The sequence below is a fragment of the Procambarus clarkii genome, chromosome 28, assembly GCF_040958095.1.
Source record: "Procambarus clarkii isolate CNS0578487 chromosome 28, FALCON_Pclarkii_2.0, whole genome shotgun sequence".
In the NCBI taxonomy this organism is placed as follows: domain Eukaryota; kingdom Metazoa; phylum Arthropoda; class Malacostraca; order Decapoda; family Cambaridae; genus Procambarus; species Procambarus clarkii.
Genome location: NC_091177.1, coordinates 34,156,834 through 34,228,922, shown reverse-complemented (window position 1 = coordinate 34,228,922; position 72,089 = coordinate 34,156,834). Strand labels below are relative to the sequence as shown.

Sequence of the window (72,089 nt, the reverse complement as noted above, 5' to 3'; positions counted from 1 at the left end):
TTATGAAATAAGTAAATAAGTAGCATCAAAGGAAGTCGACGTTCCAAGCGTCAATGTTGTGGAGCGACTTACTCAAGATATATCGTTGTTTGGAAAGTGTTTGTTGGCATATCCAGTTGTCGCACTTCTCTGCACAAATTATCACAAATTTAAATTATAATGTTAACAAGTAGAATACGTATTTTTAATAAAATCTAACATAACTAGCCAGAAAACATTTAACATCTATTAAAAAATATATGTTTGGAAGTTAAATCGACTTCATAGGACAATAGTTTTGTTATATATACTCGTTATTCGTTGACATACGTTCGCTACTTAAACTACCATGTACTGTACTTATGTAAAATCCCCCATGTCTCTTCGCTCATCTCACCGAACCCTACAGGCTCTGTGATATATTGTTTAATTAATTGAGATTCACAAATAAAGCTTATAATTGTATATGTTATCAAAAAGGCAGAGCTTAGTTTACTTCATTTATTATGCACCCCATACCCATCCTATGGGCGATAGTGGAGTGTTACAAAGGCACATAATGGGCTCAGTGACTGAGCCCCACAATTCATATATCCTAGCAAGTTATAATCTTGATAAGCTAGTTACAAAAGTCAATGCACATTGTCACATCAACAATGGGCTCGAGACCGACCACAAGTACAATTTATAATTTAAGCAACTGACATATATGGAGGGCTAGTGTCACAATTGATATGTTTATCCTACACATAACCCCCTCTCCCCCATCCAATAAGCAGCGGTGGATAGGTTACAATCGAGTCGTTTTTTGCGTTTTATTCAGAGATTAGATCTTATTGGGTGAGGAAAGATATTCATATTTTAAAGAAGGCTTCTTGGCTGATGCTCTCCATTGATGGAAAATATACCACCTTTTGAAAATCAATGTTAGTTTGATCTAGATATTGTAATTAACGAAAGTATTTATGTCATCAGAAAGGTAGAAATATTGGCTACATTTAAAATCCTTTGTCATAAATATAACTGAAGTGAAAACGAAGATATATGCGTTTTGATTGTTACTTGATGGCTAGCTCTGAGAGTGTGAAGCCCTGCACACCAGCCAATAAATTGTATAATTAGTTTCCATATATTTTAATTAATCTTAAAAATCTATATGTCAGAAGAAAGTAAGATGTAGCCGTCAATGTGACAACATTTAAAAATATATATCTCTTAAGTTAAATAAATAATACCACCTTATCGCCGGTGTCCGGACACATGAAAACTACCTAGGTATCAGTATCCAGCCAGGCGGGATCACAGGCTGCACATTACTGATAAATTATGTAAATGCACTACTTGTGGTCGATCTCGAACCCATTTATGATGTGACGACTTATAGTGAATTTTGTAACTAGCTCATCAAGATTGTAACTTGCTTAGCTAAATGAATTGTGGGGTTCGGTCCATTCATTTTCTTTCTTTATTATGTACCCCATAATACCCATCCCGTGGGCGGTGGTGTAAAGGATTACAGAGGCACATAATCGGTTCAGGAACTGAACCCTCTAGTTCGTTTAGCTAAGCAAATAACAATCTTTTGACGCTAGTTACAAAATTATTAATGTACACATGCTTATGCATAAATGAACATATACATACGTATACATATATACATACACATACATATTTAATCACCCACACAAATACACACATCAGTAATCTTTTGTGTCACAAGTAATTCAACAAGAGGCTCACAACAGTCACTACAAAAGCACTTTATATCTATGAGGAGTCGCACAGTTACTAGTCTTGCTCCACACCCACCCAACTGGGCGGCAGCTTTACAGTCATGTGCTCCACACCCACCCAACTGGGCGGCAGCTTTACAGGCATGTGCTGCACACATACCCAACTGGGCGGCAGCTTTACAGTCATGTGCTCCCCACCCACCCAACTGGGCGGCAGATCTACAGTCATGTGATCCACACATACCCAACTGGGCGGCAGCTTTACAGTCATGTGCTCCCCACCCACCCAACTGGGCGGCAGCTTTACAGTCATATGCTGCATACTTACCCAACTGGGCGGGAGCTTTACAGTAATTTGCTGCATACTTACCCAACTGGGCGGCAGCTTTACAGTCATGTGCTCCACGCCCACCCAACTGGGCGGCAGCTTTACAGTCATGTGCATGCATTACCTACAGTAAGCAAATTTTGGATACTTCGCTACAATTTCGGCCAGCACATCATTATGAATGAAGTACTTATACACATTTCATGGACACTATTGATGTTGTTATCTTTAAATTCCGCGATTTTTTCACATTCCATTATATAATGACGCAAAGTATGCGAATAGTTCTGCTGACAGAGTTTACATTTAGTCAAATCTACATCATCAGATGTTACAAATTCCCAGAGTACTTGTAGCCGAGCCTAAACCTAGCAGTGGTAACATCTAGAAGTCTGCTAACATTATTGGATGACCCATAGACGTGCGATTCATCAAAGTTTACACAATATTGTGAAATTGAGAGTCAGTGTAGTAACATAAATTGGTAAATCATAAATATTGTAAGTTAGAAATCTGATGCATGTGTTTGTGTGTTGGGGGGGGGGGGGGGTTATACCCTTGGTAAGCGAGAGTGAAAAGTAACCTTAGACGTTCTGCGGTCAATGTGGGGGGCGAGGGAGGGTGGGAGAGTCAAATCCACCCTCCAACATCTGGGCATAGTACCACCAGCCTCCACAACACTCCATCAGCCTCCAGCTGATGCTTGTAGATGCCTCATCTAACCTCACCTATGTCACACATTAACCTACAGTTCCTGTGATATTTAAACTCCTCATCACAGTGGCGTCTCACCAATATAAACTGTATTGGATTTTGTCCCGAAATAGCTATATGCTGATTGGACGTGTATGTATGTATGTATGTATGTATGTATGTATGTATGTATGTATGTATGTATGTATGTATGTATGTATGTATGTATGTATGTATGTATGTATGTATGTATGTATGTATGTATGTACGCATGTATGTATGTATGTATGTATGTATGTATGTATGTATGTATGTATGTATGTATGTATGTATGTATGTATGTATGTATGTATGTATGTATGTTTGTATGTAAATATTCCCAATCACGTTAAAGACTCCCCCTCTATCATCCAATTAAAGAGAAAAACAACTATGTACTAAATAATCAACTCCTTGTAACTTTAATTATGCTGACCTTCCTATCTGTATTCAGACTGTGCCTACCATCATTATAGGTGATTATAACGCTAGGCATAGGAATATGGGTAATTAGCAGTTCAATAATCGTAACGGCAACCAACTGTTGTCACTATTAGGTAGTCACGATGATGCACAGATTGTGGGTCACTTGAACCGACGAATATCTACGGGGGTATTCTTGATCTATGTCTCGGTTTCAACGTCGCCCAAACCGTCTGTGCCACGTCAATAGTGCCAGATATGGCGTCTGATCATCTGGCCATATTAGCCACTGTAAGCATTGGAAGCTCTATCCTCCCTGCCGGAATGTTCAAGCGGAAGAGGCTGGCTGTGCCCATCGATCAACGAGACAATCTTGTTGCTCATGTGTCAGATTGGTGCAGTTAATCTGAGCCTTCATCAGTTGAAGATTTTAACAATGAGCTCACAGATACTATCGAGCAGTTTATGGAATCATTTGATCCATCTTCCAGGCCACGTAACCCAAATTACACTGGTCATAGCACTTATGCTTATTATAATGATTCTAAATTGCATACACTAAAACGCACTGCCAGAATAATTGGACTAGCTTGTAGAAGGACCCGCACTGCTGAAATGCTTCGGCTCTTTCAAGCGGCTCTGGCTAAGGCCAGGGAACGTATGGTGGAGCTGAGGCAGACAGACTGGGAAACTTTTGTCCGTGGTCTCAATTCTCACACGCCACTAAGTCGGGCATGGAAGGATATCAACAAGGTCAATGGGAAAAATGCTGCAGAGATCTCGTACCCTAATCCTCTGCACAGAGCAAATGAGCTTGTTGATGCTTGGGCCACGACTTCCAGCTTGGACAGTCTTCCTCTACCCTCACAGAATGAATTAAATAATAGATATACTGATAGGGAAAGGCTCCTTGACTTCATGCGTCATCAAGAGGATGACTGTGACATGTTTTTTACTGAATACGAACTAGACTCTGCTCTACATAAAGGCAAAGCTACATCACCCGGGGAAGATGCAGTTACTTACGGCATACTGCATATGCTTCTGCTAGTTCCAGGGAATCCCTTGCTTCAATTGTATAATATGAGCTATGTAACTGGGGAGCTTCCTAAGTCATGGACCAACAATGTTATTATTCCCATTCCTAAACCTCACCAGCCGAGTGCTTTTCGCCCAATCTCCCTCACTAGTTGTCTCTATAAGTGTCTTGAGAGGATAGTTCTCAACCGTCTCCTTTACAAAATTAATAATATGTTGTCTCCCAAGATATGTGGCTTTACGCATGGAAAGAGTGTACATCACTGTATTACCACATTCCTCACCCTACATACTGATAGGTCATATACCACTTTCCTAGATCTTAAGTCAGCCTTTGACATTGCTAACCCACACGTCATTCTGAGCGAACTTGCTAAAATGAATGTTGGAGGATGGCTTCTACGGTGGATAAGAGGCTATCTATCCAACAGGAAGTCATCTGTACTGTTCCAAGGGCATAGGCGTGTAACGAGAGATTTTGAACTTGGCACTCCACAGGGAGGTGTCCTCAGTCGTACTCTGTTCAATGTGTTAATCAATGCACTTTTAAACTTAGTAACTAGAAGGTCCAGCGAACACATCATTAGCTATGTGGATGATATACTGATCCACACCAATGGGTATATCAACACCCAAAATGTTCTGAACTCTGTATTGTACACATGCCAGGAACTATGCTTAGTCATCTCAGTAGAGAAAACAAAGATCCTGAACCGACACCCATCCAGACGGGGTGGGGCCGTTCGCAAAATGCAGTTGGATGATGGCTCTCTGCTCGACTATGTTACCAGATACAAATACCTTGGTCTTGAGGTTCTACTGTACCGCAATGTTTTAGCCAGACTGGGTCGCCAATGTAGAGAGAGGCTCCGTGCTCTCAAGGCTGTGGCAGGCTGTGGCAGGCAAACACAACTGTACTGTACAGTGTTATATATTTATTTCAGTTTGAACAATTTTTAACATTAAAGGATAAATCCTTTAATTGGTTGAAATTGGTTTTAACATTCGAAATCTAATTTGTTGATGTTAAATAATATAAGGTTCAAATTTATTAAGATACATACTTTAAAAACTATTTTTATTTAATACCAACAGTATCACGTTAAGAGAAGCGTCTCGCCTTGCTAACCCAAGTATAAAATATATAAAGAAACGGTGCAACTGTACTGGTATCTGCAGTACAAATATATGTCCCTATATAAAGAAAAAATAAACTGAACCAATCACTGCCACTCCTCACACCAATGCAACAATAAGAAGAGTGATAACAGTGCTTCACATTCGACAACGTTAAATTATTTAACAGATGACGAGATAATGAACATTGGAACAAATGTACAGCTCTCTGACCTTCATATAAAATCTGCATGTGAGCATGTGACCTCATCAAACAAACTGTGCCAAGCGTAGAAGGCCTTCATGACCCAGCGTTGTAGCGGGACCTCTCCTGGCCAGTTACAATTGGTGAATTTATTCAAATTATCCAAGTTGATGGTTGTCACTGGATCACCGTTTCCAACATTGGAGTAACTGGACAAATTAACATATACGACACCAGGCATAAATTACCATCCAAATCTACTGACGTTATCTTGTGTGCTCTTGCTAATTGCCAGGATGATAAGCTGATATGCAATATAATGAATGTCAGCAGACACAGGGACTCAAGTATGAGTGCGGTATATGCTGTGGCGTTTGCTGCATCACTTGCAAGTGGTGTAGATCCGGTGAACCTCGTATGATATGCAGAATATGAGACAACATCTTCAAGAGAACTTTATAGGAAAGTGTCTCATCTCATTCCCTGCAGCTCAGACACTGAGAAGAAAACGAATCATCCGGTCATGCTCGATGGAAGTGTACTGCATTTGCAGAAAGCCAAATGATTTGAAGCTGATGGTATGCTGTGACCGTTGCAATATTTGACACCATGGATCATGTGTAGGTGTTACAGAATGTAATGATGATTCGTGGATTTGTTTCTTGCGCGCTAGCAAGTTATGAATTATAATTTAAAATACTTAATTAATACATTATTATTATTATTATTATTATTATTATTATTATTATTATTATTATTATTATTATTATTATTATTATTATTATAACCTTACCAAATGCTTTGCTGAATCAAATAATGTTATTACTTTCAATGTATTATAATATCATAATTAAGTGCTGCAAGTGTCAGGTCTTTTATATAATCGGTATTTGTTATATTCTGTACTCTTTTTATGTTATTTAAATTTCAAATAGAAATAGTTTTTAAAGTATGAATCTTAATAAATTTGAACCTTATATTATTTAACATCAACAAATTAGATTTCGAATATTAAAACCAATTTCAACCAATTAAAGGATTTATCCTTTAATGCTAAAAATTGTTCAAACTGAAATAAATATATAACACTGTACGGTACAGTTGTGTTTAATTATGTTTTGTGATTCCTTTGGAAAGGTATTTGTGCATCAAGTACTACTTGGTCATTATGAGATATGCTGAATGTTGTCAATATACCATCTAAATACGCTTCACTTTGCGTTAATCATTGGACGTCCTAATGATTAAGGTCCCCAAAAGGACTTATTCAGACCTCAGTGGATATTTTTACTCTCCCTCTCTCTCAGAGCATCCCCTTATGTGTTGTATGTGGGTGCTGAAGTTCAGTCTCTTGTCTATGTATAGGTGAAGGAACTTTCCATAATTGTTATTGCAAATGTTTACTTGTAATACTGGGTATACATCCGGTGTTCTTACCCTCGACCGTGGCGAGGGTAAGCCGCGGTCGTATGGTCTGAAACCCACAAATATTTACAAAGGGGGGGGGGGGATAACATTTCCTCTTCAAGCACGCGAATACAAATGAACTATGTTACTTAACTGGAAGCACTCATACAACATAATTTACACGATTTCTCAGGATTATTATACTTCTTATCAGCATATATACAGTATAGTACTTAGGAGGTTCTCTTCAATGATATCTAAGATAATTAAAAGAACCCAAGCAAACTACTATGGAAATGTGCAGGACAAACATATCAATTGTGACACTAGCTCTCCACATATGGCATTTGCTTAATTTAGAAACTGTACTTGTGGTCGATCTCGAACCCACGTTGTTGATGTGACGATGTGTTATGAATTGTGTGGCTAGCTCCTCAAGATTGTAACTTGCTTAGATAAATAAATTGTGTGTTCAGTCCCTGAACCCATTATGTGATAAATTAACTAAACTAAAAACTATAGTATGGCGACGAAACCTGAACTGCATAATGTAAATAAGGATTAACCAGAAAAAGATATAGGTGAAGAATAACACCAGGTAACTGTAAAGCTGCCGCCCAGTTGGGTGGGTGTGGAGCACATGACTGTAAAGCTGCCGCCCAAATGGGTGGGTGTGGAGCAAGACTAGTAACTGTACGACTCCTCATAGATGTAAAGTGCCTTGTATAGTGAATGTTGTGAGCCTCTTGTTGAATCACTTGTGACACAAAAGATTACTGATATGTGTATTTGTGTGGGTGATTAAATATGTATGTATATGTATATATGTATACGTATGTATATGTACATGTATGCATAAGTATGTGTACATTAATAATTTTGTAACTAGCGTCAAAAAATTGTTATTTGCTTAGCTAAACGAACTAGAGGGTTCAGTTCCTGAACCGATTATGTGCCTCTGTAATCCTTTACACCACCGCCCACGGGATGGGTATTATGGGGTGCATAATAAAGAAAGAAAATGAATGGACCAAACCCCACAATTCATTTAGCTAAGCAAGATACAATCTTGATGAGTGAGTTACAAAATTCACTATAAGTCGTCACATCATAAATGGGTTCGAGATCGACCACAAGTAGTGCATTATATAATTTATCAGTAATGTGCAGCCTGTGATCCCGCCTGGCTGGATACTGATACCTAGGTAGTTTTCATGTGTCCGGACACCGGCGATAAGGTGGTATTATTTATTTAACTTAAGATATATATATTTTTAAATGTTGTCACATTAACGGCTACATCTTCCTTTCTTCTGACATATAGATTTTTAAGATTAATTAAAATATATGGAAACTAATTATACAATTTATTGGCTGGTGTGCAGGGCTTCACACTTTCAGAGCTAGCCATCAAGTAACTATCAAAACGCATATATCTTCGTTTTCACTTCAGTTATATTTATGACAAAGGATTTTAAATGTAGCCTATATTTCTACATTTCTGATGACATAAATACTTTCGTTAATTACAATATCTAGATCAAACTAACATTGATTTTCAAAAGGTTGTATATTTTCCATCAATGGAGAGCATCAGCCAAGAAGCCTTCTTTAAAATATGAATATCTTTCCTCACCCAATAAGATCTAATCTCTGAATAAAACGCCAAAAAAAACCGACTTGATTGTAACCTATCCACCACTGCTTATTGGATGGGGGAGAGGGGGTTATGTGTAGGATAAACATATCAATTGTGACACTAGCCCTCCATATATGTCAGTTGCTTAAATTATAAACTGTATTTGTTGTCGGTCTCGAGCCCATTGTTGATGTGACAATGTGCATTGACTTTTGTAACTAGCTTATCAAGATTATAACTTGCTTGGCTATATGAATTGTGGGGCTCAGACCCTGAGCCCATTATGTGCCTCTGTAACACTCCACTATCGCCCATAGGATGGGTATGGGGTGCATAATAAATGAAGTAAACTAAGCTCTGCCTTTTTGATAACATATACAATTATAAGCTTTATTTGTGAATCTCAATTAATTAAACAATATATCACAGAGCCTGTAGGGTTCGGTGAGATGAGCGAAGAGACATGGGGGATTTTACATAAGTACAGTACATGGTAGTTTAAGTAGCGAACGCATGTCAACGAATAACGAGTATATATAACAAAGCTATTATCCTATGAAGTCGATTTAACTTCCAAACATATATTTTTTAATAAATGTTAAATGTTTTCTGGCTAGTTATGTTAGGCAGTCTCCGTGGTGTAGTGGTAAGACACTCGCCTGGCGTTCCGCGAGCGCTATGTCATGGGTTCGTATCCTGGCCGGGGAGGATTTAATGGGCGCAATTCCTTAACTGTAGCCTCTGTTTAACGCAACAGTAAAATGTGTACTTGGATGAAAAAACGATTCTTCGCGGCAGGGGATCGTATTCCAGGGACCGTAGGATTAAGGACTTGCCCGAAACGCTACGCGTACTAGTGGCTGTACAAGAATGTAACAACTCTTGTATATATCTCAAAAAAAAAAAAAAAAAAAAAAAAAAAAAAAAAAAAAAAAAAAAAAATTATTAAAAATACGTATTCTACTTGTTAACATTATAATTTAAATTTGTGATAATTGTGCAGAGAAGTGCGACAACTGGATATGCCAACAAACACTTACCAAACAACAATATATCTTGGATAAGTCGCTCCACAACATTGACGCTTGGACCATCGACTTCCTTTGATGCTACTTATTTACTTATTTCATAATGAAATTATATTAGTTTGGAGTAAATATATCTTTTCTCATGTTCTGCATTCAGCACCCACATTATAGTGAGTAAATATACCATATTACTTCATTACCTCAATAATGCTAGGAGGGTTTGAGTAGCTTTGGGTCTTTAGTGGACAGAATCTCCAATAGATGGGGCGAGAGTCGCCCCATCTCTCTCGCCCGAGCAAGAGTCGAAACTTAATTTAAAATTGATATATCTTTGTTCTCGAACATGATATATTTCATTTGGTGCAATCATAAAAATGTTCATATCTCGGTCTTTTTGGAGGCATATAAGATTGTAGGCTTTATTAGCGTATCTTTGTTAATTATACAATATATCGGCAAGTGCGTAGGCGTCTGCACTCCATGCCCGACAAGCTACTGAGCGCTACTATAAAAACATATGTATCTTCACTTGAGCTATAAATATGACTATTGTAATGTATTTAAAATGAGGCTCTTATTTCTATCTTGCTTAAGACATATAAAACATTTGTGTTTATTAACGAATTTACGTGATATAAACATTGATCTGAGAGAGAGTTGCTCTGTCGTTCAGTCTGTACTCAGTGGGAGCTCCGTAATTTTTAAAATACATGTATCTTCATTAGAACTTTAAATATGTCTATGGTAAAGTGTTTAAAGTGAAGCTTATATGTCTGCCTTTCTTGAGACATATAAAACATATATGTTTAATAAATAATTCACCTGAAATAAACATTGTTCTGAGAGAGAGTTGCTCGGTTGATCGATCTATCCGGGGTCGGAGGTCGGCTATTATAAACGTACAAGTATCTTCGCTTTAAATTTAAATATTCCCATGGTAAGGTATTTAGAATGAAGCTTATATTTCTATCTTTCCTGTGACATATAAAACTCTTACGTTTATTAAGGAATCTGCGTGAAATAGGCATGGTTCTTAGATGAATGCTGCGGGTTTCGAGCTAGACGCGCGGCAATGGACGCCATACACATCCAGTGGGTGTTATTGGACCCCATACCCATTCTATGGGTGGTTGGAGCCCCATACCCATTTTATGGGTGGTTGGAGCCTCATACCCATCCTGTGGGTTGTAGTGGACGCCATACTCATCCTGTGGGTGGTATTGGACCCCATACCCTTGCTGTGGGTGGATGTGATTCCCATACTCATCTTGTGGGTGGATGTGACCCTCATACCCATCCTGTGGGTGGCATTGGACCCCTTACCAACCTAACAGGTGGTAGTGGACAATATACCCATCCAATAGTTGGTATATAGTAGACGCAATACCATCCTGTTTGCAGTAGTTTACCCCATAGACATTCCAACGTAACATCGTTTTCTGTTAGCGTTCCTACAAAACATCCTTTAAAGATTTGTAATGCACAAACTATGGTATATAATATTGATTGGTGAAGGACTGTTATTCTATGTAATAATTTTTAGTACTTATTATATTTTACTAAGAACAACTAATATTTCTCAAAACAAAACTACGAGCATTCAATAGGAAGTAGCTGATCTGTAATATTCTAAGAGCATGGACAATAGTAGGCAAATTTCACAACCCATGTGGGACCTGAAAACTACAATTTTCCTTATAATTGAACCAATCACGACTATTCTGCTATGTAGGTTGACGGACGGGTACTGTGAGATGTAAATTGGTACGTGAGGAAGAGTTTGGGCCTTGGAAAAAAAGTAACTGGGAATATATCACATATTTACTAATTCATATTCAACATATTGACTTTAGGCATTAAGTCATATATGTGCTGTCTTGTGTGAGAACGGGTTGAGATTTTCAGACGGTTCATTCACTTTCCTTAGAAGGTCTGTATATTTCCCTGCTGCAAATGGGCGCGCTGCTTAAGGAATGTGGGGAAGAGTTCTGGTGGTGGATGCTTTGATGGCCCCCAGGAGGTGATCTGATGATTTGAAGTTTGCTGGGATGTGTGGGGATGCCGGGGGGACCTGTGGGCCTTCCCTCTCTACAGGTACCGTCAATGAACCCTCACAGCTATTGTGCTGACGTATGGTTCCATCGTTTCTAAGGCTGTGATATTCGTCACAAACCCGACACGTTCTGTGGGTCTGGGTCCCCCTCTGGGTGCGCCTTTGGGTGCATTGTTCCCAGGACCGTGTTCTTGGCTGAGGGGTTCTTGGTTAGTTGGGGGAGTCCCCTCCGTCCCCCGGGCAAGCTGTGACATAGGTGTGACGTAGGAGGGTGAGCAAGGGTGGTATCGGCAGGGGTAGTTCGCTCTCTCTAGCACTCACCACTCATGTGGGTACTTGTGTCTCCCTCCCTATTGGGAGGAACCTGAATTTTTATATTAATCACCAATATATATATATATATATATATATATATATATATATATATATATATATATATATATATATATATATATATATATATATATATATATATATTATCGTGAAGGCTTGATTCCTTGCTGCTGGGTCGTGCGCTATACCCAAGATTACTATCCGAGTGCCGGCGGTGGGGTGGTTCAAATAGCCTCGGCTATCACCTCATTATGTCCGGTCGTGATGGTCAAGTGGATTAAGGCGTCTTGTACATACCAGTTGCGTTGCTTCTGGGAGTATGGGTTCGAGTCACTTCTGGGGTGTGAGTTTTCAGTTGCATATTGTCCTGGGGACCATTCAGGCTTTTTCGCATTTGTGTTCCTCACGTGTGCCCCAAAGAATGAGGTGATTTGGTAAAATGCTATGCCCAAGATTACTATCCGAGTGCCGGCGTTGGGGTGGTTCAAATAGCCTCGGCTATAACCTCATTATGTCCGGTCGTGATGGTCAAGTGGATTAAGGCGTCTTGTACATACCAGTTGCGTTGCTTCTGGGAGTATGGGTTCGAGTCACTTCTGGGGTGTGAGTTTTCAGTTGCATATTGTCCTGGGGACCATTCAGGCTTGTTCGCATTTGTGTTCCTCACGTGTGCCCCAAAGAATGAGGTGATTTGGTAAAATGCTATGCCCAAGATTACTATCCGAGTGCCGGCGGTGGGGTGGTTCAAATAGCCTCGTCTATCACCTCATTATGTCCGGTCGTGATGGTCAAGTGGATTAAGGCGTCTTGTACATACCAGTTGCGTTGCTTCTGGGAGTATGGGTTCGAGTCACTTCTGGGGTGTGAGTTTTCAGTTGCATATTGTCCTGGGGACCATTCAGGCTTGTTCGCATTTGTGTTACTCACGTGTGCCCCAAAGAATGAGGTGATTTGGTAAAATGCTATGCCCAAGATTACTATCCGAGTGCCGGCGGTGGGGTGGTTCAAATAGCCTCGGCTATCACCTCATTATGTCCGGTCGTGATGGTCAAGTGGATTAAGGCGTCTTGTACATACCAGTTGCGTTGCTTCTGGGAGTATGGGTTCGAGTCACTTCTGGGGTGTGAGTTTTCAGTTGCATATTGTCCTGGGGACCATTCAGGCTTGTTCGCATTTGTGTTCCTCACGTGTGCCCCAAAGAATGAGGTGATTTGGTAAAATGCTATGCCCAAGATTACTATCCGAGTGCCAGCGGTGGGGTGGTTCAAATAGCCTCGGCTATCACCTCATTATGTCCGGTCGTGATGGTCAAGTGGATTAAGGCGTCTTGTACATACCAGTTGCGTTGCTTCTGGGAGTATGGGTTCGAGTCACTTCTGGGGTGTGAGTTTTCAGTTGCATATTGTCCTGGGAACCATTCAGGCTTGTTCGCATATATATATATATATATATATATATATAGACATATGTCGTACCTAGTAGCCAGAACGCACTTCTCAGCCTACTATGCAAGGCCCGATTAGCCTAATAAGCCAAGTTTTCATGAATTAATATATTTTCTCTAATTTTTTTCTTATGAAATGATAAAGCTACCCATTTCATTATGTATGAGGTCAATTTTTTTATTGGAGTTAAAATTAACGTAGATATATGACCGAACCTAACCAACCCTACCTAACCTAACCTAACCTATCTTTATAGGTTATGTTAGCTTAGGTAGCCGAAAATGTTAGGTTAGGTTAGGTTAGGTAGTCGAAAAAGCATTAGTTCATAAAAACTTGGCTTATTAGGCAAATCAGGCCTTGCATAGTAGGCTGAGAAGTGCGTTCTGGCTACTAGGTACGACATATATATATATATATATATATATATATATATATATATATATATATATATATATATATATATATATATATATAAATATATATATATATATATATATATATATATATATATATATATATATATATATATATATATATATATATATATATATATATATATATATATATATATATGTCGTACCTAGTAGCCAGAATGCACTTCTCGGCCTACTATGCAAAGCCCGATTTGCCCAATAAGCCAAGTTTTCCTGAATTAATATAATTTCTCTAATTTTTTTCTTATGAAATGATAAAGCTACCCATTTCATTATGTATGAGGTCAATTTTCTTTAATTGGAGTACAAATTAACGTAGATATATGACAGAACCTAACTAACCCTACCTAACCTAACCTAACCTATCTTTATTGGTTAGGTTAGGTTAGGTAGCCGAAAAAGTTAGGTTAGGTAGGTTAGGTAGTCGAAAAATAATTAATTCAGTAAAACGTGGCTTATTGGGCAAATTGGGCCTTGCATAGTAGGCTGATAAGTGCGTTCTGGCTACTAGGTACGACATATATATATATATATATATATATATATATATATATATATATATATATATATATATATATATATATATATATGTCGTACCTAGTAGCCAGAATGCACTTTTTGGCCTACTATGCAAGGCCCGATTTGCCTAATAAGCCAAGTTTTCCTGAATTAATATATTCTCTCTAATTTGTTTCTTATGAAATGATAAAACTACCCATTTCATTATGTATGAGGTCAATTTCTTTTTATTGGAGTTAAAAATAACGTAGATATATGACCGAACCTAACCAACCCTACCTAACCTAACCTAATCTATCTTTATAGGTTAGGTTAGGTTAGGTAGCAGAAAAAGTTAGGTTAGGTTAGGTTAGGTAGGTTAGGTAGTCGAAAAACAATTAATTCATGAAAACTTGGCTTATTAGGCAAATCGGGCCTTGCATAGTAGGCTGAGAAGTGCGTTCTGGCTACTAGGTACGACATATATATATATATATATATATATATATATATATATATATATATATATATATATATATATATATATATATATATATATATATATATATATATATATATATATATATTTATATGGGTGTGGGTAACTGGCTAATGATTGGCCGAAGTGGGTTCTCAGGCTTATGTGTCTTGACATTTCCATACGCGTATCCAGGCTTATATTCCCCAATAATCTTTGGCAGGTGGAGTCCGGATTTCTTGGCGTTAACAGTTTCGATCAATTTGTTGACCTTTGCTTTCAATTTGGCTGAAGTGTCCTTCGTTACCCTTTGGAATTTAGTTTGGTCAGAGAGTATGAGGTTCATTTTCGTCAGATATTCGTCTTTTTTAAGAATGACGTATATTGGCGACTTGTCACCTCTTCTGACGACTATCTCCTTGTTCTCACGATGGCTCTTTGCTGCCGCTCTGAGCTCGGGTGACAGTATGGTGCTTCTGTAATTGCCTCGATTCTTTCCTCCTTCTGCAATAAGTTCTGCTTGTAAGGTGTCTTTGGTAGTGACCTTCTTTTGTGTCTCGAGGTCGAATATGTCGTCCAAGAGGATCTCCAACTCCACTTCCCGGGCCATCTCACTTGGTCTGGACATAAGGTGACAGTTTATACCCAGATTTAGGAGAGTGACTTGGTCCTCAGTGAGGTTGATTCCTGCAAGGTTCAGGAAGCCGTCTGTTGGTCGTGGAATTGCCATAGGTCCTCCATATTACGTTGTTAGTTTCTTGATTATCCTGGTTTCTGAGCTGAGGTGATGTCGATCTGTGAGGATGTCGAGGTGTTGCTCGATGCGAGTACGGAGACTTTCGTCGATGTTGCTGTTTCTCCATTGGTTTGTAGCATGAAGTAGTTGCGTTTTGTTGTCTTTGATTTTATTTTCTGCCTTATGTTTTTATGCATTTCTGTTCCCCACGTGTGTTGCAAAGAATGAGGTGATTTGATAAAATGCTATGCCCAAGATTACCATCTGAGTGCCGGGGGGAAAGTGGTTCAAATAGCTTCGGCTATCACTTCCTTATGTCTGGTCGTGATGGTCAAGCGGATTAAGGTGTCCTGTAGATACCAGTTGTGTTGCTCCTATGAGTATGGGTTCGAGTCACTTCTGGGATGTGAGTTTTCAGTCGCATATAGTCCTGGGGACCATTCAGGCTTGTTCGCATTTGTGTTCCTCACGTGTGCCCCAAAGAATGAGGTGATTTGATAAAATGCTATGCCCAAGATTACCATCTGAGTGCCGGCGGGGAAGTGGTTCAAATAGCTTCGGCTATCACTTCCTTATGTCCGGTCGTGATGGTCAAGTGAATTAAGGCGTCCTGTAGACACCAGTTACGTTGCTCCTGGGAGTATGGGTTCGAGTCACTTCTGGGATGTGAGTTTTCAGTCGCATATAGTCCTGGGGACCATTCAGGCTAGTTCGCATATATATATATATATATATATATATATATATATATATATATATATATATATATATATATATATATATATATATATATATATATATATATATATATGACAATGTCAGACCACGGAGGAAAAATGAAACAGGAAATTTCCTTAAGTACTTTCGTATATTAAATACATCTTCAGAAGGTCTTTCGTATTTAATATACGAAAGTACTTAAGGAAATTTCCTGTTTCATTTTTCCTCCGTGGTCTGACATTGTCACATTCTTAATCACGTGTTTATTTTCGTGATATACACACACATATATATATATATATATATATACACACATATATATTGTTGCGATAATCTCCTTCAAGAGAGATTTGGCCTGCTCTTTCCTATCATCATGTTATTTCAGCACATCTACAACATCTAGATACTACAATCAGGAGTAGTACATATTTAGTGGAATACGTTTCTGCCAGGCGTATAGGTACCCTACACTCGCTCTCCACCTCTCCTTCCCCCCCCCTGCCTCACTATCGCCACTCCACCTTCTTAGATCACCAAACCACCACTTCCAGCCAGCACGCATCCCATTGGTGAATCGTCGTCTGCACTTGACTTCAGTGCCATCTATATAGCCAATGACTAAACGTGCACAAGCCATTGGATTTTGAATATTCTGTGCACTCAAAGCTGACACACCTATCTAATATACGCTCTGTGTAGTAGTGGATGTGTTCAGCCAGCCCATATTCTCAGCACCTTTTGATTAATTTTTTGTCTTATTCATTGTAGAGTTACGTAACCACTGTTATATTTTATATTATTTTTTGACTTTCTAATCTTGTTTATTTGAACTGTACATAGCAAAGGGATTATCTTTGTTCATATTTGTTTTCAAGTTAATTAAAGTTTCATTGTTCATACGATTTGATTTGTGTGTTATTCCCTTACTTTACCACAGGAGGCAACAGCCACGCAGTCAACTGTTTTTCTTTTTGTAAATGTGATTGGCATTGACACCAGTCATTGGGAGGACTGCCGAACACCTACATTCTTTTTTTTTCCATTACATTTAATGGGGGCCTGTCCGGGAGCCTCACTCAGGTACTGATACTAGAACATCAATTTGTGGTAAGTGTACTTGGCTTTGATACAGTGGCTTTTCAATATTTTCATAACTTTTAATATTTATATGGTGCTGTGTATTTTGTGCTTTCCGAGGGTAACATATTGTGAGTGTTGGATAACTGTGGATTACGTGGGGACTAGTGGCCACAGTCACTCTCTTAATTGGTCGTTCCTCCCTCAGTGTTCTTACTCATGTATTACGCCTGTTTTGTCCCTAGAATATTTCTCAAATTACGGCAGATCATCATTTTGGTACCCTGGTACTTTGGTTTGTCTTCGGGCCATGCACCCTATCTTCTGCAATCCGACCAAAGAAGGATAAAGAGGGCCATAGTTCCTCTAGCACGAACTACGCTGTTGAGTTGGAATCTCAACAGCAGTTCTCGTCACCAGTTGACACTCGCACCCCTACACGTCGGTCAGAGATGATGATATTTACTCAGGTAGGGAATTTACTTTCTTTTTCAGAGCATAAAGAACGCTAATTCTGTAAGTATCATTTAGTTAAGTAGGAAACCCCTTGCTTCTGTCCTATAGAGACCCTGCAAGGTATCCCTACATTCTTGGACTACCCTTTCACTTTTGAAACAATTAAAAGTTTCATTTGTTTTTGAAACTATCAGTTTCATTTATTTAGTAGGATTTTCTTGCCCTTATTCTCTTATACTGAGTACCGGGTACAAGATTTCCTGAGATTTTGATTGAATAATTATTTAACATCCAATATTAACGTTAATTGTTTTTACATTAACGATTGAATTTCCACAGGATAGTTACCAGTTGCCACGTCATCCTGTTACTGACACTTATAATATCACAGGTATATTCACTGTACATTTTTTTGCTATCTCAAAATGTTTCATCTCCTAGCATTTCGTAATGATCCAGCAAGTGAAGTAGGGAACTTAATTCGTGCCAGGAAGACAGAATTACAAACTCTAGCACATGAGTATCACCTAGATGTTCCCCATGGAGCCAACAAAAATGACTTGCACAACATTATCCTGGACCACCTCTTAGATGAAGGAATTATAGACTCTGATTCTCACGAAAACTATTCTATTGCAGATCGGCATGCTCTGGCAGCTATGAAGTTAAAGCTCGAACTAGCGAAAATAGAGCGCGAATAACAAAAAGAAGCTCTCCAGATAAAGAAAGAAGAGGCTGACATAAAGAAAGAAGAACAGGAACGCGAGGCGGCCCTAAACCAACACGAGGTGGCCCTAAAGGAACGCGAGGCTTCCATAAAGAAAGAAGAACAGGAACCAGAGGCTGCCCTACAACGTGAGCGTGAGAGGGAACAGCTTGAAGCAAGAAAACGTCACCTGGAGATGCAACGTGAGCACGATAAGCAGCATGCTGATAGTGTTCTGGAATGTCGTCGACAAGAACTCAACTTGGAAACTACACACCACACTCAGCGCCAACAAGCTACAGCTAGTCTTCCAGTAAGCTTCAATGTCTCCCAGGCAAGTAAGTTAATGCCACCATTCGTTGAGACAGAGATAGATGTGTTTTTTACTACTTTTGAGGCCCTAGCTAAAAAACTTATCTGGCCTGAAGATCAATGGTCTACACTTCTCAGAGTGCATCTCACAGGTAGAGCTGCGGTTACTCTCAGTACCTTAGCGTCTGAGAATGACTACCAGACCCTAAAGCAAGCAGTTTTAGACGCCTACCTTCTCTCCACCGAAAGCTACAGACGAAAATTCCGTGATTATCTAAAGGCAAGTGTCACCACCTATTTAGAATTTGCCAATACTAAGAAAAAATATTTCATGAAATGGCTGGAAGCAGCCCATGTCTCTACAATTTCAGAACTCGTCAACCTCATTCTAGTTGAGGAATTCTTTAGATGTGCTCCCCCTTCCATCCGTCTATACTTAGCAGACAAAGAGGAAACCGACCTCATCAGATGTGCGAAGTCGGCTGACACCTACAGTCTTATACACCAGTTAACACCTGATACACCTTCCAGTAAGAAGTCTTGATCTAGTTATGACAAAGTGAGTACCGATCAGGCGAGCTCTCAATTGTATTGTAGGTATTGCAAGCTCTATGGACATACCATAGATAAATGTGGAAAACCCCAAAACAAAGGATATAGTGAAACTCCTAAACCCAAACCGACTCCTCCTAAGTCCGGTAAGCCTGTGATGAATGTTTGTGTTCCTGTTAATGATCTTTCTCTCTTCAGCAAACACCTGTACCTTGGAACTGTCTCTGCCAACAGCACAGATTCGGAGGGACGTTTCAAATTGAAGATCTTGAGGAACACAGCGGCTGTTCAGTCAATAATATTGAAATCGGCTGTGCCTAACATCACCTACACCGGGGAAACGGTCCTTATCACTGACCTCACTGCTACCACTCCGTATCCTCTCGCCAGAGTCCACCTAGATTGTCCTTTCGTGACCGGTGAAGTCCAAGTCGCCATCAGGGAAAAGCCTTTTCCCATGTCAGGGGTACAACTTCTCCTTGGCAATGACTTGGCCGAAGATCAGCAACCTTCAAACTTGATCATCATGGACAAACCCCAGGTATGTGACTCTGTAGTGGAAAACCCCATCTTGAAGTATGTTCCAGCAGAGATCCAAGAAAGTGATGAAATCTCTCCTCCGGTTTTGGTGACAACCCGTGCGCAAGCTGCACGCCCGCAACCAGCTGACTCTACTGCAGCAGCTGTCCCTCAAGGTCATCAGAATCTACCACCGAATCTTACTATGATGGAGTTCCGTAAGTTACAGAGGGAGGATCCTTCATTAACACCATTATTCTTCCAGGCCGAGACTCAATCTGACAGTATTCCTGGGTTCTTCCTAGAGAATCAGTTGCTCTACCGCAGGTACAGACCCAGTAAACTAACGGAGGATGACGATTAGGCTAATGTCGACCAACTAGTAGTTCCCACCAGCCTACAGCCCGATATTCTACACCTGGCCCATGGAGCGCTTTCTCACTACGGTTTTAATAAAACCTATCACGGAATCAGACAAGACTACTACTGGCCAGGTATGGTTAAAGATGTAAAAAGTTATGTACAGCAGTGTCATACATGTCAGATGGCAAGAAAACCTAACATCCCGATTCCCAAGGCTCCTTTAATTCCTATCCTGGTGCCTTCGGATCTTTTCACAGACTCATCATAGACTCTGTTGGTCCTCTACCCCGGATCAGTTCTGGCAACGCTTATACAGTAACCATCCTGTGTCCAACCACCAGATTCCCCATAGCAGTTCTCGTAAAGAACATTACGGCTGCTACGGTGGTGAAACAACTATTGAAGATCTTTACCCAATATGGATATCCTCGGGAGATTCAAAGTGACTGTGGCACCAACTTCACCAGTGATCTCTTCAAGAAGACACTGGAAGAATTCAACATCACTCAGGTATTGTCTAGCCCCTATCATCCTGCTTCACAGGGTTCTCTTGAACGTAGTCACCAAACGATAAAATCACTCCTCAAGAAATTTTGCAATGAAACCATGAAAGACTGGGATAAACAACTTGACATCATCATGTGCATTTTCAGAAATCTCCCAAATGAGTCCCTAGCAGTATCTTTTCATGAGATGCTCTATGGACGTAAGTGCCATACTCCTCTTAAAGCTTTTAAAGACTCTCTACGTAATGCCACCTTCAGTGACCCGCTGCATGTGGCCCAGTTTCTTCAAAACTTAAGGAGGCAACAGGTTGGTTACCGAAAAGTTGTTCAATGTCAACCAATATTTTTTGACTAGTTGTATATGAAAAGGGCTGCAATTGTCCCAAGTTTCAGTACTTCAGCGTAAATAGAAAGGGAGTTTTTTTCAACGTTTTTTACACATTCTCAAGTCTGAATAAATAAACACACGTTTCAGATATAATTATTCTGTGACACTTTTCTGACACATTAGCATATAATTAAGGATCTGTAGATAGATAATTTCCAAAACATCTTTAGTTTTCCTAATACAAATTTTCAAAGTTCTCCCCAAAAATTATGCAAATATGGCATGTTTATTGCTATTATAAAATCAATAAATGAACTTAGAGAAAAAAGTTATCTCCAAAATATAGAGACATGCACTCTGCATATACTGTTTAAGTTTACAACAGCTGGCAGTTCCAGCTGTCAGAACGTCATGATTTTTCCACGCCTCTAGCAATGCGATCAGCTGGACATTTCAGAGAACGTTGCTGGCTCTTTGCACACCAACTACCCTACCAGGATCACTAACATCCCCGCCTTAATGCTCATACACACCAACTCATGCCTAAATGAGTTTTTAGCTCCTAGCCTAACATCCTGTCACTTAGACAATAAAATGATGAGTAGAAATATTCACAACATATAAAATACTCTAGTTCGCCTAGCTCAAAAGGGGTAAAGGGAGGGACAATTATCTACCTTATTTCACTCCAACTATGAAGCTGACTCGTCCTCTGTTGAGGTTCCTGGTTCTGGCGTCTGCTCTGCCGACGACTAGTTCCCACCACACACACACAGGTTCCTCTGTCGCCTTCGTGGTAACGCATCTTTGCTGTGCTGACTCCGAACAGGTACTGCCTTCCTCCTCCTCTTCTCTGGGGTACTGGAGACAGGTACCTCCGTCGTCGTCCTCCACACTCACTGGCACTGCCGACACCTCGCAGTCCAGCACAGCTTCCCCTCGCCTTACTGCCAGTAGATTTGGCCCGGTCGTAGCTACTTGCTTGATGTAGAATACGTGGTCCTCTGGGTGTCCCAGACGTCACCAGCCCAATGTTCCCTCTGCTGCAGACTCTTGATAGAGCTCTTGGCTCTCTAATCCGGTCCATCCTTGTTACGGACCCGAGTCCAGCGTCGTAGCACGGAGCAGACCCGACAACGCCATCTGTGAGTCCGCTTCCGAAAACCCCTCCAAATGGACGACGCCATCTAGTGAGGACGGCATATATCAGCCACAGGTGCTGGATTCCCGTCTTAATCAGCTCGTAACATAGCCGCTGCTGACCTCTGGTGAGGTGGCGCTTAGACAGCAACGCCATCTATGGAGTGGATAGGTGGACGTTTGTGTCTAATCCTGTAAGTGAGGTTCCCTAGTCCCAGTACTAATGACGTGTCTGATTACAGAGTCGACCTGGGACTGCTGTATTAGACGATGGATCAGTCTACCCAAGGCAGCCAAGGTCTCTCCACGAGTTTGCTCTGAAGAAGCTGTGAGTCACCCCCGGACGAACACTGTTGAGAGTGTTAGCCTGCCTGTGACGTGGCAGTATCAGGAATCTCCTTATCCGGGGCTGGCTGGTGGAAGAGACTAGCTACTACTAGCTAGCTAGCCACTGTGGTACTTAGAGAGGAGGGTGATCAGCGGGATCACACAAGGCTCCTGCCAAGGGCTCGCAACCCTAGTATCGGTCGTGGAGTGGCCTACACAGCGGAGCTGATCGGAACCTGCCAGCTACAGGCTGGATTGTGGTTAAAGGCCTCCACGACGGAGTACCCAGTGGGACTGTGATTTGGCTGGCCTGTGGCCAGGGTAGATTCGCCAAGAGAATCAAAGAGGATTCATCGTGGGCCGAAGAAGAGAACCAGGGCTACTCATCGTGAGCACCGTAGAGCATCCTGAGTCTTTAGAGGAAGACAACTCTGTATATTATCATGTAGTTATAAACCCTGTGTGATTGTTATATATTTATTTATATGGTGGTGGTGAGAATATATGTATATAAATCAGAACATTTGTATCCCTCCCCCTTTAGTTTAACTTGCGTTACGGAACACATTCCTTTGAAAGCCTCTACTAGCTTGGGGCCGGATTCCCAAATTCTAATAACACCAGAAAAGAACCTGGTTACGCCCCAGGAGGGCCGTAACAATCCTTGTCTCTGGGCACTCCACGGAAGTTGGATGGCTTCTCAAACTGTCTGCAGAATCAAAGCGGAGCTTGAATCTACTGGTACGGGCTCTCTAGATCCTGAGCTCAATCGAGCGTGTCTTCCCTCTATGACGGATCAAGACGTACTCTTCCCGCCCAGGCGCCAGCCGCCCCCCGAGCCCTCCTCCTCGTGACGTCACACCGCCCAAGGGCTCTCGTCATTGGTCACTTCCGGCACGTGACCTCACCTGGCCAAACAGGTGCCGGGTAGCGTCAGGACGTCTTGGCGGGAAACAGGATGGCTCGACACCGTCCTGTGCCTCAAAAGGCGTAAGCCCCTTGCATTATCAAACTTAGCTGGCTATTTTATTTTTCTTAGCTGGCTAGAAGCATTTCGTAGGGCTTCTTACATAATTAAAAACTTCTTTACACGTAACACTACACTTATGATACACTTGATACACTGTGTATGAAACATTTGACATAACTTGTTTTTTATTGGTTTTGGGTGAGGAGGGTATTGGGTGAGGTGAGTACATGAGAATGGAAGTAACTACAGAGGGCCTATTGGCCCATACGGTGCCTTGAAGTGGGTAGAATATAATTGAGCAATAATTGACTGTTGACTGCTGGTGTTGACTTTTTGATGTGTAGTACCTTGCTGATGTCTAGCCTTCTGCTATCGCTGTACCTATCGATGATTTCTGTGTTGTTTGCTAAGATTTCTCTGGTGATGGTCTGGTTGTGAAAAGAGATATGATACTTGATAAAGCCCTGTTGTTTATGCATTGTTAGTGGCCTGGAAAGAGACGTTGTTGTCTTGCCTATGTACTGAGTTCTTTGGGACTTACCATCCCCAAGTGGGCATTAAAAGGCATAGACGACGTTGGTTTCCTTCAAAGCGTTCTATTTGGTTTCTGGGGAGTTTTTCATGAGTAGAATGACCGTTTTTTTGTTTTATATTGAATTATCAATTGTATTTTCTGATTTTGTCTGTAGGGATAACGCTCCTCATCAACAATATCTTTCAGGACCCTTTCCTCCGTTTTATGAGCCGTCGAAAAGAAGTTCCTGTAAAATAGTCTCATAGGGGTACAAGTGTTGTGTTGGTTAACTCTTCACAGGTTGCATAGCATTTCATCTTTCTTTTTATGATGTCTTCAACTAAACCGTTAGAGAAGTCATTATTTACTAGAACCTGCCTTACCCTTCAGAGTTCTTCATCGACTTCCTTCATCCTGAGCTGTGACTGAGAGCACAGACGAAGTAAGCGTTGACAACACTCCTCTTGTACCTGTCTGGGCAGTCGCTATTGGCATTCAGGGGGCAATAGGTTCCAATTTGCCCCCAAAATGCAATAAATGAAAACTCGTTCGATTTCAATCAAACTTTTTGACAAGTTGTATATGAAAAGTGTTTCATCTGGTTCAAGTGACAGCATCGTACCTAAAATAGGAAGGGAGAAAAAAAATATTGAATTAGGTGTCAAAATTATGCCAAAATTTTAAAAAACGATTATGAGACAAAAGTGTTAACTGAAATCATATCTATGACTCTTTGCTATCACAATAGCATATATTAAACAAATATTATAATTAGTTTAATTGGAAAAAAAAATAAAATATTTTTTTTTTTATTTTATTTTTTTTATTTTCTTAATATCGGACGATTTGCACGACATTTATACACCTGCCTGCATGTAAGCCTATCTGTAAGGTGCCAATTTTGGAAAAAATTGAGTGATGTCAACCTCAGCCACAGATTTTAGAACCTTAGACTTTATTATTTGCTGTTTTTTTTCAATTGACATAAACGTTCAAATAACTTTTTCATTTGTATTCAATTTACATGAAACTTACACAGTATATGTGGAAGGCATGTCTCTAAATGCTGTTGATAGCTTTTTTCTCTAATTTTATTTATTGATTTTATAATAGCAATAAACATGCTATATTTGCATAATTTTTTGGAGGAACTTTGAAAATTTGTATTAGGAAAACTAATGATGTTTTGAAAAATATCTATCTACCAATCCTTTATTATATGCTAATGTGTCAGAAAAGTGTCACAGAATAATTGTATCTGAAACGTGTGTTTATTTATTCAGACTTGAGAATGTGTAAAAAACGTTGAAAAAAAATCTCCCTTTCTATTTACGCTGAAGTACTGAAACTTAGGACAATTGCAGCCCTTTTCATATACAACTAGTCAAAAAATATTGGTTGACATTAAACGGCATTTCTGCAACCAACCTATTGCCCCCTTCAGGCACATTCCTATATTCGTTTCCTTACTGTAGATTGTAGTGTGGAAGCCTCCGCTCCTTTCCATGACTGTTACATCCAGAAAGGGCAGCTTCCCATTATTCTCCATCTCGTAAGTGAAACTCAACACAGAATTCTGCTCAAATACCTCCTTCGGCTGCTGCAGATATCTGGCATCAGGTACCTGTGTAAAAATGACAACATACCTGCAGTATATAACGGGTTTCAAGTCCATGTCAACTAAGACCCTTTGCTCGATGGTGCTCGTGTAGAAGTTTGCAAACAGGACAACTAGGGGTGAACCCATGGTAACCCCATCTACTTGCTTATACATATGCCCATCTGGGCTCAAGAAGGGTGCCTCTTTAGTGCAGGATTGGAGTAGTTTCCTCAGATGTTTTCTGGCATGTCAAGAGGAGTGCAAGCCAGGTAACGATACACTGTATATGCTACCATCCCGATTGTTTCATCCACAGGTACGTTGGGAAATAGCTCACCACAGTGCTCCCCGATATATATATATATATATATATATATATATATATATATATATATATAAATATATATATAAATATATATATATATATATATATAAATATATATATATATATATATATATATATATATATATATAAATATATATATATATATATATATATATATAAATATATATATATATATATATAAATATATATATATATATATATATATATATATATATATATATATATATATGTATATATATATATATATATATATATATATATATATATATATATATATATAATATATATATATATATATATATATATATATATATATATATATATATATATATATATATATATATATATATATATATATATATATATATATATATATGTATATATATATTAGTATATTTTGGTAGCAGTCTTTCCTGTAGACATATATTATTAAATATGACTGAAAAAGTAAGATTATTAATTCTAACACGAATTTTCTCGATCTTTCGTACGTTTCTTTTCACTGTTGGTGGTAATTCAGAAATCAATTCTCCAAAATTCATTTTTATTTCTAGTCTGACGCAAAACTTGAGCGCGTTTCGTAAAACTTATTACATTTTCAAAGACTTTAGCTTACACATACACAACTGAATAGAACTTACACATCTTCGATTTGTTTATATCTACATTTGAGTGAGGTGGATGGGGTGAGGTGGTATTAATAAGGTATTAAATTCCTAAACACAAGACAGAACTCGAAACCATGGGTATTGAATGGAAGTGATTTTTAGAAAGCCTATTGGTCCATATTTCTTGATGCTTCTATATTGGAGCGGAGTCTTGAGGTGGGTAGAATATAGTTGTGCATTAATTGGCTGTTGATTGCTGGTGTTGACTTCTTGATGTGTAGAGCCTCGCAGACGTCAAGCCGCCTGCTATCGCTGTATCTATCGATGATTTCTGTGTTGTTTACTAGGATTTCTCTGGCGATGGTTTGGTTGTGGGAAGAGACCAACCCACAACCAAACCATCGCCAGAGAAATCCTAGTAAACAACACAGAAATCATCGATAGATACAGCGATAGCAGGCGGCTTGACGTCTGCGAGGTTCTACACATCAAGAAGTCAACACCAGCAATCAACAGCCAATTAATGCACAACTATATTCTACCCACCTCAACTATATTCTACCTCACAAATGATTACTGTGTTGTTTACTAGGATTTCTCTGGCGATGGTTTGGTTGTGGGAAGAGACCAACCCACAACCAAACCATCGCCAGAGAAATCCTAGTAAACAACACAGAAATCATCGATAGATACAGCGATAGCAGGCGGCTTGACGTCTGCGAGGCTCTACACATCAAGAAGTCAACACCAGCAATCAACAGCCAATTAATGCACAACTATATTCTACCCACCTCAAGACTCCGCTCCAATATAGAAGCATCAAGAAATATGGACCAATAGGCTTTCTACAAATCACTTCCATTCAATACCCATTGTTTCGAGTTCTGTCTTGTGTTTAGGAATTTAATACCTTATTAATACCACCTCACCCCATCCACCTCACTCAAATGTAGATATAAACAAATCGAAGATGTGTAAGTTCTATTCAGTTGTGTATGTGTAAGATAAAGTCTTTGAAAATGTAATAAGTTTTACGAAACGCGCTCAAGTGTCGCGTCAGACTAGAAATAAAAATGAATTTTGGAGAATTGATTTTTGAATTACCACCAACAGTGAAAAGAAACGTACGAAAGATCGAGAAAATTCGTGTTAGAATTATTAATCTTACTTTTTCGGTCATATTTAATAATATATATATATATATATATATATATATATATATATATATATATATATATATATATATATATATATATATATATATATATATATATATGTCGTACCTAGTAGCTAGAACTCACTTCTCAGCCTACTATTCAAGGCCCGATTTGCCTAATAAGCCTAGTTTTCCTGAATTAATATATTTACTATAATTTTTTTCTTATGAAATGATAAAGCAACCCTTTTCTCTATGTATGAGGTCAATTTTTTTTATTGCAGTTAAAATTAACGTAGATATATGACCGAACCTAACCAACCCTACCTAACCTAACCTAACCTATATTTATAGGTAAGGTTAGGTTAGGTAGCCAAAAAAAGCTAGGTTAGGTTAGGTTAGGTAGGTTAGGTAGACGAAAAAACATTAATTCATGAAAACTTGGCTTATTAGGCAAATCGGGCCTTGAATAGTTGGCTGAGAAGTGCGTTCTGGCTATTAGGTACGACATATATATATATATATATACGACATATATATATATATATATATATATATATATATATATATATATATACGACATATATATATATATATATATATATATATATATATATATATATATATATATATATATATCGTACCTAGTAGCCAGAACGCACTTCTCAGCCTACTATGCAAGGCCCGATTTGCCTAATAAGCCAAGTTTTCATGAATTAATATATTTTCTCTATTTTTTTTCTTATTAAATGATAAAGCTACCCATTTCATTATGTATGAGGTCAATTTTTTTTTATTGGAGTTAAAATTAACGTAGATATATGACCGAACCTAACCAACCCTACCTAACCTAACCTAACTTATCTTTATAAGTTAGATTAGGTTAGTTAGCCGAAAAAGTTAGGTTAGGTTAGGTTAGGTAGGTTAGGTAGTCGAAAAAACATTAATTCATGAAAACTTGGCTTATTAGGCAAATCGGGCCTTGCATAGTAGGCTGAGAAGTGTGTTCTGGCTACTAGGTACGACATATATATATATATATATATATATATATATATATATATATATATATATATATATATATATATATATATATATATATATATATATATGTCGTACCTAATAGCCAGAACGCACTTCTCAGCCTACTATTCAAGGCCCGATTTGCCTAATAAGCCAAGTTTTTATGAATTAATGTTTTTTCATCTACCTAACCTACCTAACCTAACCTAACCTAGCTTTTTTTGGCTACCTAACCTAACCTTACCGATAAATTTAGGTTAGGTTAGGTTAGGTAGGGTTGGTTAGGTTCGGTCATATATCTACGTTAATTTTAACTCCAATAAAAAAAAAATGACCTCATACATAGAGAAAAGGGTTGCTTTATCATTTCATAAGAAAAAAAATATAGTAAATATATTAATTCAGGAAAACTTGGCTTATTAGGCAAATCGGGCCTTGAATAGTAGGCTGAGAAGTGCGTTCTGGCTATTAGGTACGACATATATATATATATATATATATATATATATATATATATATATATATATATATATATATATATATAATATATATATATATATATATACTAGCTGTACCCGGCCATGCATTGCTTAGCCACAACAACCTTCCCCCTTGTCTTTCATTCCTCCCCACCATTCCCCCTCCCCCCATGCCCTCGTCCTCCCAACTATTCCTCACTCTCCCGTCCCTTCGTCCTCCCAACTATTTCCCATTCCTCCGTCTCCTCTTCCTCCCCCACCATTTCATCCCTCCCCCATCCCTGTGTCCTCCCCACCATCCCCCACTCCACAGTCCCCTCGTTCTTCTAACTATTCCCCTCTCCACCATCCCCTCGTACTTTCCTCCATCTCCCACTCCTCCATCCCCCCGGCCTCCCTCTCATTCCCCTCTCCTCTTTTCCCTCGTCCTCCGCACTCTTCCGTCTCCTCCCTTGTCTCCTTGTCCTTCCCATCATTCTCCATTCTTCTGTCCCCTCGTCCCCACTATTCCCAACCCCTCATCTCTTCGTCCTCCCCACCATTTCCCACTCCCTGGTCCGATGCATTCCCAAATGATCTGATGTTCAAATCAGAAAATTGTGAGCATCAAATGATCTGATGTTCCCATCACTAAAATGTAAGAAAAACAATTAAAAAACGAAATGGAAAACAATGAAGAAATAAAAAATTAACTATTATGTTGAAATGAACGGTATGGTAAACAACAAAGCTCAATTCCAAGGCAGTGTCACAAAATAATTAAATCAAAATGAAAATAATCCGAAATCTATAAAAATTCATTTTATCAATGAATTTGGAAACAATGAAATGGAATCGTAACATATTTAGTATAGCGTGACTTGTTCTTACGTGCAACAGATGGCGCTGTTTTTCAAAAATGCATGTTTTTACTGTCACAGGTGTGTGGCATCTATACTTATACTTACGAAATGAACGGTATGGTTAAAAACACAGCTGAATTCTAACGCAATATCACACAAAATAATTAAACCAAAATGAAAAAAAATTGAAACGTATGAAAATTTAATTTGTCAATACAATCGGAAAGATTGAAATGGAATCGTAACATATTTATTATAGTGTGTATGGCTGTGACATGCAACAGATGGCGCTGTTTATTAAAAATAGAAGAATGTTTTTACCTTTTACAAGTGTGGCATCTACACTTATACTTATGAAACGAACACTTATACACTTACACTTATACTTAGGGGCCTCGTAGCCTGGTGGATAGCGCGCAGGACTCGTAATTCTGTGGCACGGGTTCGATTCCCGCACGAGGCAGAAACAAATGGGCAAAGTTTCTTTCACCCTGAATGCCCCTGTTACCTAGCAGTAAATAGGTACCTGGGAGTTAGTCAGCTGTCACGGGCTGCTTCCTGGGGGTGGAGGCCTGGTCGAGGACCGGGCCGCGGGGACACTAAAAGCCCCGAAATCATCTCAAGATAACCTCTCTCAAGATAACGAAGGGGTGTGGTAAATAACACAGCTCCATTCCAACACAATGTCACACAAAATAATTAAATCAAAATTAAAATAAATCGAAATCTATGAAAATTCAATTTATTGATGACCTCGGAAACACTGAAGTGGAAATCCTGACATATTTAGTATAGCGTGTGTGTGTTGCTATTATGTTCAACAGATGGCGATGTTTTTTCTTTAAATTATGTTTTTACCTCTCGCAGGTGTGGCATCAATATAGTAGGCATATAAAAGCATGCGCATATTCGAATGGAACGTTGTATCAGAGTTTCAAAGCAATCAGTGAAGAATTTTGGCAGATAACAGTGTGTGTTGCTCTTACGTCCAAAAGACATCAGTGTATTTATTTAATACTGCAATTGCCAAGTGTTTGCTCACAATTTGCGTATTATATGGGTTATACGTCATAAGCATTCCTTAACTAGTTTTGTGTTATTATCAGATTCTGTGTTAACTCCACTGTAATCCTTCGTATTAGTTAATCAATATTAATATTACTGCCTAAATAAAAATTAACGGCACGAGCTACGTAGCTTATTGACAATGATATTTCATGTTTGAAGACAATGCATTGATATTTTAAAAGTAGAGTTATATTAAAGTATTATATATCACCCGTCAGCAAGAGCGACTGCAATTCAACTTCTAAGAAAGACTAAGCAACTCTAAAAATATTGTGCTGCATCATTTATCTTGATTATATTATTTCAGCGCACTATATGCAGAAGTCGATTCAGGCTAAAACGAAAATATTTTACCACCAGGTGTTTTGATGAAGAGGAGCAGGTGGTGGGAGCGGGCGGTGCTGGCAGTGTGGGGGTTGGTGACGGTGGTGTTGACGCAGAGCTACGCCGGCAACCTCATGGCTCTCCTGGCTGTTAGGCACATCTCTCAGCCCATCCAGTCCCTCCAGGACATCCTCGACGTCCACTCTGTAACGTTGATACTTGTAAAGAATTCAGCAAAAACTCTTCAGATTACTGTAAATTAATTTTGCTTTCTTTTGTTTGTTATTTTTAATATAACAGTAATATAAGTGTGTTTACATGACAGCTAAATTCCTGTCTCCATAATATATACAAAGTGTTTAGGAAATGAGTAAAAATATTTGTAATTTTAATTGAAAAAGGTGTCTTGTTCGATGCTTTGAGTCAATTGTGAGATTTAATGCACAATGAAAATTAAGCTATTAGTAAGTTCACTATGCAAACGAACGCAATTCATTTAGTTATTCCTAACAAGCATAGATAGTGCTAACCTCACCTATTACTTAATACGTTAGTATCATCACTATTCACTGAGACGATCGACACTGCATAATAATTGGAAATCTGGAGATCAGTCACAGTTTCTGCTGCAACCTTGGAATTCTCTCACAGAATTCACCCTGTGACAGAATTCCAAGGTTGCAGCACACAATGCATTAGTGATCATGGACTTTTGTGCTATCCATAAAAAGATAGAGTACCCAGCTGCACCCGAGGCTCTCTTTCCCTCTTCCCACTCCCAATCTCCCACCACCTTCTCTCATTTTTCTGTCCTTATCTCTCTCTCAGTTTTCTTTCTCTCTCATCTCTCTTCTCGGATTCCCCCCTCTCTTAACTCTCTTGCCTATTCTCCCCCACCTCCCTTCTTCCTATACTTTCCTCTTCACAGTCTCTCCCAATTTTCATTATTGTTTCCTCTTCTTCCCTCTGACAATGCTTGTCATGTCCATATCATATGGGAAGGTAGGACAGGCCTCAGCTAGTGGGCAGCGAGTTATCTGGACATAGTTAGGCTGACCATATTTCCTTGAGACAAAATCAGACATTATGATGGCAAAAAACAGGTTATGTAATATTCTGTATTCATGAAAAAGTAGGACGATGAGGGATTTTATTTACTTGAAAAATATTGCTTACAATTATTCTTCAGTGACAGAACTCATACTAAAATTTAGGTAGACGTAAAAGGGACTGTTTTTTATGTCATCTCCCATGAATTGGGCTGCAAGCAATCACCCAAGGGGTCACTTATACAACAGGCGGAGTTCGAACCCTCCATTCTGGACGACTCACAGGCCGGGGCGACATGAACGTTGATGGCCTGTTCCCGAAAGGCTATCAGTCTGCAGGAAAATGAGCCAGCGGAGGCTATCCCAGAGCGGGATGTTAAGAGATTGTCTTCACCTACAGCAGATATTTCTCCAGAAGTTCCTTCTTCTGCCTATGTGGTGGTTCTTATCCGGTCAAGAACTTGTCAGTGTCTCTTTAATATTCTCTTTTTCATTAAATAAGTGTACGCTTGAGCGTCGGATTTGTGATCCCAGAAACTGTCCATACTCTGGGAAGTGTGGCGACTCTTACGCTATATATCAGGGTGCAGGCTCTATAGAGCATCCGGCTGTCACATAACCTCACTAGGAGACTAGCCTGTCAGATGTTAACAGGTGCTATCATAGGAGGAGGAGTCTTGGGCCCAGTATGGGAAGATCGGGCCAATTGATTCGGGTCCCAGGAAACATATTATCGTTTTCACAACTTCATTGCAACGACATATTATTGTTTTAATCTCGTTTTAAACTATGTTTTATACACGTTTTTAGAGAATTTGTAATAATGATGATTAATCGTAGACCATAACCTATATAAATAAAAATGAAAATCTTTCGTTTGTTCAAAATCGCTAATCTCCGAAAGTTCTTCACCGATTGCTTTTAAATTTTTGACACAATGTTTCATTCGCATCCGAACAGGTTTTTATATACATAGTATATTGATGTCACGGTTGTGAAGGAAAAAACATGCTTTTTTGGAAAAACTGTGTTTTTTATGAGTTTTTCATGCGAGAGAAATCTTCGAAACCTCTTTACCGATTAAAATTTTGAAATTTTGACACGACGCTGCATTCAAATAGGCGAGTGTTTTTATAACCTACTATATACATGCCTTACCTGTGACAGGAATAAAACATTTTTTTTAAACTGCGCTATCTGTTGGTTGTAGGAGCAACACTCGCTGTAATCTCCTAAAATTCTTCACCGATTGCTTTGAAATTCTGACATAACGTTTCATTCGCATATGCACATGTTTTTATATACCCACTATATAGATGCCACACCTGTGATAGATAAAAACATGTTTTTTTTTCAAAAACAGCGCCATCTGTTGCACGTAATAGCAACACACACACACACACACACACACACACACACACACACACACACACACACACACACACACACACACACACACACACACACACACACACACACACACACACACACACATTCTACCCAACAGACACCCTACCTGCCCCAACCCCTGTCAGTCCCCCACTAAGTACCCACCTAGGGCACCCTCCCCGCACCCACCCCCCTCCTCCCACTCACCCCTCTCCCCAAGCCCTCCCTTCTCCCCCATCCCCCAAGCCCTCCCTTCTCCCACATGCCTTCCCGTCTCTTCCACCCCCAAGCCCTCCCTTCTCCCCCGCCCCCCTAAGCCCCCCACTCCACCTAAGTCTTCTCCTCTCCCCCACTCCCCTAAACTCTTAATTCCCTCTTCCTCACCCACCTCAGCCCTCCTTTTTCCCCCACGCCCCCTAAGCCCTCCACCCTTTTCTCCCCCCGAAGCCCCCCCATCCCCCAAAGCCTCTCCTCCCCCATGCTTCCCCAACCCTCCCTCTGTCACCCCCCCAACCCTCCCCCTCTCACTCTCCCCCCCTTCCCTCCCCCTCTCCCCCACCACCCCCTCTCCCCCACCACCCCCAAGCCCTCCCTCCTCCACCAATCTCCCCGTGCCAGGTCCCCCCCAGCTCCCACTCACCCCAGATCCCAAAGGTCCCCACCAGAGAAGAAGCAGAAGAGAGTCAGTTTCAGGGTGATGTACTCGAACATAGATGGGATCACAAGCAAGACAAGTGAACTAAGGGAAAGAGCACAAGAAGTTAACCCAGATGTAATCGGACTCACTGAAACAAAACTCTCTGGAATCATAACGAATGCCGTGTTTCCCCAGGAGTACACAGTAATAAGGAAAGAGAGGGAAGGTAGGGGAGGAGGCGGAGTAGCCCTACTCATGAGAAAGGAATGGAGTTTTAAGGAGATGGCCATCCCGGGCTGTGAGGAGTTCAGAGACTACATAGCAGGCACCATAACAATGGGAGGACCAAGAATAGTAGTAGCAGTAATATACAACCCTCCACCAAATGACAGAAGACCCAGTCAAGAGTATGAAAACAACAGCATGGCAGTTAACACTATAATTGAGAGGGCAGCCTCTGCTGCCTGTAGAAATAGATCCCACCTGTTCATCATGGGCGACTTCAATCACGGAAGGATTGACTGGGAAAACAAGGAATCGCATGGAGGCGAGTGTAACAAACTAGGCTGTTGTAAGAATTATCCAGAGTGGTTTATCGACAAAAGAGAATGGGAAGCTGAGCCGCATGGTGACCTGACCCCCAGGGGAATTCGCGGTGGAAATAACCAACGCTTTGTTCATAGCTGCGTAAAATGAATCATCCTATAGTATTCAGTAATTTAGAGAAAATTAGCCTTTATTCATTTTGCATTAAAATTGTATTGTATAATAGTACTGGATACAATATCAAGAGTATTCTAATTATTGAGTTTAAGTCACCATCAGTGACGTCACGAATCAGATCTAACTTTTGAGGCGGAGTGACCGGCGGTCATAGGTCAGCAGGGTTGACATGTCTAATATTTCTCAAAGTTTTAATAACCATTTTTGTGATCGGGAACAGCTCTGCCGTTAGATGTTTGTAATTTAATTCAGTAAAATAATTCAACCAGTCTGGATCAATTAAGTACAACAGAGGTTAATTGTTATAACTTAAACCTTGCTAGTAACTGGGTAGGACTTTGACGGACTAGGCGGAAGGATACAATACTCTGTCTGGGGTAGTCCAGACAAGGAAAAAATCAGTGTGAATACGGGAGCAGCTGGGAGAGGTCAAACATCTTACCTCTCCCCAAGACATCTAGCTGGTCGCCCAAGGTATAGTTGCTATGGTTATGTATAGAAATAGTCTTCTCATTTGCCATTCAGGTCAAGTAGGGAGTGTTAAAGTGATAGGGAGTGAACACATTTAGATTTTGTTTTAGTTTTCTTTTAATAAATTAAATTTGTTATTAATTTGCATTTTATTGTTTCCATTTGGTTATGTGTAAACTTGTCCTGGTCACGTGGTCCACACGAGGCAGAGTTGTATTGGGCGCCGATTCTAACATCGAATCGGAATCATCATTACCGTGTAATTTATTCCACACTCAAGGTCATCGTTTATAGGGGGGATCAAGCCCCTAGGTTGATTAATTAGCGTGATCGATCCAGACCTCGATCATTGCTCTTGTATTACTGGTCTGGTGGTGGCAGCAGAGGTGACTCTAGGGTTTTGTTCAGAGCTTAGGTCACGTCATACTGGGTGTAGAATCCTAAGTCGGTCAATCGTCTTAGGACCACGTGGCGTGGAGTTGGCTTTGGTAAAAGTTTTGGAGTCCCTTGGTTTAGAAATAAAAGTAAGAATACGGGTAGAGGGAGTAGAAAGAAGGAAGTAAAGAGAGAGGAACACCAAACCCGAGTTACAATGGTGCACAGCGGTGGTTTCAACAATTTTGTTTGAAATTGTTGAAAGGCTCACGCGTCTAGCCGTTCGAACACGTGCGCGGATACTAAGGAGACAGCCGCGGGCCAGGATTAGCAGTGCGCCCCACAAGTGCGTTTGAGTGGGGATTAGCGAATCTTGGGTCATGCGGGCTGATATGATTAAGGTTAGTTAGTAAGATTAGGTTGTTAAAATTAGATTTATTGAAAAGGAGACCGCTCCGAGTTGATTGGACGGGGTACCATGCTCGACCCATTGCAATTAATTCAGAGGTGTTGGGAGCCACCATACTCTCAACAGCAGTTCCTTGAGGGCTGTCGGGGGCGGATATATCTGTGGGACGCCAGTAGATAGTCCGAGGGCATTATTAGACGACCCAAAACGCTAAGGAAAAACGTAAATCCGTGAAGGGCGTTGCGGCCTCCGAGGGACGGACTAGTAAACTACCTAGCAGCGATTCAACAACTAAGTGATCGCACACTTAGTGGAGGTTGAGTCGTCCCTAGTCATAATTGTTGCTGAAAGCTGCGTGTCGCTCTGTTGGAACCTAGAGGGTGTGGCCCCTAGGCTAGGTGTGGTACGGCGAGCCGGTAGGAACAATTATAAGATTAAGTCGAGTGCATTTTTTTTTAATTAAGTATACTTAAATTTATAAAGTAATTTCCGTTTAGTTGCGTTGTTCTAGATTAATTTTTTTCCCCTAAATTCAATCCCCGGTTAAAAAAATTTTCAAAGTGTTTAGCATTTTCTTGCATATTAGGCTAAGTGCGTACGTTAAGTTTTGTTATTCGCTGTTCTGTTAGTCTAAGTCAGAGGCGTTGTTAATCCTCTGGACTTAGGGCTATATGTCGGTCACGATAGATAAGTGAAGGAGTTTAAGGAATAGTAAGTTGCGTGTAAATGTTATTTGTCCGTGGAATATGTTTAAGTATTTTGGGATAAGTTTTCGGCTAAGTCGATGTCGGAAACTCGTTAACTAATTAATTTGTATTCGTGGGTCACGTGTATGATCTGGGCGTCATTAGGATTCTCCAGTCGATGCGAGTGATATTTTCTAGTTTTTACCAGTAAGACGGTAGAATTGTGTTTGTAGACTTAGAATTCTGTTTTCAGTAGAAACGTAGGTGGAAAATTTTCTAAGTCCAGCTTGGGCTAGAATCTGACTTTTTGGCGGAAATTCTAATTTTTCATGTTTCGTGTATATTCTGGGGCCAGTATTACTCTCTAGTGCGCGCAAGGGACGTAATTCTGTTCGTAAAGCATTAAACAGTGATAATTACATTTTTGCCGAATTTAGTTATTTTTCGAGAAAATCGTGTCGTAATTTTGTCAGAGTCCATTTGAGGTGAAAATCTCTGATTTTGACGAAAATTCGAATTAGTGAGTGTTGAAACCGCCCGATGTGTCAGTATTGTTCTGTATACAACGTCAGTATTAAATAATAACGTATTTATATCTGGGAACGAGAAACCCAAATTTTTGTGAATTAAAGGAGTTTTGTGATATTTGGGGTGATAGAAATTTTTTTCCCTCGGAGTCAGGAAAATTGGCAGAGTCCAGCAATTGAGTAAAAACGTAGTTTTTTGATAAAAATTCAATTTTTAGTAAGCATTTATAGGTCCTGGGTGTCTATATTAATCGCTAGAGCGGTTTATTAACGTAAAACTAGTTATTTTCCTTCAGAACAAAAATTTTGATTTTTCAGCGTTTAAGCGAAAAAGCGCGGGACTTAGTTTTTTTTCAGCGCAGCTGGTCCCGCTCCATCAGTCATCAGTGGCCACGCTGCTCACTTCAAGCGCGTTTAGTATTCAAGTACAGTAAATATTCTTTATTAATCCATCACGAGTGCTGCGCGTTAGTTGCGTTATCATTTAAATTGTTTTATATAAATTAGATTCTCTAATTTTTTTAACGTAAAGGACTTAGGTTTCAGCAATAGAACTGCGGGATATTTCACGGTCAGACACGAGTGCGGGGTAGACACTCATTCATTGGATTCACTTCAACGATTCTCTCGATAAATCGGTGTATTTCCTATTTTGGGGATTTAGTAGTTGTTTCTTGGAAAAGAGTTGCGATTTTTTTTTTATTATTTGTGTAAGATCACGGTTGTAGTGAGTTCGGGTCGAGGGTGTACTAAAGGGTAGTTTAGAAGAGACGTGGCACACCAGGAATCACAGAAAATGTTTAACCCAGATAATGACCAGTCAGTGGGGACCAGTGGGAGTGGAAGTGGAAGTGTAGAGGACAGCACCTCTTCCGACACCACTGGGGACCACCTAGGTACACCTCATCCGTCACTACAACAACCCCAACCCCATCCTCAGTTCCCATACCAACCCTTCCCCCAACCCCAGGCCACTCCATACCCATTCCAACCCCAGGCCACCCCATACCCATACCCATTCCAACCCCAGGCCACCCCATACCCATACCCATTCCAACCCCAGGCCACCCCATACCCATACCCATACCCATTCCAGCCCCAGGCCACCCCATACCCACCCCAACCTCAATCCACACCCCAGCCTGAGGTCACCCACACCATACCTCAACCCCAACCTCAATCCACACCCCAACCCGAGGCCACCCACACCATACCTCAACCCCAACCTCCATCCACACCCCAGGCCACCCACACCATACCTCAACCCCAACCCCAGGCCGCCACAGCCTTTGACAGGCAGATGCGCACGGAGACGCCGGGCACTCAGTTGTCGCCATACGTAGAGGCGTTAAGTAAAGGCGAGGGAGCCAAGCCGAGGAACTGTGGCGCGGTTTCATCAGGCGGGAAGCAGCCCTCAGCTGCAAGTTCGAGCCACCCTGCGCGGGGTACCAACAGAGATCCGCGGAGGTGTTACTCCTGCTGGAAGCGCGGGCATATACAGAGGGATTGCGAAGTCACTCCTACGAAAGCATGAAAGCAGGCTCCTAGTGATGGCAGGCCTACTTTTGAGGTGAAAGTGGAAGGTGTGAGATTGACAGCTTTTGTTGATACAGGAAGCCAGGCAACGGTAATTAAAAAGTCAGCCTTCAGCAATTTTAAGTATGCACGTCTTCAACGTTGCGCAAAGACATTAACAGCAGTCAATGGGGAAAAGATTGAGATCGTAGGTCAAGGTACAGTTAATTTTGAGATTGATGGGGAATTGCAGCCTCACACATGTACGATCGTAGAGAACCTTGATTTTCCTGGTCACATCTTAATGGGAACTGATTTTCTGTCGCGATTTGATTATTCCTTGTCTGCTCAAAAAGGGGCTAGGAACTGCAGGTTGCAGTTGGGACAGACTTCCTACCCAGTGGAGATGATCGACCATCCCCCAGTTGTAGCTTCAATTAAGAGGAAGCTGAAATATAATGCGCACTATCCAAAATTGATTTTTAAGTCTCTTCCAGACACAGTTAAGAGGTCATGCGCATTGCATGCATTGACCAAACAGAGTTGCCCACCACATTCTGTTAAATTTATTAAAGTAGCCGTGGGACGTCACATACAACCAGGTACCACCCTTCAGGTGGCTGGGAGATGTGATAGTTTATTAATTCCTCATCACTTAGTTGTAGTGCTCGATAAAGGTGCACTCATTCCAGTTGTCAATCTTTCACATAAGACTTTTCGCTTCAGGGCAGGTGATAGGGTATCTCAGGGAACCATGGTGGAGGACACAGAAATCTTTCACCATGAGTCAGCTGAGACGCCAGCCGTCACTGCACAATGTAGTGCACTGAATATGTTGAAAACTAAAACACCATCCAAAGTACAATACGAAACGAGAAATGTTGCACAGAATGTAGAGGAGGTAGAAAAATTAATATCAGGACTTGATTTGCAACATGTTACACAGGCGGATAGGAAGGCACTGAGAGGAGTTTTACGAAAATTCCCGAAATTGTTTGCGACAGAGGATGACCAGATTGGTCTCCTTGATAAGATCGAGCACACCATTCCAACTGGTGACCATTTGCCTGTGTACACAAGACAGTGGAGGTTGCCGGAACAGGCAAAGAACATTATCAGGGAGGAGTGCCAGAAAATGTTGAGACAGGGCGTAATAGAGCCTAGTACGTCACCATGGCTCTCTCCTGTTGTGCTAGTTCGGAAACCGGACGGTAGTTATCGTTTCTGTGTTGACTACCGGAAGGTGAACGAACTAACTAAGGGTGATGTCTATCCGTTGCCCCGAATACAGGAGATAATAGATCAATTTGGTGCTGCTAAGTATTTCTCAACTCTTGACGCAAAATCGGCGTATTGGGCGATTCCGGTGGCAGAACAGGATAGGGAAAAAACAGCATTCTCGGATGGTAGGCACACTTATCAATTCCGTAGGATGCCGTTTGGTTTGAAGACAGCGCCTTCGTCGTTTCAGAGGGCCATCAACTTTATCCTTAGTCCGGTACTGGGTAGGCATTCTTTAGCGTACCTGGATGATGTTGTGATATATTCCAGGACGTTTGAGGAACACCTACAGGACTTGACTGAGACTTTGAAATTGTTAGATCAGGCAGGTTTCAGGCTGAATGTTCAGAAGTGCACCTTGGCGGCTCAGAAATTCAAATTTCTGGGGTTCCAGGTGTGCCCAGACGGTATCCGACCTGACCCAGATTCTTGCCGCGCCATTGCTGACATGCCTACTCCAAGGACAGCAAAGGACGTGCGTAGGTTTTTGGGGGCGGCCGGATATTTTCGTCGTCACATTGAAGGTTTCGCTGGCATTTCAGCACCCCTGACTGATCTGACAAAGAAAAATGCGAAGTTTGTGTGGAAATCAGAACATGACGAGGCCTATCGCAAACTGAAAGACCAACTAATCACGACACCGGTATTGGCTATTCCTGATTTTGAGAAAGAGTGGGAAGTGCACACTGACGCCAGCGGTATTGCTATTGGCGGGTGCTTAATTCAGCGAGACGCAGATAATTTACCCCATCCAGTAGCCTATTTCAGTAGGAAGGTCAAAGGACCTGAAGTTCGTTATTCAGCTACGGATCGGGAGGCACTGGCAGTAGTAGAATCAGTTAGGTATTTCGAGCCTTACCTATTTCAGCGGCATTTTGTAATCTACACAGACCATCGAGCGTTAACACACATATTTAAGAAGCGAACAAAATGCCCACGAATGTCACGCTGGTCTCACGAACTTTCGGCCCACTCATTCCAGATCTGGTACAAGCCTGGTCCAGCACATGTTGTGCCAGATACGCTAAGTAGAAATATAGCGGCAGTTCAAATTAATGAAAACATTGAAACCATTCCATCAGATAAAATGAGAGAATACCAGATGAGCGAGCCTAGATGGAAAGAGATTATTGAGTATTTAGAGGGAGGAAAATACCCCAAAAAGAAAAAGAATTTACCTATTCATGATTTTGAGATGAAACAGGGCGTCCTGTATTATGTCAACAGCCAGAATGATAGGGCAGTATTTCAGCTAGTTATTCCGGACGCGTTGCGGTCATCAGCGTTAAAGCTTGCGCATGCTTCAAAAATTGCAGGGCATCCGGGGATCTTTAAAACGCACTTAAAAGCAAAGTCTCTATTTTATTTTCCAGGATTACTTTCTGAGGTAATCAATTTCGTGAAGTCGTGCCCTCGTTGCCAGAGGAGGAAAGGTACCCTTAAGGTACAAGCCCCACTTCAGGAATTTCCTGAAATTCGTGAACCGTTAGACCGTGTGGGGGCCGATCTGATTGATTTACACCACAGTCATGCGGGTAACAGATACGTGTTGGTGCTAGTTGACCATCTGTCTAGATACACTACACTAGTTGCATTACCTCAGAAGGATTCTCGTACGGTTGCAGATGCATTCTTGCGTAGGTTCGTTACTGTATTCGGACCTCCTAAAGTTTTAGTCTCTGACCGGGGTCAAGAATTCAATGGGAATATATTTAGAGAAGTTTGTAAGATTTTAGAGACAACTTCGGCTTTTACAACAGCCTACCACCCACAAGCAAACGGAATGACGGAACGGACTAATCGTTCAGTCAAGGATATGCTTGCAATCCTTGCTGAACATGATGCAAACACCTGGGATGAACACCTACCCTATGTTCAGTTCGCCTTGAATACTGCCATCCACCAATCAATTAACACCCAACCACTTCATTTGTTTACTGGTAATTCATGCAATTTCCCGTCAGGTCTGCTTAACAGACATAATGTTGCATACGGGGAGGACTATCCTTCAGAGGTTCTTGGTAAAATGAGAAATGCATGGAATATTGCAGCTGAAGCGTCCAAGAAGGCACGGACTCGGTATGCTCATTTTTATGACAAGAAAGTGCGCCCTCTTGAGTTGAAGGAAGGAAGCCTCGTATTGAGAGTGAATGAGGCTGCGCCCGCCAATCAGAGCAGGAAACTAGCTCCGAGGTGGCGAGGACCCTATAGAGTAATTAAAAGGGCGGGGCCGGTTAATCTTGTTATAAAAGGAGTGTTCGAGGACCAGGTGGAAAGGACAATTCACGTGAATAAATTGAAACATTATCATGCTAGAGAGGAATTAGAACTGCCTTCAGCGGGTCTAGTTCCTGACTCAGCAGTGCTGACTCATGGCTTCACCGACGAGTCAGAAGATGAGGATGACCCTCTGTCATCGCTCATCAGTAGTCAGGTGCAGTCTCGCCACCCTATGGTGACGAGATCTCGCGCTGTACAGTAAAGTAACTTCCTTAGTTAGTATAATTTAGTATTGATTAGATTTTCCTGTAAAGGCAATGAGATGTACTATGTCTATACTTAACTCAGGTAGCAACTTTTACCGTGCTCTGGGGTTCCACCTCCACCAAACCCAGAGTATATCTATGCTTCCGCTGTGTTGTGTCTGTCTGTTCCCAGGTCTGATTGGTACACCGACCCAGTTGTTCCAGCCACACGTGAACCCTTGTCTGTAAAGACCGAGGGGGGAGGCACGTTACACAAAGCCCTCCCCCCACCAGACCCAGTAACCCATACATCAGTTACTTTGGGGATGAGTGACTGTCCAAGAGTCACCCGGCCGACGCCTCACGTCACTAACGAGGTTGTCAGGGCCAGCGAGCTGTCCACATTATAGCAGTCACCGGAGGTGCCATACAACGCCGGGGTAGCTGTCTCGAGATCACCAATACCCACCTGCTGCGTCATCAAGACTGCAGTCATTCCAGCAGTGTTGGAGGAGAGGTCAAGAAATGGAAAGCACGTAGCAGTACTCAAGAATTTCGCCGGAAGATTAATGATTACGTCATCTGAAGTAACAAGAAAGCAGAAGTAAGGCGGTCACAGGTGGAAGGCACGGTTTCCCTACAGAGTACCGGGACTCGCCAATAGAAGGTCGCAAAATTGTCTCCTTTGGCCTAAAGTCGGCGGTACGAGGGTATGCACAGTTGGTGTTTACGGCCTAGTAACCTGGTGACATCAAGAAACGCCTGAGATGACGTGAGCAATGATGGAAGACGAGATTCACCTGTTCTGCAAACAAGCAACCCGCCTCTACGACCTTCTGACACCACTCCTGCTAAGAGACACCGTTGGTACATCCAGTTCTGCTCTGCTGTGGTCATCTGCGACAAGTTTAACATCAAGACTACCGTGTGAACTGTGATTAATACGAAGGCGTGTGGACTGTCGAGAGCAAGATTAATGGCCGAAGTAACAGTATTCTACAGCTGTCACTTGGCACTCCGCTCTACTACACTCTGTCGTCATTCAAGAGTACCGGATGGGAGTACAAGAGGACCAGGTATTGATGTCTACACATGGGGAGAAGCAAGATCGACACCGTCATCGTCAGCGACTACATTCAGCATCCAGCAGCATCGATTTTTTTTTCTCGTTTACTCAATATGAACAATTGATACAAACAACAAAGTTGGCTCTGAACATCTGTGTAAAGAACATCTGGACACTTTTGTTTAAATGTTGAAAAACAGATTTAGAATCAATACTTTATAAATGTTGAAAAACAGATTTAAAATAATAATTCTGGTATAATATATGAATTTTGCTCTATAAATTGGTCAGTAATCAAAATCGAAGCCCCTGTGTAATTGTCTCAGCCCAGAACAAACGGTTATGGAAAATTATGTTGTGCTATTTTTTTTTCAGAATGTTTGAACACAGGAGAGGCGGACCAATATAAACATTGACACTTCTAGTGAGTGAGAACACTTGGCTGTACAGTCAGCTGAAACCTGTGATATAGTATAGGAATTTTTTTTTATTTTTAGATACATGTAATAAGTTAGGTGTGTTCCTTGACATGTCAAGGTTGACATTGATGGGGAGTGAGTAGTACACGGATGTGAACTGATAGTTCCGTAGTACGCTCCCGGATGACTGAAAGTTCAGTCTGATGATATAACTTTAATGGTTGTTTGAGCACGGTGTGGCCGGCTCTAGAGGACACATGGACTTGGCTAGTGAAGAGCCAAGAGAGTTTAATAGCTAGTTTTTATGGTAGAGTAGGGACATGTTATTTAGCTATGTCAGTAAGGATAGGATGTATGTTTCCTGATATTAGAGGATTGCTGTCAGTTGACAGCTGAGAAATTTATGAAATATGAACATGTTTATTATGATGTTGGACTATTATTTGTCAAATTTTATTAGTTAGGTTAGCTTTTGTTTGTGGCATGAGTTGAATTGTGGGTTTGGATACTAAACCTCGTGAATTTTAACAAATTAACAAGGTTTACTAAGTGCTTGTGCGGGGGGGTTGTAACAAACTAGGCTGTTGTAAGAATTATCCAGAGTGGTTTATCGACAAAAGAGAATGGGAAGCTGAGCCGCATGGTGACCTGACCCCCAGGGGAATTCGCGGTGGAAATAACCAACGCTTTGTTCATAGCTGCGTAAAATGAATCATCCTATAGTATTCAGTAATTTAGAGAAAATTAGCCTTTATTCATTTTGCATTAAAATTGTATTGTATAATAGTACTGGATACAATATCAAGAGTATTCTAATTATTGAGTTTAAGTCACCATCAGTGACGTCACGAATCAGATCTAACTTTTGAGGCGGAGTGACCGGCGGTCATAGGTCAGCAGGGTTGACATGTCTAATATTTCTCAAAGTTTTAATAACCATTTTTGTGATCGGGAACAGCTCTGCCGTTAGATGTTTGTAATTTAATTCAGTAAAATAATTCAACCAGTCTGGATCAATTAAGTACAACAGAGGTTAATTGTTATAACTTAAACCTTGCTAGTAACTGGGTAGGACTTTGACGGACTAGGCGGAAGGATACAATACTCTGTCTGGGGTAGTCCAGACAAGGAAAAAATCAGTGTGAATACGGGAGCAGCTGGGAGAGGTCAAACATCTTACCTCTCCCCAAGACATCTAGCTGGTCGCCCAAGGTATAGTTGCTATGGTTATGTATAGAAATAGTCTTCTCATTTGCCATTCAGGTCAAGTAGGGAGTGTTAAAGTGATAGGGAGTGAACACATTTAGATTTTGTTTTAGTTTTCTTTTAATAAATTAAATTTGTTATTAATTTGCATTTTATTGTTTCCATTTGGTTATGTGTAAACTTGTCCTGGTCACGTGGTCCACACGAGGCAGAGTTGTATTGGGCGCCGATTCTAACATCGAATCGGAATCATCATTACCGTGTAATTTATTCCACACTCAAGGTCATCGTTTATAGGGGGGATCAAGCCCCTAGGTTGATTAATTAGCGTGATCGATCCAGACCTCGATCATTGCTCTTGTATTACTGGTCTGGTGGTGGCAGCAGAGGTGACTCTAGGGTTTTGTTCAGAGCTTAGGTCACGTCATACTGGGTGTAGAATCCTAAGTCGGTCAATCGTCTTAGGACCACGTGGCGTGGAGTTGGCTTTGGTAAAAGTTTTGGAGTCCCTTGGTTTAGAAATAAAAGTAAGAATACGGGTAGAGGGAGTAGAAAGAAGGAAGTAAAGAGAGAGGAACACCAAACCCGAGTTACACGAGGATACGTGGAGAGCCAAACTATTGGAGGTGGTGACAAGAAACTTTTTAACCCAGCATGTCGGAGAACCCACAAGGATGAGAGGCAATGACGAACCAGCGAGACTCGACCTAGTCTTCACTCTGAACGACTCCGACATAAGAAAAATCGGTTTTGAGGACCCAGTAGGAATGAGCGACCACAGTGTACTGGTGTTTGAGTACTTGATTGAAGAAGGGTTATTGAACTCGAGGAGGGACACCGAAACCAAAAGGTTAGCATACCGAAAGGGAAACTATGAGAGGATGAGACAATTCCTAACAGATATAGCATGGGAAACAGAGCTCAGGGGAAAGACGGCCCAAGATATGATGGAATACATCACACAGAAGTGCAAGGACGCAGCAAACAAGTTTGTCCAAGTCCAAAAGGAAAACAGAGAAATGAAAATGAGAAACCCATGGTTTAATCAGAGATATAGGCTAGCTAAGCAGCAAAGTAAAAGGGCATGGAGAAACTATAGGAATAACAGGACACTGGAGAGCAGAGAAAGATACCAGAATGCCAGGAATGAATATGTCAGGATGAGAAGAGAGGCAACAAGACAATACGAAAATGACATCGCAAGCAAGGCAAAGACTCAGCCTAAATTGTTGCATAGCCACATCAGGAGAAAAACAACAGTAAAGGAACAGGTTATGAAATTAAGGATAGGGGCGGAAGGATTCACAACAAATGACAAGGAAGTGTGTGTGGAATTGAATAAGAAATTCCAGGAGGTCTTCACCTTAGAGCAAGGAGAAATTCCTGAGGTAAGTGAAGGAATAGCAAACCAGGAACCACTGGAAGAGTTTGAGATTACCAGCGGGGAAGTAAGGAAGTGTTTACTAGAGTTGGATGTGACAAAGGCTATAGGCCCAGATGGAATCTCCCCTTGGGTTTTAAAGGAAGGAGCAAGAGAACTGTGCCTACCACTCTCCATAGTGTATAACAAATCACTGGCAACAGGGGAACTGCCAGATATTTGGAAAGCAGCTAACGTAGTCCCGATATACAAGAAAGGGGATAGACAGGAGGCACTGAACTACAGGCCAGTGTCCCTAACCTGCATACCATGCAAGATGATGGAGAAGATTGTGCGAAAAAAACTAGTGGAACATCTGGACTGAAGGAACTTTGTAACACAGCATCAACATGGGTTCAGGGATGGGAGGTCCTGCCTCACAGGGTTACTTGAATTCTACGACCAGGCAACAAAAATAAGGCAAGAAAGAGAAGGGTGGGCAGACTGCATATTTCTGGATTGTCAGAAAGCCTTTGATACAGTGCCACACAAGAGGCTAGTGCGAAAGTTGGAGATGCAGGCTGGAGTGAAAGGGAAGGTACTCCGGTGGATAGAGGAGTACCTAAGCAACAGGAGACAACGAGTGTGTGTGAGGGGTGAGGTCTCAGATTGGCGACACGTTACAAGTGGAGTCCCGCAGGGGTCAGTCCTTGGACCTATAGTGTCTCTGGTATATGTAAATGATCTCCCAGAGGGTATAGATTCGTTCCTTTCAATGTTTGGCGACGATGTGAAAATTATGAGGAGGATTGAAACAGAGGATGATAGTAGGAGGCTACAAGATGACCTAGATAGACTGAGTGAATGGTCCAACAAATGGCTGTTGAAGTTCAACCCGAGTAAATGCAAAGTAATGAAACTAGGCAGTGGAGACAGAAGGCCAGACACAGGATACAGGATAGGAGATGAAGTACTTAATGAAACAGACAGAGAGAAAGATCTAGGAGTTGATATCACACCAAACCTGTCTCCTGAAGCCCACATAAAGAGAATAACGTCTGCAGCATATGCGAGGCTAGCTAACATCAGAACGGCGTTCAGGAACCTGTGTAAGGAATAATTCAGAATCTTGTACACCACATATGTAAGACCAATCCTGGAGTATGCGGCCCCAGCATGGAGCCCGTACCATGTCAAGCACAAGACGAAGCTGGAAAAGTCCAAAGGTATGCTATTAGACTAGTCCCAGAACTAAGAGGCATGAGTTATGAGGAAAGTCTGCGGGAAAATCACCTTACGACACTGGAAGACAGAAGAGTAAGGGGGGACATGACCACAACCTACAAAATCCTCAGGGGAATCGACCGGGTAAACAAGGATGAACTATTCAACACTGGAGGGACGCGAAAAAGGGGACACAGGTGGAAGTTGAGTACCCAAATGAGCCACAGAGACATTAGAAAGAACTTTTTCAGTGTCAGAGTAGTTAGTAAATGGAATGCACTAGGAAGTGATGTGGTGGAGGCTGACTCCATACACAGTTTCAAAAGTAGATATGATAGAGCCCAGTAGGCTCAGGAATCTGTACACCTGTTGATTGACAGTTGAGAGGCGGGACCAAAGAGCCAGAGCTCAACCCCCGCAAGCACAATTAGGTGAGTACACACACACACACACACACACACACACACACACACACACACACACACACACACACACACACACACACACACACACAGTAAACAGGTTTATCCTGGCCCGACAGGAAAAAAAACGAGAAGCAAAAGAAGAATCCGTGGTTAAATAGGGCATGTATGAAAGCAAAGGAACTGAACAAAAGGGCATGGAGGAACTTCCGAAATAACAGACCACCAGAAAACAGAGACAGATGCCAGGAACCAGGAACGAGTATGTTAGTGTCAGAAGAGAAGCTGAGAAAAAGTATGAAAATGATATAGCCAATAAAGTCAAGACCGAACCAAAGCTACTACACATTCACATCAGGAGGAAAAAAACAGTGAAGGAACAGGTGAGGAAACTTAGAACGGGTGAGGACAGGTACACAGAGAATGACAAAGAGGTGTGTGAAGAACTCAACAAGAGGTTCCAGGAGGTCTTCACAAAAGAACAAGGAAAGGTCACAGTGCTAGGAGAGGTGGCAGGAAACCAGGCAGCCTATATATATATATATATATATATATATATATATATATACATATATATATATATATATATATATATATATATATATATATATATATATATATATATATATATATATATATATATATATATATTTGAAGGCATAGAAGACGTTAGGCTCTTTTAAAGCGTTCTGTTTTGTGTCTGGAGAGTTTCTCATGAGTAGGCTGGCCGTTTTTCTGGTTTTATAGTAAATCGTCAGTTGTATCCTCTGATTTTTTGTCTGTAGGGATAACGTTTCTATTAACAATATCTTTCAGGACCCTTTCCTCCGTTTTATGAGCTGTGGAAAAGAAGTTCCTGTAAAATAGTCTAATAGGGGGTATAGGTGTTGTGTTAGTTGTCTCTTCAGAGGTTGCATGGCTTTTCACTTTCCTTCTTATGATGTCTTCGACGAAACCATTGGAGAAGCCGTTATTGACTAGGACCTGCCTTACCCTACAGAGTTCTTCGTCGACTTGCTTCCATTCTGATCTGTGGCTGAGAGCACGGTCGACATATGCGTTAACAACACTCCTCTTGTACCTGTCTGGGAAGTCGCTGTTGGCATTTAGGCACATTTCTATGTTTGTTTCCTTAGTGTAGACTGCAGTGTGGAAACCTCCGCCCTTTTCCATGACTGTTACATCTAGAAAGGGCAGCTTCCCATCAGAAAAAGAAAAACGGCCAGCCTACTCATGAGAAACTCTCCAGACACAAAGCAGAACGCTTTAAAAGAGATCAACGTCGTCTGTGCCTTCAAATGCCCACTTGGGGACTGTAAGCTCCAAAAAACCCAGTATATAGGCAAGGCAACAACATCTCTTTCTAGGCGTTTAACGATGCATAAACAACAGGGCTCCATTAAGGAACATATAATCTCTTCCCACAACCAAACCATCGCCAGAGAAATCCTAGTAAACAACACAGAAATCATCGATAGATACAGCGATAGCAGACGGCTTGACGTTTGCGAGGCACTACACATTAAGAAGTCAACACCAGCAATCAACAGCCAATTAATGCACAACTATATTCTACCCACCTCAAGACTCCGCTCCAATATAGAAGCATCAAGAAATATGGACCAATAGGCTTTCTACAATCACTTCCATTTCAATACCCATTGTTTCGTGTTCTGTCTTGTGTTGATGAAATTAATGCCCTATTAATGCCACCTCTTGTTCTGTCTTGTGTTGATGAAATTAATACCCTATTAATGCCACCTCACCCCATCCACCTCACTCAAATGTAGATATAAACAAAATCGGAGATGTGTAAGTTCTATTCAGTTGTGTATTTGTAAACTAAAGTCTTTGAAAATGTAATAAGTTTTACGAAACGCGCTCGTGTCGCGTCAGACTAGAAATAAAAATTAATTTTGGAGAATTGATTTTTGAATTACCTCAAACAGTGAAAAGAAATGTACGAAAGATTGAGAAAATTTCGTGTTAGAATTATTAATCTTACTTTTTCGGTCATATTTAATAATATATGTCTACAGGAAAGACTGCTACCAAAATATACTAATATATATATGTATATATATATATATATATATATATATATATATATATATATATATATATATATATATATATATATATATTCCAGCGCCTCAGTGTGGCGATACAGAGGGGAAATGCGCACTGCATCCAGGGTTCCTGCCCGCCATCTGAGGAGCTGGAGGAACTCGACAACCTATGACAACCATCTTTGTAACCCATATGTAACTCCTTTTTTGTAACAAAGTTCAAATAAAGTAAATATATATGTGTACATACAAAAGAATGGGGGTGGTAGGAGAGGATAATATTAGTGTTCAGTGAGAGACCACAAGGTCTCCTCTGAATACTTTTTATTTTCTTCTCCGAGGCTATGGGTCCCCACATTGGCACCAGAGTTGGTACCCTCACAAACTTTTTATATATATATATATATATATATATATATATATATATATATATATATATATATATATATATATATATATATATATATATATATATATATATATATATATATATATATATATATATATATATATATATATATATATATATATATATATATATTGCAGTGTGGAGGTTTCCACACTGCAGTCTACACTAAGGAAACGAACATAGGAATGTGCCTAAATGCCAACAGCGACTGCCCAGACAGGTACAAGAGGAGTGTTGTTAACGCTTATGTCGACCGTGCTCTCAGCCACAGCTCAGAATGGAAGCAAGTCGACGAAGAACTCTGTAGGGTAAGGCAGGTCCTAGTCAACAACGGCTTCTCCAATGGTTTCGTCGAAGACATCATAAGAAGGAAAGTGAAACGCCATGCAACCTCTGAAGAGACAACCAACACAGCACCTGTACCCCCTATTAGACTATTTTACAGGAACTTCTTTTCCACAGCACATAAAACGGAGGAAAGGGTCCTGAAAGATATTGTTAATAGAAACGTTATCCCTACAGACAAAAATCCGAGGATACAACTGACGATTTACTATAAAACCAGAAAAACGGCCAGCCTACTCATGAGAAACTCTCCAGACACAAAGCAGAACGCTTTAAAAGAGACCAACGTCGTCTATGCCTTCAAATGCCTTCTTGGGGACTGTAAGCTCCAAAAAAAAACAGTATATAGGCAAGACAACAACATCTCTTTCTAGGCGTTTAACGATGCATAAGCAACAGGGCTCCATTAAGGAACATATAATCTCTTCCCACAACCAAACCAACGCCAGAGAAATCCTACTAAACAACACAGAAATCATCGATAGATACAGCGATAGCAGGCGGCTTGACGTCTGCGAGGCTCTACACATCAAGAAGTCAACACCAGCAATCAACAGCCAATTAATGCACAACTATATTCTACCCACCTCAAGACTCCGCTCCAATATAGAAGCATCAAGAAATATGGACCAATAGGCTTTCTACAAAACACTTCCATTCAATACCCATTGTTTCGTGTTCTGTCTTGTGTTTAGGAATTTAATACCCTATTAATACCACCTCACCCCATCCACCTCACTCAAATGTAGATATAAACAAATCGAAGATGTGTAAGTTCTATTCAGTTGTGTATGTGTAAGCTAAAGTCTTTGAAAATGTAATAAGTTTTACGAAACGCGCTCAAGTGTCACGTCAGACTAGAAATAAAAATGAATTTTGGAGAATTGATTTTTGAATTACCACCAACAGTGAAAAGAAACGTACGAAAGATCGAGAAAATTCGTGTTAGAATTATTAATCTTACTTTTTCGGTCATATTTAATAATATATGTCTACAGGAAGACTGCTACTAAAATATATATATATATATATATATATATATATATATATATATATATATATATATATATATATATATATATATATATATATATATATACATATAGATAATATATATATATATATATATATATATATATATATATATATATATATATATATATATATATATATATATATATATATATATATATATATATATTTGTTGTATGTATACTTTAAGAGTTCAAAGACTGGCCAATTGCGTGACATCGCTGCCTTGGAGAATAAACGGCGTGTTAAATACATCAAATTATATGAGCTCGAAGAGGTATTTAACACAGTCATCAGACGTGGACACTACATCGTTATTACAGAAAATGGAATTGGCAATGCGATGATGGGCCGAGATTTCTCACAGAAAGGTATTTTTATTTTGTAAATGCATTTTTAAGTGTGTTACATGTGTTTTACCTGTTTTTTGCTTTGAGAGTCTTTCTGTTCTAGCAACTCGATTTGACTCCAGGCTCTCTTGGTTCCTGCCTGGTCCATGAGGCTATCCATAGATTTGCAAAGCCATCACAAGTCTTGTTATTCCAAGAACGTCTGGTAATTACAGCAGGATCCTTAAGCGTTTTCCATTAAATGCTTCAACTTTCAATCTATCAATATGTATATTTTTTAATTTCTGGATATAAAGTAATGAGTAGTCGTGTACATTTTATGTTCTAAGTCGTGGAAATTTAAGGTTCATACTATTCTCTTATTATGTTTTGCGAAATCCATAATTTCAGTTGGGTTACTTATGATTTGCAACCTTGTCTCTGATTCTGATGTTCTGAAAATTCATTTTGTTGATTTGGAATTTAACCTTGAGCCATTGTTCAGGTGAATAATATGAACAATCTTTCCCCTATCAATACGAGAGTGTATTTAATGAGTGTTTAAATGACGTCACAGTAGTTAAGTTGCTTGGAAGACTGATAGAATGTATTACGAATACCTGAATATTAGTATTACTGATATTCCCTCGCTCTCACAAGGGAAAGGTTAGCTTGCAAGAGTGTTTCGATTCAAGAAATCAGTAGTACCCTGAGGAATTTCTCTGTTGGTTTTGTTTCGTGTTTATAGGCTTCCATAACCGATCTTTTCGATCTGAATCAATCTGAACTGGCTGCTGCTTCGTTCAGTTTATTTCTTCTTTTAATATTAGGTCGTCTAACTTGCCCCTTGCAACCTTAACTCATATTAAAGAATAATTTCTTCTGCACGGATAATATAAGACTGTCGCCCTGCAATATTATGGATATTTTAGTGCTTGCCAATGCAAGATTGCTCATACATGATTGAAGTCTTTGGGCTTTCTACCAAGGCAAATTTATTGCTGATTTCATGGTTTACTAAACTAACGGTGAAAACAAGCTCTTGATTGTATTCATGTTTACATCATGAAGGAAGATGAGATATAACGATCTGAAGAACATGCTTACATAGATTGGTCTCATTTGCTTCCACTTCCTTACTCTATTTTACGAGCTTTTGCTCATTGATGAGGTTTAATGTTTTTTTTTTACTATTTTCGTATACAACGTTTACATTTTGGTTTATCCTAGTGATCAAGCGATTGCGAACGACAAGGTATTCCTACTCTAAAACCATAGTGTAGATGGTTCTTTTTTCCTATAATATTGACAATGTTTGCTAAGAAAATGTTTTAGTATATCCTATCTTTTAATTTTTAGCTAAACACCATATTTCTCCAGGCTGTTTCTCTATAAATAATAAATACATGTGCTAATAATATATAACACTTCTTAATAAAAAAATATTTTTTTTAAACACCAAATTGTTTATTTCCTTTTCAAAGTCTGCTGAGTTTATAGATATTTAACTTCTTTATCGACTAAGATCAGGAGGACAGTCACTGTTTTTTCTTTTTCACCGGATTAATCGCATTTCGAGACTCGAATTTCTAAAAATTATTTGTAGTCAAGATTTGTAATTCAGAAGGATCTTCTTCCAATATTTATCTGCCTTTAACATTTTTTAAGTAGTCATCTGAATTTATTTACATTCATTCGAACGTTTCAGTTATTTTTATATATGTTCATTATACTATGAGTTTTAGAACTTCCTCCAAGCTCTGTTAATCTTCTGTGATGGTTTGATTTCAGTTGTCAGAACATTTATAGTCATTTCATTGTTCTTTTTTTGCCTTTCTGAATTCTTTCTTTTTGTCTAGTCATCTGAATTCTTAAATTTATTTAGACATTATGCTAATCTCATTTATAGGGATATATTAAACGATTATTTTACATCTGCATTTTTTTATACATGATTTTAGTTATCGTTTAAGGGATAAAACTTTTTTCATTCATATCATGGAGGATAATTCATTTATGTTCCGATGCAGTTAGAATCCTAGTTGTTCAGGTATTATGGATTAAATTCCCTCTCCCTGGATACAAACTTTCTTGAGGATGTGATTAGAGCAAATAAAATTTAGGATTTTGATGTTCTTGTCTTGTTAGCTATCTGGTATGTGTCTGCATATCTAAGCTTCTTTCTGATATTTTTTTTAATTTAAAAATATTGTTTATACTCTTTCTTCAGAAATTTTCAATGTTAAAGTAATTGCTGACATTATTAAATCCAGTCTATTTGATGTGGAAATTATATTTATATTATCCTCCAAATAGTAGGATAAACTTGGAATAATGCCTACCGTTACTGAAAAGACTTATATTGGAAAATTTACTCTTAGATGGAAGAAACAATTGGAAATGGCTAGTGATCATTATAAACAAAAATTCCATTGAGAAGTATGCGACAAGATGAGAAATATTTATACAAAGGCTTCTTTTACTTGGAGAGCAATATTATAAGTTTGCATATTCATATAAACCCTTCTTTATTAATAACGTTTATACCATATGGTCACTACATGAATGACTATATAGAATCTATTTAAATATAGGAATTTGGCCTCTTGCAGGTCAGTGCGACTTTTACCTGGCGCGCGAGGAGATCCTGCCCGTGATGTTCCCCATAGCCTGTTCCCGGGGTCACCCTCTGGTGCCCGTCTTCAGTAAGAGGTATGATTATATAATTATATGTGCGGTATGCTTATCTAGTTTGTTATTACTTTTTAATAATGTTCGAATATCTATGAACACGTGAAACAAAACTAAATATCATCTCATGAAGTGTTCATATATAATAGTAGAAATGTTGTTATCACTTCCGAATTCTCCCAGCCTATTCTTACTCAATGTTTGATTGTCATTCATCCCCATTATCTGCCTATTTTTTTACCTATGTGTGATTACTTTACCTTACCCTTAAACAAGTTTACCTCTTTCACAAGTCTATTTAAGATAAATATGCACAATGTCAGGGTTCACCCCCTTCCTACCTGTGGTTGGGGTCGTCCCACGGGTCTTAGCCCCTCAGTACCAGGCGCCACTGCTCGCCCTTGGGCTCCCCCAGTCAAATAAGGGCTGGCCTTATACACCCCTAGCGAGTGGGGAGGTTCAAGCCTCCTATGACTCACTCACCTGAACCTGCCCTTCCTGACACTGGAACGCTCTCTTGGATATCTGGTCTACTCAGGTCGCCAGCTGGATGTTTATACTCGTGTCCCAGCAACACATCAGTGGTCTTAATGGGTTTCTTAATCAAGGATGCAATATCATGTGCAGTACAAGGTGTCACTAATGGTCTCATAAATATATATATATGTAGCCCTAGAGAATGGAGGCTCACTTAAACTCATCAGTTAGTTTAAAATTTTACTGAAGCAAAAGAATATATACACATATAATTCTATAAAGTAATGTCAAAAGGGGGATATCATCCGCTGGTGGCAACACTCCTCGCGGCACGGCTTCTGGCAACACGGTCAGCTGACTGTGTCCACCCGTTAGGCGGCGAGCACAAACCTCGTGCCTCTGGCACCACGATCAGCTGATACCTCTAACTATCAGAACGTCGTCACTTTCCCACGCCTCTAGCGATGCAATCAGCTGGGTGCTTCAGAGTTCGTTGCTGGCTCTTTGCACACCAGCTACCACCTCCAGGATCACTAACATCCCCGCCTTAATGCTCACACACACCAACTCATGCCTAAATGAGCTCTTGGCTCCTAGTCTAATATTCTGTCACTTAAGACAATAACATGAGTAGAAATGTTCACAACATATAAAATACTCTAGCTCGACTAGATCAAAAGGGGTAAAGGAAGGAACAATTATCTACCTTATTTCACTCCAACCACGAAGCTGACTCGTCCTCTGTTGAGGGATGTTTAGGTTCCTAGTCCTGGCTTCTGGTCTCCTGATGAACAGTTCCCACACACACAGGTTCCTCTGTCGTCCTCGTGGTAACGCGTCTTCACCGTACTGACACTCAATAGGTACTGCTTTTCTCTTCCTATTCTCCAGGGTACTGGAGACAGGTACCTCCGTCGTCGTCCTCCACTCTCACTGGCACTGTCGACACCTCACAGTCCAGCACAGCTTCCTCTCGCCTCACTGCCAGTAGACTTGGCCCGGCTGTAGCTTTTCGCTTGATGTGGAATACTGGTTCTCTGGGCGTCCCAGACATCACCAGCCCAATGTTCCCTCTGCTGCAGACTCTTGATAGAGCTCTTGGTTCTCTAATCCGGCCCGTCCTTGCTTCTGGGCACTCCACGGAAGTTGGATGGCTTGTCAGACTGTCTGCAGAATCGAAGCGAAGCTTAAATCTACTGGTAATGGTTCTCTAGATCCGGAGCTCAACCAAGCGCGTCTTCCCTCTATGACGACTTGTGACGTACTCTTCCCGCCCAGGCGCCAGCCGCCCCGGGAACCCTCCGCCTCATGACATCACACCACCCGAGGGCTCTCGTCATTGGTCACTTCCGGCACATGACCTCACCTGGCCAATCAGGTGCCGGGAAGCGTCACGACGTCTTGGCGGAAAACAGGATGGCTTGGCACCGTCTTGTGCCCCCAAAAGGCATAACCCCCTGCATTATCAAACGTAGCTGGCTTTTTACAGCCAGATTAATCACGTTCCACGCTTTCCCACACATGAAAATGTTCCTTGAACATCAGAGAATACTTAGGCTACAGAGATACGACTCTTCTAAGCTGGGAAAGAAGAAATTTGCCAGAAATTTGGCCAGAAGTTGTTCCAGAGATAAATGAAACGTTGTAGAAGGCATACCAATAAATAATCATTAGAGTTTCTTTACCATGTATTTCGGTATCATGATTGATCTTCTTTATCTCAAGTAAGTAAGTAATTAGCAAAAGGAAGGCCTCGTCTGAGCCGTTACCCATCGCCGGTTACGGTGGTAGGAGGACGGCCACGAGGACACACAACGTAGAGAAGAGAACGTAGTTTGGTTCCAATAACAGACGACCAACAAGCCTGCCAACGGGTAAGAATGGAGGAATGGATAACCGGGTAAAAGTCGGAATAAGGAATACCTTTACGAGAGATGGGACACGAGCGGACAGCTTCCCTGGCGGCAGCATCTGCACGCTCATTTAAAGAGATACAAATATGGCTGGGAACCCAACAAAACTCAACCGACTTAAATTTACTGTTAACAAGAATCAGCCAATACTGGATCTCGACAATCAGTGGACGACAATTGAAATTACCCACCAGGAGCACAGGCTCCGGGAAGGAGTCCAGTAGGTGTTTCAGATCAGGAAGAGAAAGTGGGACACTTGGGGGAAGATAAATGGAACAAACGGTGTACCATTTCCCCACAAAGATACGAGCAGCAGAACAATGTAGAGGCGAAGGAAAAAGTAAGGGGACAAAGGGAACATCAGAGCGAATCAAAAGAGCAGAAGAGTTAGGAGCCCCATGAAAAGCTGGGGGGTGGGGGGAGAGAAAGGAATAGCCAAGAAAGTGACCAGGACGAGCACCAAGCATCGGTTCCTGGAGACAGACACAAAAGGGCAAAAAACGCGAAATCAGAAGTTGGAGTTCAAGGAAATTGGCGTAATAACCGCGAACGTTCCATTGAAGAATAGACATCGACGAGAAGAGAAAGGACAACAACAACAGAGAACAAGGAAGAAACAAAGGTGAAAGAACAACAGAGCAAGTTAAAGAAGATCAGGGTCGGGTTCAGGGTCAGTAAAGCCAGGGTTAGGGGCTTGGGTAAACTGAGTAAAGATGGAGGGAAAGAAGCGGGAGAACAGACCAGAGGTGGACGGGCGGGGTCCGGAGGAGGAAGAGGAGACAACCGAGAGGAGCAGTCAAGGACAGCAGCAGGAAGAGGGGGAGTAGAAGGAGGGGAGAGCACCTCAGCAAGGGCAGCAATCGAGAGGGAAGCGGGGGCAAAAGAAACCTCCATAGCAGGAACAGGGGGCGCAACCACCGAAATGGGAGGGGAAGGAGCGATAGAGTCAGAAGTAGGGGCCGAGGAAGAAAGCAAAGTCATCTTACCCGCCAGGAAGGAGGAAGGAGAGGAGCCAGGCTTACGCTTCTGACTCAAAGAGACAGGTGTCCCAGCACACTTCGTACTGGGCAACGGATTCCAGCATCTCAACAGGAGAAGCTGAACGAGAGCTCACACGACGGCCGTTAGGAGAGCGATGGACATCAACGCGCACTGGCAGGTGGCGGGAGAGTCAATAGACGGAGAAGAAGGATGGGAAGGAGGATCGGAGGGAGACGAGGAAAAAGACACAGGAGACATGACAGACCGGGTAGAAAGAAGGGAAACCCCAGACAGCGGACCAGGAGGGGGACCCTTCGGGACAGAACTCAAAGGAACAGAGGAGGGGGTCAGTGCAGTGGGCGTATCAGGGTCCAAGGCCCGGAAACGGTTGTGAGACTGAGGAAGGTGGGAAGGACGAGGAGAGGAAGAACGCAACACACGAGCATAAGAGATGTTAGCATGAGGTGGGACCCGGCAAAACTAGCGCCTCGCCTCAGGAAAAGATAAACGCTCCCGTTGCTTTAAGTTGAAGACGGCTGCCTCAAGCTTGTAATGGATACACGCACGGAGAGGACAAGACGAACAGGAAATAGAGTAGACACCAGCAGCATTAGAAGCAGGAGGAGCAGTGTGAACTAGATTGCTACGAAGTGTGTTAGTTTGTCGAAAGGCGAGCTTTATGTCAAGAGGACGAAAGGTATTAGTAAAGGTTTTTAGTTAAGATATGAAAGGAAGGCAGAGCACAGTCCTACTAGTGTTGGAAGCAGGTTTAGGATGAAAGAAATTTCGTTTAGCTTGAGAAGAGGCACAGTTGATAAAATACAAAGGGTAACCAAGGCGAGAGAATGATTTATAGATAAAGGTAATTTCAGAATGAAGAAACTGATGCGTAGAGCGCGGAGGAAGAGAGAGACGAGGACACTTTTCTTAACAGAAGGAGGATGGTAGGAAAAGAAATGAATGTACATGTAACTATGCATGGGTTTGCGGTAGACAGAGAAAGAGAACCCGGGCATAGAGTTGTAAACGTGAACGTCAAGAAAAGAAAGGAGGGAATTAGATTCCCATTCAACTTTGAAATGGATAGAAGGAGCCAGATTGTTAAGAGAGGAGAGGAAAGGCTGGAAAAGACTAGGGTCATGAGACCATAAAGCAAAAATATCATCAACATAGCGAAGCCAGAGAGAGGGACGAGTATCAATAGAAGGAAGAACAGTTTCGAAGTATTCCATGTAGAAATTAGCAAGAACAGGGGCGAGAAGGGAACCCATAGCGACACCGAAAGTTTGAGTGTAATATTTACCGTTGAAAGAGAAAGAGTTAGAGTTAACACAAAGTCTAATGAGTTCGAGGAAAACGCCAGTGGGAAACGGGAGAGGAAGAACGCCCTCAGTCGCCTTCTGTCTAAGGAAAGAGAGAACGTCATCGAGGGGAACATTAGTGAACAGAGAGTCGACATCAAGACTAAGCATCTTACAGTAGGGCGGCAGGCGCAGTCTTTCTACAAAGTCCTGAGAATGACGAAGGTGGGCAGGGGAAAAGTGCCAAGGTAAGGTGTTAGAGTTTTAGCGAGCCAGGAGACAAGAGGATAGCCGACAGAGCCCCGCGAAGAAATGATAGGACGAAGAGGAACACCAGGTTTATGAGTCTTAAGTAGACCATAGAGATAAGGAAGAGAAGGGTAGATTACACGGAAACATTTACATCGAAGTCAGGAGGACAATGACTAGAGAGCTGTCTTAGTTTGCGGGTAAAGGAAGTTATTAGTCGATCGCTGGAAGCGACGAGTAAGGTGGAGATTTTTAGAAAACAAGCTGTCAGGAACGGGGGTTAAGGGCCCTTCTAAAGGCAGACAGGTCCAAAAGAGTACAGAAGATAGAATTGACAAACTTGTCAAAGGAATTAATGAGGTCGTTAGTTGACCTCATTAGTTAACCTATATTGATCTCATTCTATTCACCTATGTTCATGAGATAATACTTCACTCTCATATCAACAATTTTATCATGCTGCACATGAATAGCAATGTTAATTAATGGACCCACTCTAACAAGGTCTACGCTACGAGTTATCTTTTCACCTGGTTCCACTGTTAAACTCATATTAGTCCCATACTTCCATTGTAACCATTTTTTACTTGGTGAAATTTTACAATACAGGTTCCATTTTTCATTACTCCTTGTTTCTGAAGTTGAACCACTTAGATGAAACTGACTGAATGCAAAGTGGTTTAGGGACTTCTCCTGGGAATGAGGTTGATCTGGGCCTGTCCTGGCAAGGACCTTTGTTTCCCATCACTCTGGACCCTCTGTGGAATATACAGCCTCGACCAATTTGTACTAAATGTAGAAGAAACTGGGTTAAACCACACAGACACATCAGAAACCTCTTCACTCGTAGAACCCTCAGAAACACAACAGAACTTCTCAGAAGACCTATGATATCCAACCCAACAGACAAAAACCACAAGGACAAGTGCAAGGATTACCTGATTGAACTGACTCAGATGACCATCAGTGAACACATAAGTCAATTGCTTCATAACTCTGCCATAATGACCAATGAAAGAAAACAGGATTATTCCTATGCACAATATGCAAATCAAAACTCCAAGAACAAGCTCACACCCTCTAATGGTGAACTTTAGTACAAACCACACCTTCATAACCAGCCTGGTCTCCCAGGAAAATAACAGAACCATGCTGAAACCTTGACAACCCTTACTATGGACCTCGCTTCCTTCTGGTGACATCGAACAATCCAACAGTAGTGTTAAGGGTCTTATCACCTTGAAGATGCACATCAGATTACCTGGGTTTCACTACAACTGGTTATTGATTCTTCATAACTGATTCTGGTAACAAAATTGGATCAACCTTCCCAACATGATTTATAGCCACATCATTACCCAAAATAATAACATCCACACCTGGGATGGGCAACTGTTTACTAACACTAACAGTGCACAAGCCTGGGGTAATGGTGGACCCCCGGAGTGAAATCTGTCAGAGGTACAGTTTGACATCCTGCAACACTCTGAAGAACTACAAACTCCCCATTATCTCCCTTTGCAACATTAGAGAGTACGCCAGCTGAAATTAATGTTTGGGAAGCACCAGTATCATGAATTCAGGAAGTAGAACTACTGGCTTCCATTTATTATTAGTACATAAAACCTCACCTGAAAACATATAGTGATAATACTTGTCTATCCATTTGGGATCTACTTTGACATGTGTATTATTTATTTATTTATTTATTTATTTATTTATTTATTTATTTATTTATTTATATATATATATACAAGAAGGTACATTGGGTTTGTGAGAATACATTGGATAGTACAGTATTTACATTCTTGTAAAGCCACTAGTACGCGCAGCGTTTCGGGCAGGTCCTTAATCTAGCAGATAATTTTAAGTAGGTAATTTCAATCAGAATTGATAAATGATAAAGATACATTACAAGAGAAGAATGAGATGAGAGAGATAAGTAAGTATATTAAATCACATTGTTATATTAAAGCTCTGATTGATTACATTGACAGCTTCATTAGTAATTTAAACAAGATTAATAGACACCATACAGCAGATTGACAGCACATATAAGACAGCAATGATCACAATGGTAAAGATGTTCAGAATGGGTACATAAAGATTGGGAGACTGGGTGGCAAAAGATACAGATAAACAAGATTTATAAACACCATACAACAGATTGGCAGCACATATAAGAAAACAGCAATGACCACAATGGTAAAGATGTTCAAATTGGGAACATAAAGGTTGGGAGATTGGGTAGCAATTGATACAGTGCAATTTTAAGGCAAAAAGTGAAAAACTATGAAGATGAAATTAGGTACTTTTTAGTATTGATTTTGAATGATGTAAAAGTTGGACAGCTTTTCAATTCAGTAGGGAGTGAGTTCCATAAACTGGGTCCCTTTATTTGCATAGAGTGTTTACACAGATTAAGTTTAACTCTGGGGATATCAAAGAGATATTTATTTCTGGTGTGGTGATAATGGGTCCTATTACATCTGTCCAGGAAGAGTTTCAGACAAGGATTTGCATTTAAGAACAGGGTTTTGTAAATGTAGTTGACACAAGAGAATTTGTGGAGTGAGATTATGTTTAGCATGTTTAGGGAGTTAAACAAGGGGGCTGTGTGTTGTCTGAAAGCAGAATTTGATATTATTCTGATAGCAGATTTTTGCTGGGTGATGATGGACTTGAGGTGGTTTGCAGTGGTTAAACTCCATGCACAGATACCATAGTTGAGATAGGGATAGATTAGTGCATAATATAGAGAGATGAGAGCAGAGTTAGGAACATAATATCTGATTTTGGAGAGTATACCAACTGTTTTAGAGACTTTCTTAGTTATGTGTTGTATGTGGGTACTGAAGTTGAGTCTCTTGTCTAGGCATATGCCAAGAAACTTTCCATCATTTTTGTTGCTAATGTTTACATTGTCAATCTGAAGCTGAATTGCATTTGTAGATTTGCTTCCAAATAGGATGTAGTAGGTCTTTTCTATGTTAAGTGTTAGTTTGTTGGTTGACATCCATAAGTGGACTTTTTTTAGTTCATTATTAACAACATCATTTAGTGTATGTGGGTTGGGGTTGGAGTAAATGAGGGTAGTATCATCAGCAAACAAAATAGGTTAAATAGATTATTAAATCTTTTCTGCACACCTCTATAAAAATGAGATCTGTAGGTCTTAACTCTGGGTGTTTCTGAAAGCAGGAAGTTATGACATGACCTCTTCTCTTGCAATAACTAAAAAATCTACTGTCAGTGATTGATCCTGTCACACTCACTGAAGACTTATTAATTACATTACTGGGGTGTTGCATCCCCGGTTGTGTATTCTCAATTTTAGGTTTAACAAGAGAAGAATTAATGTAAGTAGCAGGTGGATTATAACTGGGTTTGGTCTGGTGAACACTTTTATGAGCATTAAGATTTACTCTACTATTAAAATTATTGGACTGGGCTTTAAATTGTACCCTGGTAAGTAACTCATGAACATCAGCGAGCTTTGAGAGCACATATATATTTGTAATGGTTTTCTGTTCAGCCATATTTGTTGATAGTCTATTTGGGAGACAAGATAATACTTCTTCAGTAATTAGAAGGTTTTTAATAGTCTCAAACTCTGTAATTGAAAGTGATTTTAGCCATCTCTCACAATAGTTTACTTTTAATCTAGTAAAATCAGCAATAGTTTGATCATGTGCCCTCTTTAAGGTACGAAATTTCTGTCTATGTGCCTCCATATGTTGTTGAACCTCTAATTGACTCTGCTTAGCTTCCTCTAACTTCAACTGAGCTGCAGTTCTGGCATTCTGTGCCTCAAGTTCTATTTGTTGTTGTTTCTGTTGAACTTCAATGTCTCTCTGTTCAGCCTCTGCCTCTAATTCTCTGTTGCTTTTGAACCTCTAACCCTTTCTGTTGCTTTTGACCCTCTAATTCTCTCTGTTGCTTTTGAGCCTCTAACTCTCTCTGTTGCTTTTGAGCCTCTAGGCTAGCTAGTTTAAGCTGAGATTCTAACTCAAGACGTTTTAATGCTACTTGATCACCTGACCCTTCAGTTAATTCGCCAAGAATGTCTTCTTCCAATTTACCATCTTCCACTAATTGGGTAACTACCACTTTCCCTAGCTGGGTTTTAACCATTCTGTTATTAGCTGTTAAATTTAATTTACCTTCCATATAAATGAAGGCTGACTTTGTCAGGCTTTTCTTTCTTCTTCTTCTTCTTCTTGATAGTAGGTGCAGTTTGCATGAAGGGTTTGTCCTCCCGATGACTGCACCAGTACAGATGTTGGTAGAGGCGTTTATGTTGAGGATGATAAGAGTTTCAAAAGTGCTTGTTGCGTTGTGTTGTAGACAGAGGAGCGGCGACTAAAACAGAGGTGTATGTTAGAGGGAGACTTGCGGCACCGTAGGGGGGTGTGTTGTGTTTATGGCGTCAGCCGACCCTTGCTACTGTGACGAGGCAGTTGTTTTCTGTGTTTAGCTGTTGGTGGCGCCAGGTATAAATGTGGCGCGGGTCAGATGTGACCCAATTTGTTGGTCGACTGGAGATATTTAGCCAGTGCTTTGACTATTTGGTATTTTTCTTGTAACGAGTGGTCATCGCCTCCTAATATATGCTCGAAGGTAAAGGGTATTTTAAGTGAAATTAGTACTTGTTTGAGATTTACTCTGGCACTATAATGTCGGAAGCAGTGAAGGAGATAGTGTTCGATTGTTTCAGGCACCTGGCAGTGGATGCAGAGTTCGTTGATGTCTGTTCTGTACTTAGAGCTGTGTGCTGCCACTTTGGTGTGTCCCAGCCTTAATCTGGTCATCGCTATATCAATTTCTCTGCTTTTATATCTGACATGTTTCCAAGTTTCCCATTTCTTTTTAATGGACCCATAGTACAAAGGTGAGCATGACGTTTTCCATTTCGTCGCAAAATCTTGGGTGATGGTATTTTTGAAGGCTCCTTTACGTGCAACATGGGGAATTGGATGACGGGTAATGTGAGGCGTGTTGTGCATTGCTTTGGCTAGTTGATCTACTAGTTCATTATGGAGAATACCACAATGCGCTTGGACCCATTGGATAGAGGTATCATAACCGTTCAATCGATGTTCATGAAGAAGTTGAAGACATGGGTAAACAAACTCCTTGCACATTGTTGAAGAGTACGTAATTGCTTGAATCGCACTCTTGGAGTCACTGCAGATTGTATATGTCCCGATTGGTAATGCTGTGATTATTTAGAGAGCTTGATATAAGGCATATAATTCAGCTGTGAAAACAGATAGTTGGTTTGGTAATCGCCATCCCTGCTTGAGATGGTATTCCAGTATCCATACAGCGCTAGTGACCGAGGGTACGTTGTTCATGATGATGCGAGATCCATCTGTATAAATCGCTGTGGTATTTGGGTAGCAATTTTTCATTGTTAAAAGAAAGAATGAGGGCTATGGCTGAGTTTGGTGCAGACTTTGGAATGTTGTCTTCGAGTTGTATTAGTTGTATAAAGCCAAGGTGGAATAGGGGGAACAGTAAGTTGGGTTTCTGAGTTTTGACGTGGAGAGTTTTGGAGGTCTATATTGAGGTTATTTGTAGCCCGTGTGAGGAAAGGTTGCGAGTGATTGGTTGGGAAGCGGGGGATATGTGGGTTAACTGTTGGGCTTTTAATCTTTTTCAATTTTATTTTTCTTATTAAAACAATTTATTTTTAGCTGTCAGGCTTTTAATCTCTACAAAGTTTGGCTCTGACAGCAACAATTCCAATTGATTTTCCTTAATTAATCACTTTAAATTTATTAACACTTTACTCACAAATTTTAAAATTACAACAATACTGAGCACCTTCTTGGCCCTGCACAAGCAACAACACTTACCTCAATCGTGAAGCGTAGTGGTCAACACAGGCAGAGCAGTAGCACAGAGCAGCACCGACGTGGCATGACAACCTTTAACTTCACACATTACCTAGGAAGGCATTTACAATTAATACAAGTTATAAGTACCATGATTAAATTAATAAGCAGTAATTATAATGTGGGAACACCTCCCTGGACATAGGCCCCCATAATTGTTACCTATATAGTACAGCAAAGCTCGTATATCGGTCAGCACGGGGAAATTATCTATGGGGGACAGTCTCATGCAGGTAATTGATATACCAGAATACAACCATGTAGATACAAACACTAATGGATAAAGAAAAACACATATAAATAAAAGAAAAATATATATAAATTCTTCAGTAAACAGTATTACACAATTATATTCCTAATTGAAGTATTGCTTATATAATTAATGTCTCAGATAAATCTCATTAATCTCAGATAAAAATATCACCAACACTAGAAAAAAGAACCATTACAAGACTTAACTTAAAAGTAGAATATATGTTATCAGTTCAACCGCTCATCAGCTACTGACTGCTCTGGGCTGCATCAAGCGCTGCCTGGCAGTTCCTCCGGTTACCACAAAGCAGATACATTCTCCAGTTATCCACATTACAACTGAAAATAACCATTCCCAAACGTACACAATCATACTAAAATAATATATCATACATGCAGTTAATATAAATAAAATTATAAACATTCTTACTAATATGAACTAAGAGATTTACTATTAAAAGGAGGCGATATCTGGCAACCCAACAGCCGATCAATAATCTTCCTGTCTCTTCACAGGTATCAGACAGGAACATTTCCTGTCCCCCCACAAACAAGCCAAGACCCCAATTATGTTGCCACATCCTATCTTAATACAATTTAAGAGCCAACACATATATATACTTATATAATACACATTATTTATCCTGTGAGAATCTATACTCTGACATGGATTCGTAACAACGACTGGAATGAGGGCACCTTTGTCAAGCAAAACAATAATATGATGAGGGATTACTAATCTGTCAAACCAATCAGCCACCTGAAGGGTTGCACTTGGTGTAATGTGACGTCCTGTGACTACTTTAATAAACTTGACTGAACGTGGTGGGCAGCTTTGTTTAGTCAATGCTGTAACACACATGTCTTCTTACTTATGTTCGGAAGGCCTTAAATTGCAGTTTGGGGTAATGAATGTTATATTTTGGTTTCCTTTTAATTGAAGCCACCACTGGGGGATGGTCTATCATTTTAATAGGATACGACACTTGACCCAACCGCAATCTTCAATTTCCTGTCCCCTTTTAAGCAGAGTAAATAAATCTGCCCAGGAAGCCCATTCCCAATAAAATATCCCGAAGGAATGCAAGATTATCGACAACCGTGCATGTATAGGGTGGGGGTGGGGGAAAGTCTTGATTCCTCATACCATTTTCAAAGTTAATGGTGCCTTGGCCCAAGATGTCAATGAGCTGCCCATTAACTGCTGTTAAATTTTTCTCACAACACTTGAGGCATGCATGTTTCAATTTGCTGAAGCTTGAATTCTTAATTAAGGTTGCCTGACTTCCGGTGTCCACAAACGCCGTCAAACTTAAACCATCAACCTTCATATTGAAAGTGGGTCTGCCAACAATAGGCGTGACAACATCTCAACCTTTCTTTGACAAACCAGGGCAGTCTGCCCGCACGTGTCCACGCCTTCCACGGTTAAAACAAGCACGTGGGGTCCCCATCACCAGGACGTGGGAGGCTGTCCTGTGCTGGTACCTGGAGTTTTCTTCTGGGAAGAACCAGACCTGTCATCATTATATTCCATGATGGTGTGTTGCGGCAGATATAGTGAATGGTGATGCTGGTACTCCATGATGTTGTGTTGTGCAAGATATAGTGAATGGTGATGCTGGTACTCCATGATGTTGTGTTGCGGCAGATATAGTGAATGGTGGTGCTGGTACTCCATGATGTTGTGTTGTGCAAGATATAGTGAATGGTGATGCTGTTACTCCATGATGTTGTGTTGCGGCAGATATAGTGAATGGTGGTGCTGGTACTCCATGATGTTGTGTTGTGCAAGATATAGTGAATGGTGGTGCTGGTACTCCATGATGTTGTGTTGTGCAAGATATAGTGAATGGTGGTGCTGGTACTCCATGATGTTGTGTTGTACAAGATATAGTGAATAGTGATGCTGCTACTTCATGATGTTGTGTTGTGCAAGATATAGTGAATGGTGGTGCTGGTACTCCATAATGTTGTGTTGTGCAAGATATAGTGAATGGTGGTGCTGGTACTCCATGATGTTGTGTTGTACAAGATATAGTGAATAGTGATGCTGCTACTTCATGATGTTGTGTTGTGCAAGATATAGTGAATGGTGGTGCTGGTACTCCATGATGTTGTGTTGTGCAAGATATAGTGAATGGTGGTGCTGGTACTCCATAATGTTGTGTTGTGCAAGATATAGTGAATGGTGGTGCTGGTACTCCATGGTGCTGTTGTAACGGTCAACTGAAAGCAGACCTTCGCTTTCCTGTTTTCTCCCTTCACGTCCCTTCCTCCCCTCCTCTCTCTTCCCCACTTTCTCTCCTCCCCTCCTCTCTCTTCCCCACTTTCTCTCCTCCCCCCTCTCCAATTTCTCCTGCATAGGATGGAGGCAAATGACACACTACCTAAAGTCTCATTAATCTTTAAATCTCAAGTGCCTTCTTGGGTTCCTTCTCTCTTTCCCTCTTCTTTGCCCTCTATCGTCTTCCCGTCCACTTTCCCCGGGTCATCTAGGCAATCCATTATTGTCGGGTGTCATAACATTGATTCTCAAGTTTCCCTCTAGGGCGGTTGATCACAAAGGATAGGCCTGTTTTCATACATCTGGTTTGTACCAGCTGATTTCCAGTTTCCGTGAAAAAAAACCCTCCTCCTGGCAGTCTTCAAATGTTTCATTGACAAGAGCGAGAGCTTTGTTTTCATTGGTTTATGGTGCCTGAGTACCATGCCTGGGGTTCGAGTGATTGGAGTAGGCCTAAGAAGCGGAGCTTCCGAGGGTACTACCTGGCACTCATTGGCCGCATGCCAGGGGCAGAGCCTTGGTTTGAAATGACTGGATAAACCTAAACATAGGCAGAGTTTCGTAGATACACAAGTTAGTGGGTGGGGCCATGGCCTTCTTTGAAGCAGAGAGACCAGGTTAGTTTCAGTGTGATTGGGGTATTATCTGGAGAAAGGTGGACCACACCCATGAGAGAGCCCCACCATCTGGCCGGACAATACAAGAAAAACGGTAATGTGCCCTGTGAGGTATGTATAATTGGTGTATCCACCACCATTGCCTCAAAGATAACAATAATCTAGACTAAGATGTATTTAAATGCCATTGTTTAATTAATAAACACATTTAAGTGTTTTGTGCATTTCATATTTTTCCCTTAATTTAGTCTGAGACATAGTGTCCCGATCTGAGGCACATTTCCTGAGATCTTCCTGTACCTCTCTTTCAATATTTCCCCTTGTCTTCAGTAAGCAATTAAAACTAACTCCACACATCCGTTCCAGTAATTCAATCTGAATCTTCCTGCTTAGGATATGTTTAATTGACTCCTTTTCTCCTTGGTCAATTAGATCATGCCCCCATTAATTAGGGCACTGTTAATTATTTAGGTTAATGGCTGCAGTGATGATCCATTGGTAGGTTACAGTAGTAGCAGTGGTGGACTAAGCTGATGTTACACTGTGTTGTGTGCGAGGTAAGATAAATGGTACTTCTGGTACTCCATGGTGCTGTTGGCCAAAGATATAGCGAATGGTGATGCTAGTACTTCATGGTGATGTGTTGTGTGCAAGATGTAAGGAATGGTGGTCCTGGTACTCCAAATTGCTGTATTTTGTTCAATGTATAGTGAATAGTGGTGCTGGTATTCCATGGTGCTGTGTTGTGTGTAAGATATAGAGAACTGTGGTGCTGGTGCAAGATAAGGTGAACGGTACTTCTGGTACTCCATAGTGCTGTGTTGACCAAGATATAGTGAATAGTGGAACTGGTACTCAACGGTTCTGGGTTGTGTGCAAGGCATAGTGAATTATGATACTGGTACTCCATGGTGCTGCGTTGTGTGTTAGATATAATGAAAGACGGTGCTGATACTCCACATTGCTGTATTGTGTGCAAGGTATAGTGAATGGTGGTGCTAGTACCCTGTTGTTGGAAAATCCGACACGATTTACTAATATTCAATATAATAGGCATATAATATTGCTGTTGGGTTGTATAAATAAATTCACTCAGAGAAGACGTGACGCAGTGGAAATTTCCTCTCGTAGATAACGAGATATCATTGCCATGACGCTATTATTACACCAGAAAATTAAGTTGGGAATTATTCTTAACATTATTCTTGGTGGCAATATGGTCAATAACTAATATCATATAACTTTTCTCCTTTTCAAAAATATTATTTATACCAGGATCTTAAGGATACATGAAGCTGGGCTCTACAATCACTGGCTAAAGCAACTGCACGCAAATTTTTCTTCCTGTTCCAACCTGCCCACCAAAGTTGTCATCCAGACTTCTCTCTCCATCAATAACATAAAGGTAAAATTCTAAAATTAAGTGACCGATTCAAGTACCACTTGACTAGATGAAACAATCTATATAGAGTGAGAAATAAAAAAATCTCATATTATCTTCTCATACAATGTCACTCTTTCAGGGCATGTTTCTTGTGCTGGCGTGCGGCCTCGCTCTTGGTCTGCTTGTTCTGGGGATGGAGCTCCTGTATAGTCTTGGAGCTTCTGTATAGTCTTGGAGCTCCTGTATAGTCTTGGAGCTCCTGTGCTGTCCTGGAGCTCCTGTATAGTCATGGAGCTCCTGTATAGTCATGGAGCTCCTGTATAGTCTTGGAGCTTCTGTATTGTCATGGAGCTCCAGTATAGTTATGGAGCTCCTGTATAATCTTGGAGCCCCTGTATAGTCTTGGAGCTCGTGTATTGTCATGGAGCTCCTGAATAATCTTGGAGCTCCTGAATAATCTTGGAGCTCCTGTATACTCATGGAACTCCTGAATAGTCATGGAGCTCCTGTATTGTCATGGAGCTCCTGTATAGTCTTGGAGCTTCTGTATTGTCATGGAGCTCCAGTATAGTTATGGAGCTCCTGTATAATCTTGGAGCCCCTGTATAGTCTTGGAGCTCGTGTATTGTCATGGAGCTCCTGAATAATCTTGGAGCTCCTGAATAATCTTGGAGCTCCTGTATACTCATGGAACTCCTGAATAGTCATGGAGCTCCTGTATTGTCATGGAGCTCCTGTATAGTCTTGGAGCTTCAGTATAGTCTTGGAGCTTCAGTATAGTTATGGAGCTCCATTATAGTTATGGAGCTCCATTATAGTTATGGAGCTCCTGTATAGTCATTGAGCTCCTGTATAATTATGGAGCTTCTGTATAGTTATGTAGCTCCTGTATAGTCATTGAGCTCCTGTATAGTTATGGAAACGTCCTGAAACTTCAATATGACCACGGAAACTTTCAAGATCGTAGAGTTCATGAACAATCAAGCAGCTTTGTTATGATTATACAGCTGACATATAGTCAGGAAGCTCTTTTGTCTCCGCTGACCTCTAGTATTATCACGTACGTTCAGAGTGACCATCTGGTGCAG

General features: G+C 40.6%; 1 long non-coding RNA gene across 2 annotated transcripts; it reads right to left on the bottom strand.

Annotated features, from left to right (window-relative positions):
• Nucleotides 1–23,072: 23,072 nt before the first annotated feature.
• LOC138369537 (uncharacterized) lies at nucleotides 23,073–66,920 on the bottom strand. 2 transcript variants are annotated; one of them, XR_011229884.1, is made up of 4 exons: nucleotides 66,423–66,920; nucleotides 31,572–31,745; nucleotides 25,566–25,719; nucleotides 23,073–24,717 (listed from the first exon to the last, which is right to left on the bottom strand). It is a non-coding gene; the product is annotated as an uncharacterized lncRNA (long non-coding RNA). The 2 variants fall into 2 exon arrangements; XR_011229885.1 differs by lacking the exon at nucleotides 66,423–66,920 and adding an exon at nucleotides 56,824–59,090.
• Between the last annotated feature and the right edge of the window lie 5,169 nt (nucleotides 66,921–72,089).